Source organism: Cupressus sempervirens, chromosome 8 (genome assembly GCF_028749045.1).
Source record: "Cupressus sempervirens isolate cs-2001-9-10 chromosome 8, ASM2874904v1, whole genome shotgun sequence".
Classification (NCBI taxonomy): Eukaryota; Viridiplantae; Streptophyta; class Pinopsida; order Cupressales; family Cupressaceae; genus Cupressus; species Cupressus sempervirens.
In genome coordinates, this window is record NC_143125.1 from 335,374,306 (window position 1) to 335,446,394 (window position 72,089).

Sequence of the window (72,089 nt, forward strand, 5' to 3'; positions counted from 1 at the left end):
GTCAGATCTCTTCCTATGGCTGGTCATTCAGATCTTTAAGTTGATTTTTCATCCTTTCTCGAGCTCGTTGTTCCCCTCCTCCTGGATGTTACTCTCTCTTTAGTTGATTCGTCAAATGTGTATTATTCTATAAATTAGAATTTGAATTCACACTAGGGTATATGCCCCTTTTAATTATGTATAATATAGGACTTTGATCCTGGGCAAGACTGGAGGTTTTCTTACTTTGTTCTTTCCTACTAGTGCTCGTTTAAACGGAGAACTCTGTATTCTCTTTTATTTATCTAATATAATATAAGACTTCGGTCGTTTACCAATAAAATTATATATATATATATATATATATATATATATATAAACAAATTTCTAAAATCATATGCTTTATATAAAAATAATATGGAATAATAATAATCATAATGAATTATATCAATAATATATAAATATAAATATATAATAATTAACATAAAATATGTGTTAGTAATTACATAATAATATTATTATTAGTAAATTAAGTTTTTAAAATTCATATATTTTATAATCTAAATTACTACTAATATACACAAACATATATTAATATTAATAAAATAGAAAAAAAAAAACCTATATATATATGTGTGTGTGTGTGTTATTTATATTTTTATAGGTATATTTTATCATACATATATTGCATATGTTTTATATAGTGATATATATTAATAAGTAAAGTATTATATTACTTCTAGAAGAGATTTTGATGGTTTATTAAGAAATTTAATTCTCAAACTTATGATTTTATAAAATTTTAACACGTCATTTGTATGGTCTTAGAAAAATATTAGCTTGCCATATATATATATTTACAAAATAGAAAAATGACCAATACCACCATCAATTTTGAGATCCAAGTGTTCATACTCTTTTAAAAATTATAATAATGATTAAGTTTATTGGTTCAAATTATTTACAAGTTCCATATAAGCATATAATAATATATATTTAATATTAGATTTTTATTATAAAAATTTAAAATATATAATTATTTATTTAATAATAATAATATAATATGCATAAGATAATGTCATTTATGGTGGAATTTTTAATTTAATTATTTTTATACATTTTTTTATTACTTGAATTTAGTATTTTTTTAAATATTATTTTTTTATCAATTATAACTTATTTTCTCCTTGTATTAGAGTGATCTATAGAATTTTAAAATCATATAGTCTTCATACAATTGAATAAAAGTTAGTTATTAAAAAAGTAACTAATTTTTTTCATTAATTTTTAATTTAAAAATGACAAAAAATTAATAATTTTGTTTCATATGTCTATTAAAGATTAATGATCTTTTAAAATGAATAATTTATGTTGAATTTGACATTTTTTAAATATAAAATGGAAAAATAAATAAATCATCCAATCTATCTTAACATTTGACAACTTAAAGTTTTGGCTATATTGTAAATTTAATTACTTTTAACAAACTTTTAACAAAAATTAATAAACCAAATATAGACATTTCACAACTCTTTTCGACAAATATAATGTACATATAAATTTTATTTGGTAATTTTAAAAATTGATTTGATATTTATTCTAACTAAAGAGTAAAAAATATATACACCATTAAAGCTTATTATACCCACAATTAAAACTAGCACATATGCTAGCTCTTATTGTACTCGTCATAGGCAATACTATGGTATTCACCTCTACTCAATCAATCAGTAGTTTTGTGCTTGCTAACCAATCATAAATAAGCATTTGTTTCTCGTTTGATTATTTCTAATGTTATCGTAAATATTTATTAATTGAAAATATTATATAAATGACTTATCTCAACTATGATTGGCTCAATCATTTTGGTCTTATAGGACCTCTTTTTTTGGGGACCTCTTCTTTAAATAATATAACAATGTCATATTGCAAATGTTAAACCTTTGACTTGAAAAGGAAAAAATTATCATAAATTAAATGTTTAGATGCATATGTTCAATAAAGGAAAACTTTAAACATGAAGAAGATCATAAATCATATTTAACAATGATATATTCTAATTTTGAACAAATTAAACAACTTGACAATATAATTATTCTAAAAAAATGTCAATTGACCCTAAACCATATATCGTGACATTAATTATTTAATGAATTTAGATCTAGATGGGCAGGTGAACCTGAGTTACAACCATGTTTCAGCCACAGAGAATGTAAGATGTTCATGATCACCACACACCAAGTGTCCCCAATGTGTCCTAAACAATATTGAGTTGTGATCTTCTAAGGATCATAACATAGATCTCTTGAGGGGTTGACAAACTATAAGATGTCTCAGGACCATTTCGTTGAACTCAACAATAAACAATCTTAGTTTTAGGAGATTCTAATTGGTTTTAATTTGGAAAAGCATTCTCTCTTGATACCAAAACTTGCAGTGCTCCTCAATGAATTGGTGTAACAATGCGTATCTTTCAAACTATTTGTCATGGCATCGATTCGACTATTTTGTTAGCTCCAAAATAGAAGGTGAATCATAGAAAGACTCTTTAAAAAAAATAAAATGAAGTCTCTAGAATATTCACAATCACCATGCACCAAAGTGTCCCCAAGGTGCACTAAGTACAATTTAGATGAAATATTCTAACGGTCATAACTTGAAGCTTGTGAGGGTAATTGACACACTATTAGATAGTACAATATTGTGTTGTCAAAGCCTACAATAACCTATCTCAATTTTGGGATATTCTAGATGGATTTAATTTGGCACAACATTCTTGCTTGATGCTAAAACTTGCAATGAGTGAATTGGTTCAACAATATATATCTTTCCAAGCTTTAGTCATAGCATCAATTTGATTGTTTTGTTAGCTCTAGATAGATAGGTGAACCCTAGTAACACCATTATTTTGACCATGGAGTCTTTGGAACATTCATGACCACCATGCATCGAAGTGTCCCTAAGGTGCATTAAGCACAATTTAGCTATGATCTTCTAAGGCCCATATACATTTATCACTATGATCTAAAGGTTATTTTTAAGACTTGAAAATCTACATCCCATCCAATTAGAATTTTTAGCTATTATTCTTAGTTCAATCTTGTGAGGATTCCATAATATTCTTAGTCTACCTGAGGCTCCATTTGATTCTTTAAATTTTGTTTTCAATAGACTTGACTTCTATCCTAACTTGGTTCCTTCTTCTTCTTTTTAATTTTGTTTCTTGAATTGATATCATTTTTTATTCAAATAATGTGAGGTTATGCTTAAGCAAGTATTTCTTGCTAGGGGCGTTTAGGCCCCTAGCTTCCCATGTTGTTATTCTCATTGGTCCTTGGGAAGGATCTTCCCCTTCCATACTTGTAGTATTTCGCTTATCTTAGTTTGTTCATTTGCTTGCTCTGTTGCCTCCCTAAGTTCTTTCAGTGATTTTCACCCCCTTTTTTGTTTTTGTTTTCCACAATTAGGTGTTTTCAGACCTTCCTGGTTAATGCATATTCCCATATTTTCCAAATTAGTCTGATGTCTGACCTTAGCTGTGACTTCTGACTCTTCTGCTTCCTATTATTCCTTTGTTAAAAGCTCTCTAATCATTTGATTGTTTAGTGAAGTTTCTTCTTCTTCTACATTCTTACCTTCCTCCTTATTTCCTAAGTTTTCTTCTCTTTCTTCCCTAGTAGTTTTTTCCCCCAAAATTCCAAATTCTTCCCAGTTTGTATTGCCCCCTTGCTGGTTTTCCTAATCTTCTTTTTATATGCTTGATTGACTGTTATTCTATTTTGCTTCTCTAATTAGAGTTTCTATCTCCATTTGTATCTAGGGCTGTATAGAAATTTTATCCTCTATCCTAATTTACTCTTCCTTATCTAGATCAAATATATCCTTACCATTGATGGGTGTCTGCAAGAACTTGTAGCTTCTTTTCTTTGGTTTTTTCTTGATGGTCACATTACTCTGTTGACTTGAATTTGCAGCCGATATGCTAGGACTCTGTTCTTGATTTTCACATATTTCCTCTTCCTTGTTTGTTAGGCTCTTTTCTTTAGTTACATGTTTATCTATTTCCCCAATTTTGCTCTTATCTATTTCTGACTCCAACTTGCTTTCTGATGTACCCTTTTCCATGTTCATCTCCTCTTTTGATTCTTTTATCACTATTTCACATACTACTTTTGTGCTCTTTTATGATTTTGATCCCATGACTGTCTTGCCTTTGTGCTCCATATGATTACATTCTATTAGGATGAATTTATCTTCCAGGTCATTTTGAAGGAGTAGGACCTCATGAGAAAGCATGTTCATTTTTTTCATGTTGAGCTCTATTCCTTCTAGAGTTTCCTTTTCTTGTTTGCACTCTTCACAAATTTTGTATTTTTCCATTGTGAATTGATAATTCATCCTTTTCTTCCTCTCTATCTTTGGATCTTATGTTTTCCTTATATTTATCTTCTGTTCTTCTTGCACTACCTCTTTTGCCCTCATGACTTGAATATTTGGACTCTCTTTGTCAATTAAATTTATTTTTTCCTTATTGTCATCTACCTTCTTCTCCCTTTTTTGTGATATTCCTTAAGGCATCTTTCAGATTGTTCTTTATATTTTCCTTTCTGAAGTTTGCTCCAATTATTTCATTGATTTCTCCTTCATAGTGAGTGAGTGTTAACTTGTAAATTGATCTATTCGTTATGATTTTTTTCATTTTGGGTTCATTTTGTTCTACTTTCATAGAAACTAAGAATATGATCTTACTTGATTTATAATGTTTTACTTCAAAACCTATAAAATTTCATAAATCTTGCTCTATTCTTTTTATGTTGTTAATCTCATTTAGTTCTAGAGGAATATTTGCACTTTCTATCCATTTTGCTATTTGTAATTTCTGATTATTGTTATCATTAAAATTAGTTTGCCATGCTATAAAATTGATTAGGTAACCTTTATATAAACAATTTGATATTTCTACCAATTCGCTCCTAGTTTTATGATCCTGACATTGGGTATACCAAGAATGATTATCAAAATGGGTGATGGTACTTACCTTTGCATTGCAGATCTTTATTAGGTTCTTTACCAATTTAGCTTTGTATCTTTCTGGACTGTTCCAGATCACATATACTCCTAGATCAGAGCATTCCTGCCATTTTGCTTCATTGTATTCATTGCTAATTATGATCGTATCATTGCATTCAATATATTTAATTTCTATGGGGTAAGGGTTTCTAGTTTCGATTTTCTTGTTTACAACAAGCTATTTCTTCTTGTGTAGGGGAATATAAACAGGGGGTTTGGGGGCAATTTATATTATCTTAATTGATCTATCAATTAGGTTTTTGAGTAGAGGGGGATTAGGTTTCTGAGAACCTATTTGAATATTGTTAGCAACCGAGATCTTTGTAGGTCGAGAGATGATTTGTGTAAAAAAGGCTTGCAATTACCCTGTGTATTGTCCTTTTTTGCCTTGGATTCTTTTGATTTTGTATACTTGGTCTGTCTGAAGAAGACTTCTTGGTTCTTCAAACACTCATCTTCTACTTTTTTACTGATACTTGGAGCCAAAGTGAGTGTGGCGGAACCTGCTCTCTTGCTTCTTCGACTTGTGACCTTCTGCCATTTATCTCCATTTTGAATTTCACTATTTGGTTGCTTGATGGCAATGGCTGCATTTTGGATCTTATGAAGTTGAACCAGAGCTTCAAAATTGCTTGTTTTTGCTGGGTGAATTCAATGTTGTCACGCTACTTATGCTGGAGCTAGTGCATTATATCGGTTATGAGTTTTTACATTGCTAATAATCTCTATTCTCTGTGCTATAATTTTTAATGTCTTTTTAGGGCAAATTCCATGTTTTGTAATGTTCGCTTGGGAGCGAGGATTAGGGTTAAATTCTTCTTTTCGCAAGTATGCTACTTTTTTTTGCATAGTTCTTCATATTCACATTATTATTAAAAATTATATTTTTAAAAATATTATTTGTTGATCAATTAAAACTTATTTTCTCCTTGCATTAGAGTGATCTATAGAAGTTTAAAATCATATAGTCTTCATACAATTGAATAAAAGTTAGTTATTGAAAAAGTAACTAATTTTTTTCCATAAATTTTTAATTTAAAAATGACAAAAAAATAAATAATTTTGTTACATGTGTCTATTAAAGATTAATGATCTTTTAAAAGAAATGATTTGTGTTGAATTTGACATCTTATATATAAAATGGAAAAACAAATAAATCATCCAATCTAATATTCTCTCTAACATGATTATTTGTCCTATATTCATTATCCTTATAAATAACTTGATACAAAAGTTTTGGCTATATTGTAATTTTAATTACTTTTAAGAAGCCTCCAACAAAAATTAATAAACCAAATATAGACATTTGGCAACTCTTTTGCAATATATGTATATATATATATACATATATATATATATATATATATATATATACATATACATATATATATGTATATGTATATATATGTATATATACATATATATATATATATATATATATATGTATATATATATGTATATATATATGTATATATATATATATATATGTATATATATATGTATATATATATATATATATATAATTTACAATGACAAATATAATTTACATATAAATTTTATTTGGTAATTTTTAAAATTGATTTGACATTTCTTTTAACTAAAGTGTAAAAAATATATACATCATTAAAGCTTATTATACCCACAACTAAAACTACCACATTCACTATCTACCTCCTAACATTTCAATAAGAATGAGACTCAAGCTCTTTTGGAGCTCTTATTGTACTTATCGTAGGCAATACTATGGTGTTCACCTCTACTCAATCAATCAATAGTTTTGTGCTCACTAAGCAATCATAAATAAGCATTTGTTTCTCATTTGATTATTCTCTCTAACATGATTATTTGTCCTATATTCATTATCCCTATAAATCACTTTATACAAAAGTTTTGGCTATATTGGAATTTTAATTACTTATAACAAACCTTTCACAAAATTTAATAAACCAAATATATACATTTCACAACTCTTTTGCAATATATATTTCACAATGACAAATACAATTTACATATACATTTTATTTGGTAAATTTTAAATTGATTTAACATTTCTTCTAACTAAAGTGTAAAAAATATATACATCATTAAAGCTTATTATACCCACAACTAAAACTACCACATTCACTATCTACCTCCTAACATTTCAATAAGAATGGGACTCCAACTCTTTTGGAGCTCATATTGTACATGGCGTAGGCAATACTATGGTATTCACCTCTACTCAATCAATCAATAGTTTTATGCTCACTAACCAATCATAAATAAGCATTTGTTTCTCTTTCATTGGTACAAATTATATTATATCTTGAAAATTCATTTATCTATTTCTACTTTACAATTTAATAAATGTAATCTATTTTTTAAATTCATTTATAATTTTTTACTTATTTTACAAATAATTCAAACTCAATTCTAATTAAATTTAAAATAAAATATTATTTTACTTATGTAAAATAATTTTATTGAACAAAAGAAAACCTTAACATGCTTATAATTTGGGTTTCCACACTAATGTAATAATCCATGCATCATTAAGAAAATTATTAAAAAAATTGCAAATTACATATTTTGAAAATAAAAGTACTTTTAAATGGAAGAGGTTCAATTTTTTATTTAGATATTGTAATAAGAAAAATTAAGTACAAAGTGTAGGAGTATTTAAACCCTTGAGGAAAAATATAGTATTGATTAAAAATAAAATACTTTAGATAGAGTGCCACTTTATTTTTAGGTCCTAATTTTATTTTACACTAAAAATTAGATTTAGTTTGGTTTTGTAGAGTAAATAGAATTTAATCTTTTTAAGTTTTGAATTTCAAATTCAATTTAGATGTCATTCCTCCAACTACCAATTGTATGTGAGTTTGAATAACAAAATATTTAAATTTATATTAAGTGTGATGAATAAAAGAAAGAAATCTACGAGAATTAAAACCTTCTACTATTGGTATAAAAGGACAAAAATAATATTGAAAATAAATAAAATTAGATTAAATTTTCTTAGTGGCAACTATTAGTGTAAAAGGAAAAAAATAATATTGAAAAAAAAAAAATTAGATTAATTTTTTTTAGTGACATATTTTTATATGAGATTAAGTTTTTACTTTTAGTTTATTCAACTAAGTAGTGTACTTTATTATAAAATTAAATCTAATTTGATTTTATGATGATACACTTTTAATTTAAATACAATAATAAAATTATATTATATTATTATAGCAAAACTTATTATAATTTACTAGGACAATTGATTTTAATTTAAATGTATTAATTATTAACTATAATAATAGAAAAAATATGAAAACTTATTATAATTTACTATAACGTGACACTTGTTTTGGAATATATACTTACAATGACATGGAAATGCAACACACAAATTTTTAATTATAACTTTATTTACTTGAATAGAAAAACAAAGAAACATTCCATCATCAAATATAATAATAATAATAATAATAATAAAAAGCATAAATTATAGAACCACTTTCCTATACGCTATATAAATAAATAAATAAAATTATAAAAATGGTGATCTATTTTATTCCCAATTCCCCCCACTAAAATTATACAGCTTTTACCATAAAAGTGGGGAAGCGTGTCTCGACAAGGGGCGTCCACGTGGTCAAATACACACACTGTATGTGTGTGTATATACAAATGCTGCTACTGCTTCTGCTGTGACCCCAGTTAAATTTCTGTGTTTCTGTTATGCAAGCTTCGACGAGGGTGGTGGTTATGTGTTTAGTGCTTGCCATTGTTGCACCAGTTACTCTTTCAGGTTTGCAAGCTTAAAGTCGCACGACTTTTTCTTACTGACATCGATTTTAGTTTTTCTTGATCTTACATGCTTGTCATGCTTTGAAAATGATAACAATTAAGCCGAATGGAACTTCTATCATGAAATGTTAGCTGAAATATGTTTTCTTGTGTTTTCTCTGTCCATTCTCTAGCTTTGCAAAGCTGTTAGTTTTAAGCTGTTGTTAGGGCTTTGTACGATTTCTTTCCTATACTGTGAACATATGCTGTACTGTCATGGACAAACTTAATGGTATGGACTGAGAAACGAATCTTTTTTGAATCTCTTTAAAACCCTTTTGTAAATTTTGGATTAGTTTGTGGGCTGCTTTGTAAGGCATTGTAGGATAAACGTGAGTTGTATTCTGGCATGGCTTAAGCTTCCGGCCCTATTTTAAAAACTGTTTAATGTGTGCACCACTTTAAACTTGGGATATAATGTACCTCATGTTGAGTACTTCAACATACTTCTTTTAGTGAATGCATCACATCTTCTCCACGTCTCTGGGGTCATGGGTTCGAAACATGGGTTATAGGTCTTCGGCTCGAACTGTACTAAATGTATCCTTTTACCTTTATACAAAATTTCGTGGGACAATCTTCTCTAAACCCTTAATCCTTTGCTCGTTTTCGTTCTGCTATAATAGCAATTGTTGGTTTTTAATAAATTTCTACTCCTAATATGTCGTTACGCTGTGTCTGTAATTATAATCTTTTTTCGAGTTTTATTGTTTACTCTGTTCCTTTTGTAAATCGGAAAATATACTCACACTTACTGGGGAGTAGTGAGTTATTTTTGAAGTGCTAAGAAGCATTGCATGACGAATATTATTCTGATAAAATTTATCTGCTTACTTTATTATGTCCATTTAAAGACATGCACATAACCCGTGGGGTGTGAATCCAGGCCATTATCATGGCCTCGACCTACTCTGTCACTAGTCGTTGGCCTGCCGCAGCTCTCTTGGATGAAATGAATGAAACTTAATGTTCTTTACATGGACATCTGCTTTTCCTTGTTCACCGGCCTTAATCTCATCATATTATCATTGGTAGGGGTCACCAATTAAAAGCAATAAATAGATTTTGAGGGAGATATTGAAACCCTCTTCTCACGGAAGCTGCCAAAATCATTCAAATCTTGCCACAGTTCCGAATTGTGGTCCAACTGGTATACAAATTAAAATGGGTAATATGGTATCATACCCCTAAGCCAAGATGCCAAAATGATCAAAAGTCTGATTCGCAGGGTCATATAGTAACATACCCCAAGGTCGAGAAGCTGAAATTACCCAAAAAAATTCTGATTCACAAGACAATACTAAAACACAAACTTGGGGCAGACAGTGCATCTTTATCTTAGCCTCTAATACCAATAAGATGATCTATAAACAGTCAACTGTATCTTCCCATCAAGGATTTAAGTCAGAATAGAGCAGAGTACAGAGAGCAAATTTAGCAAAGGAACCCCTACCTTTCAATAGTGGGCCCAAGGAGAAGTAACATTAAGTGCCAATCTCCTCTCCTTACATGGTGCCAAATGTCAAGGTCCAATGCGGAGGACTTCCCTTTGCTGCGCTCGTGTCAGGCTGATTCTGACTTTTGATCTCTACTAGGAGATGGCTTAAATTCACCTTCTGTTAATGGGTCTCTCGTACCAATCTGGCTAATCACATAAGCTTATGGTGGTCTCAGCATTGTAATGGCAGATTTGAGTGCTCAGCACTTGTTCATTAACAGTTATGGTGGTTTCACCTGAGAGGAGGAATGACTTAATATGACATCTCTTTCAATTCTATGATGTTTGCAAGTCATTTCTAGCACAAAAGGACATTTTCAGTGTCTAAGGAAGGGAAAAAAAGAAAGAAAAGTCCTTTCTACCACAAAAGAACATTCCCAGTGTCTCTTTAAGTAAGAGATATAAGTCGAATGTCTCTTTAAGTAATAGATATAAGTTGATTTGCCAGACATGAGAGTGAAAGATGGCAGAATTAGCAAAGTTCAATTGGTTTTTGGAGGAATACTTTGGTCATGGTTTAGGAGGAAGAACTTGTTTGCTACTGGGAAGAAAACTGAGTTTGAAAGTAGGTGGATTGTTGTATATGCTTTATTTAAAAGCTTTTTTTTGGCGAAGTGAAGTTAAGAAGTTGACCATGGACTACTTCCATTTGGTTTTCTTCATGCTGGGAGAATCAGATTAAATCTTCTATTTAATCTTGTTTGCGGTTGATGTTTCCTATTATCTCATCTTTGTTTCTTCCAATAATAATATCTTTTTTTTCAGTTCTAACAATTAAAGGGTACTAATTTAAGCTCTTTAATTAGTCTATTATTTCAATTCATCAATTTGAAGTTTATTCAAGCTTCAGATCATGTATATTGTAATTTTTTAGTAAGAATTGAATCTTGGGAGATTGGACATTGGACAAATCATAATAGCTTACTTGCCAGTAATTCGAAGTTGAGTGATGTGGTTGTAGAGACACATACCTTTGTTCTTGATAGATCCGTTCTTGAATCTCCTTACAAAGCTAGCTTCTTCCTCATTGCTTGAACTTTCTCTTGTCTATCCGTTTATCTTCATCCATTTTGATGCCGTGAAGGCATCTTGCCATTTTGATGTTGTCTGTATGTGAGGATACCAAGCAACTTGTCCATCTTTAAAGTGCCCAGACCCTTCATTTCTTCAATGGTGGAAATTTTCACATCAAATCTCATGGGGAGAGAGCTTAATATATTTTGCATGATTATTTCATCCCAAATATTTTTTCCAAGACTACTATTATTACAAAAAATATCACTTTGTCCTTCATCTTCAAACTTGCAATTTTTCTATAGATTTAGGGCATAGCCTTTTCAACTTTGATCACCTTCATAGGTCTTTTGAAGCTTTTCTTACATTTCTTTTGCTGATATGAAATGCATAACTTTGACAAATTCTAATTTAGTTAGGCCACTTAGAATCACGTTCAGTGCTTAACATTGTTTTCACTTCCCTACTTTCCATCTTGATCCATTGGTGGAATAGATGATGCCACATTGCCACCCCCAATCAATAGCTATACGTCAAATCCATGAGGCATTAAATATTAACACATCCTTAGGCTCCACAAGGCATAGTTTCGTTTTGTTGAACAAGGGATTTGAATTTGAAGAGAAACCTTCTTGGCACACCATGTGTATTCTAGAGATCTTTCTTCAAGCAGTTAGGATATTTTTGAAGGAACTTGCTCTGATATCAATTGAAGAAATACACAATTATTTCGTGAAGGGGGTGAATCAGACTAAGACTTTTTCGCTTATTCAACATTTACTACAGTGAAATAATTGTAAGCATCCACACAAATATGAAGCACAAGATTTTAGGTAAAAATCCTTTTGGGAGAAAACCACAGTGAATAGCTGCTTGGGTCTACCATCCAAATCCAGCCTCTGCAAAAATGAAAGCTTTTTTACAATAATTTGGAAGCATCTACCATCCAAATCCAGCCTCTGCAATAAAGAAATCTTTTGTTTACCAATCCCCTACAACTGGACCCCAACCCAAAATGAGAGGCACCAACCTCTGATCTCTTAGAACTTAAAGCATCAAGCTTTGAGTTACAAAATGAATACATGCAAATTTATTGATCTAAAATATCTTCACAAATGTGCTCATTACTTTCCAAGTCTTGACGAAATCTCTTTTATAAATCTTGCATAAGTTCAAATTTTAGTCCAATGTCTTCCACAAAATGAGGTCAAAGAGAACTCATAAATTCTGCTCAGATACTTCTTATAGACTCTTATTTCTACTTTTTGTACACAAAATTATTCTTGAACTGCTTAAGATAACCTTAAAAGGACTTTTACATATATCCTCCAATGTGCATCTCTTGTAGTTGTAGGAGATATGCCGATTACCTGCATGGTGCTATTTCATATACTTGTGTTTGGAAATATGAAGAGTTATACATTTGCAAAATGAAGAGACTTTTGGTTATGATATGAAGAGTCTCTCAATTCAAGATATATATCATAGCTTGAGTAGTGCATTCAAATAGCAGCATTGTACTTGGACCTCTATTTTTTATTTTATAAAAGAGGCCTTTTGGTGTAGCTGGGTTTTTTTCCTCAAGTCGGAGCGTTTTCCCAAGATAAATTGTTGTGTCTTTCTGTATCTTAGTGCTCTTTATTTTGTTTATGGCTGTTTATCATTCCTGGGCAAAGCATTTATATGGTATTAGAGCAGGTTGAGCTGCATAGTTGACTGGTTGAGCTGTTTGATTGTATTTTTTAGCTGCTTGCTTGTGAGAAGTTAGATGGAGTTACCATGTCATCATTTGATATTTCAAAATGTTGACTCTTCAAGGCAAGCCAATAAAATGAGGCATGACTTACTTGTTTATGGGCTGCAGCAATCTTTGGTAGTATGGTGGCTGAATTGAAAAAACATTAACTGTTGATGTTCCAAGTTTATGGACGATCTCAAATCAAAGCTTTGTAGTTTCTTTTTATTCATTTATTCTTTTGTCCTTGATTTAGTCTGAGGGCAGTTCTGTCATATTATTATGTAGCTGGTCGGTGAAAAATATTTATTAAAAATTTTGTAAGTATTGGTGTGAAGTTGAACATAGATGGCTACAATTTAGAATAATAATTAATCATTGACTTGGCAGAAAGTGTGTTACTTAATATATTGCTGGAACTGAGTCAGGCATGTTATTGAGATAGAATGATGATATTGAGTCAATACATGTTTCTTTGTGAGCTGCATTATTTTTTTTATTGCCGTTCAAGGATGGCGTAAAATGACTATGAATGATGGAGCTATTTAAGGAGAGTGGTGTGTTTTGAGGATTAGCAAGATCATGAAGCAGTGTGATTGCAAAAGCTCCTTGTTTGGTTAAATTTCCATAGTTGGAAAACTCGCCAAATGCAAAAACTCGCCAAGGCCCCCAAAAGTTTAATCGGGAAAAACTCGGCGATTTAAAAAAAAAACTCGGGAAAAACTCGAGAACCTAAAAAACCGCTGAAATTTAATTAAAAATACATTTATTTTGCAAAATTTAATGAGAAGATGCATCTAATAAGTTAATTAAAGACAATACAAAAGAAAGAAACGAAGTTTAGATATATATAAATGTATAATGCGTACAAAATTGCATTCTCATGCAGAATGCTCATGGTAGGAAGCAAAATAGTAAATTACTAAATAGTTTCAATCTGTCAAACTAGAAGTAAATACTAAAAGTCTAAATACATCAATACAATTTGACAATGTCAATCACATCTTCCTCTTTCCACTTGCACTAGCAGGAAAGCGAGGGTCTAGTCCTAGAAGAAGTGCCCCGCACTGGGATAGGGCGTGAGCTGCGTGACTGTGAACTCTGTGGCTGTGCCCCCTCGCTCGACGTCCCTATTGACTGGCTCGGCGTCCTAGAAGAGGATGCATCTCCTCCTAATGGTAATGCCTGATCCTCGCCTGAATCATCATCATCCTCGTCCTCATCCTCAATGTCATCCATAGTGAACTGAAAATCAGCGTTAGCCTCCCCCTCCATGGCCTGCCTCTCCAAATCAGCGATCTCATCTGGTGTAAACAATGGACTTGGCTCCTGTGCTGTCCAATCAGAATAAGGATCTATCTCATCTAGATCAAGCGGACCAGGTAGTTCTAAGAGCTGTGCTTTTTTTATGCGCAACTTAAGATTATAGTGCACATAAACAAGGTCATTAAGCCGTTTTTGAGTCAATCTATTTGTTTTCTTTGTATGGATGGACTCAAATAAGCTCCAATTGCGCTCACAATGGGATGAGCTACAAGGTTGGGATATGACTCTGAGAGCAAATTTCCTTAAATTGGGGGTATTGCCACCCCAACTTGCCCACCAAGCATCTGCAAAACAAAATTAAAAAAGTTATAAAGCAATAAAAAAAAAATCAGAAGCACAACTTATCAATTAGCAAAAATTTTAAAGTTTGACGCTTTACCTGGTGCTTGAGTAGATCTTGCTCTCTTTGCTAGCATAGAAGAGAACAAAGGACCCCTTGATTCCACATAGATTTGTTGTTCGGTCACAATAAGGTCTCTCTCCTCTTCACTTGATATCATTCTCTCAATGCATTTAGAGAGACTTTCCATGACCTCTCCATTAGGATCTGAGTAGGAATCATCAGCCCTAAAACAAATAGAAAATGATATCAAGTCTTACTACACAACCTTAAAAAGTAAAGTAAAATAAAGACTTATTAAAATCCCAACTTCAAGGACAATCAATTATCATAGTACCTGAATTTGGGATTGAGGAAGTAGCCTGCTGCATGAATAGGTTGGTGGAGCATATTGTTCCACCTCCTATCAGTTATTTCCCAAATGGGGTCAAATTTGAGACTATCCCCGTGATAGTAACTTCTAACAGCCTCTTTCACCCTATCCATGGCCTCATAAAGACCTCCCATTGGGGATTGCTGCCCATCACATGTGCGCAAGACTAGAACCAGGGGCAGAGACATCTACATTTGAAATTTGAAAAATACAAATTAGTTAATAACATAGTAAGTTATGAATTGATAATGAAACTTGAATACACTAAAAATATAATGAAGTTACCTCCACAATCTCCTTAGCCTTTGCAAAAAAGCTATCATCAAACACTATTCCTGCCACAGCCTCTCCTTCGGGCTTCTTTGCGTAAGGTGAAGCAACCCAATCAACACACACAAACATTTGCTTCAAAGCCAATATGTGGTCAAGAATACTTTGCAACGTCAAGAAGACCGTTGCAAACCTTGTCATAGCAGGTCTCATCAAATCTTTGCCTTTAGTGGCTTTTCTCATCAAACTGCGAACCCATGGGTGATTATAGATATATTTCGTGACTCGCCTAGCATCTTCCACAATTGGACTCACCCAATCAAGTTTTCCTATGTCCTCCAAAAGAAGGTCAAGGACGTGTGCTGCACAAGGTGACCAAAAAAGTGTGGGATGCCTCTCTTGGAGGATTCTACCTAAAAGATTAGCAAAAAATCAATAATCAATAACACACTTTCCATATTTAGTATTTACAAATTACATCAAATCTAAATTGAATAATACCATTATCCAGATTCCATAGCATTACATTCATGATTCATATTGATTCAAATATAAAAAATTAAATCTACTTGCTGCCACATATGCTGCTGCATTATCTGTGATTATTTGCACCACATTCTCTATTCCCACCTCCATGACAACATTCTCCAACATTAAAGCCAATGTGGCTGCATTTTTCACTTTGTTGGAGGCATCGACAGATTTCCAAAACACCACATCATCTTTGCAAGCAATCAAGAAGTTAATAATGGTTCTACTTCTTCCATCTGTCCACCCATCAGATAAAATGGTGCAGCCATACTTCTTCCACTTTTTCTTTTGGTCTTCTATCAACAATGTTGCCCTACCAACCGCTTTGTCAAGCAACCTACAAAATTTAGGTGTAATATTAAATAAAGTGTAAGTGTTAGTAAAAAATTAGGAAATAAGTTATAACAATTAAGATTTAAAATATAACAATGAACTAAAGTGAATCACAATTTTTTACAATTACTAAATAGTAAAATACTGACCTTCCACTCATATCCTTGCGATTAGGCGGCTTGTACCCTTTGCCTGATATTGTCATTGCATTCACCATATTGACCCAATAGGGACTATCAACGGCATTCATTGAGATATTGTTGAAAAACCAAAAATCAGTTGCTGCAATATCAGTTTGCTCATGCACCTCCTTAAACCATGCAGTGCCCTCTAATGATGGCTGTGCTCCAGGTGTGTTCCTGGGCACAAAATAACCACCTATCCCTGATGGGGATCCGGATGGTGATGATGAAGAAGTAGGAGATGTAGAAGAAGTGGAACCGGTAAATGAGAAATTTTGTTTGCGGATCCGTGGGCCACGAAGAGATCCTGGTATGTTCTCAAGTGCTTCTTCTTCCTCTTGCATATCAAAAGGAGCTCCTTCTGATTCAGCTATGGCTGCCCTCATAGCTAATTTTGCCCTCTCCCTATTCAATTTTTTCTCTTCAGCAGCTGCAAGTAGGGCATGGATGAATCTTTTTTCTTCATCAGTTACCTTGAGACAAGGATTTGAGTTATGTTTCTTTATGCCTGCAAGGTGGTATTTGAGGCGGTTTATGCCTCCAGAAATAATTCTCTCACAGGGAATGCATATCACCTTCCCAATATCATTTGGATTTGGAGCTTCATAGGCATACCGCCATGCCTTATCTCTTGCATTTTTAGGCCGAGTGCCTATATATCCAGATGGGCATGGTGTTTGTGGCCACTCTCTTGCGGGTTTGTCATTTTTTTAATGGTTGACCGCTGCCCTACACATAAATATATAGAAAAATGAATAAACAAAGTTAGAACTTAGAAGCTAGGGTTTCAAATGATTCAAAGTTTCAAACTTCAAACTTCAACCATATCCTTAGCAAACAACAAACTTCAACCATATCCTTAGAAGCTAGGGTTTCAAATCAAAATGATTCAAAATGATTTTAAATGATTTGAAAACATTTACAAACAAGTTAACAACAACAAAAACAAAAGAACATTTGTTATAAAACTATAAAAAGTTTTCAAACTATGATAAGATGAACATACCTGGAAAGAAATTTGTCTTCTAAAATCGGTTAGAATCCTCTACAATCCACTCAAATCCGCCTTGAATCACTTGCAATCAGCCAAGAATGCCTCCAAACCTTCTTCTCTTCACTCCTCAAGGCTCTAAACAATCCAAATACAAGAAAAAATGAGAAAAAAACGCATTCACTGCTGCTTTAATCCGTCACAGGCCGCGGGTGAAAATCTCACCAGAAAATCGCGAGTTTTTTTTAAAAACTTGCAAGTTTTTCGCGATTACTCGCCGAGTATTCGGCGAGTTTTTACCAGTCCGCCGAGTTTTTGAATCGGCGAGTTAACTGGTGAAAAACTCGCCGAGCTAGGAAACTCGGCGAGTTTTCCAACTATGGGTTAAACATTGGAGTCAATTAATTTGTTGTGATAACCAAGTTGTGAGTATGTTGTCTCTGTTGAGAGGGGAGTCTCAAGTTCAACATTTAGATGATTTATGTGTGTTAATGACTTCTTCTTTGTGAGGGAGAAGTTTGACGTGCAATCGCTTGTTATTGAGCTTCTTCTCCGTGACGGATAAGTTCGAGGTGCAATCCCTTGTTAATGCTTTTTTCTTTGTGAGAGAAGTTTGAGGTGAAAGCCCTTTATTCCATCCTCTGGGAGTAATAATGGTAGATCCACCCACTGGGAGTAGTCATGGTGGAAGTCATGTGTGAGACTCCGTGGCTTAGTTTTTTGTACCTCACCCTATGGAAGTAGCCATGGTGAAAGTCATGCAGAGATGACTATACAATGTTGAGAAACTCTATGATAAACTTTTGTTGTTGACACGCATGGGTGTAGCCATTGTGTTTGTCACGATGGCATGACATTAGTAAATGATATCTCCTTTGCTAAGAGGGAGTGTTGATGTTTGTAGCTGCATGTGATATCATTATTACTTGCACAGTGCTCTTTCATTTACTTGTGTTTGGAAATATGAAGAGACATGCGTTTGGAGATGTGAAGAGTCTCTCAATTCAAGATATATATCATTGCTTTTTGTGATGAGTACTGTATTCAAATAGAAGTAGTGCACTCAAAACCTTTTTTTTAATAAATAAAAAAGATGTTGTGTGGTGTGGCTGGGTTTTTCCCCTCAAGTTGGAGGGTTTTACTAGGGTTTTTTTGTGTCTTAGTGGTCTTTATTTTGTTTATGGCCGTTCATCCTTTATTTTATGATAAAACCTTGAAATAGGATACACCTCTGCAAGGTCATCGGCCAAGGCAGACTTGCAATTTTTTTTATTGTTGTTATTTCTTTGCCCAAGGTGAGTGCTAGCATTAAGGAGGTCCTTCTATTGTGAGGTGAAATGGGCCAGTGTAATAAAGTGCAATAGGATCTACAATGATTGATTGATCAATAGATTGAAGAAATGTAAATGAAAGCCTACAAACATTAAGTTAAAAAAGGGAATTTGGATGATGTCAGGCCGGTCCTACACTTTGGGATGCTTCTACATCATTCTTAGGCTTAAGTTGTCTCCCCTTAGTATTTTCAATGTATTCTTGACTGTTTTCTATGTGTGTTCACTTAATTTAAAAAAGATTTTCCATGATGAAGTAGCCTTCATTTTATCTCTTTAGAAAATTTGGTAATCCATGTATTGTTTAATCTAACTTTCGAGGGAATGTTGTAATGGTGATATTGCATTGGAATGGTATGACTGAGTTGGTTTAGTATCATTCATTAAATGAATCCTAATAGTTTTTCTCTGCACAGTAGGAATGGTAATGGCCATATAGTTATAAAGTTGTCACCTTCTGGGTTTAATAGTAATTATTCTGCAGTATGTGTAGTGCTTAAGTAGGACGTCTGGCATGCTACCCATATCAGAAAATGGTCTGTTACATTTGAACTTTAGTGTCAGTATTCTTTGTTATACTTGTCTTCATATGCTTCCTAACTTTTAGGTGGCTTGTGACCTCCATATTAAAGGTGGCAAAGGAGAACACAATGGATATATTCTCCCCTTTTCCCTTCTCTTTTCCTCTTGCCTTGTTGCTCCACTTCTTTTAGAGGCTTTTTGTAATTCTCGCAGATGTGTATTCTGAGGTCTAAGTGTTAATTATTTTCACCTTTGAGCAAGTTCTGCCTTCATCTCTCTGCTATTCGAGTTCATCTGACACACCCATTTCCCTTGCATTGCTCCTAATATCTCTCATTATCTTTAAATTCAATTCCTTGTACATTGCACAAGGGACTTCATTTCCCTTCTAATTTGCTTGCTAAAGGAATCCTGCCAATGCTAACGTCCATAGCCAACCGGCGGTAGCATTCCTATGCTGACATTGCCCTTGGCCAGAGCCTAGGGAAGCTAATTGTTCAGCTATCCTTAATCCTACATCTTAGATAATTGGCATCATTGCTCATGTGAGTAATCTATCAAACACATGATTCTGCTGTGTCTAAGAAGAAGTTTCTTTGCTACATATAAATTTAAAAAATTTGCATGCAAGACTTGTGGCATGAAAGAAAAGTCAGGGTTGCGAAAGCAATCCAAGGATGCATAATAATGGCTGAACTTAATTATTGTGTCTGGGTTGCTAACTGGTCATATGTATTGAGACAATAAAACTTTCTGACCATTACGAATTCTCTTAGGCACATTGTTACCATTAAGTATAGCAAATTTCCTCTTTTTCAGGGAACTGGTAGAATGGAACATCAGAATTTGATAAATGACCACTCAAAACAAAATGTAAGTATTGCAATGTCTGACAGTGATGGCCATAAAGACACAATGCCAGATCTAAGCTCCTTAGCCCTAGGACAGCTACTATGGGTCAGAGGTTTCAAATGCTCGTGGTGGCCTGCACAGGTGAGTTTTTTCTTATTTATAGTCACTTTAAAAACATTGATATAGATAGCCTTAACTGGTAAATTCTACACTATATGGTATTTTGCACACTTTTCGGTGGTGCATCTGCAAATGCTTTCTTGTTTGATTTATAAATGTCTCATTTATGATGCTTTACAGGTGGTGGATGAGAAAAAAATAAGTGAAAACATCATAGTTAATGATAGAATTGAGGGTGGTGTGCTAGTACGGTTTTATGGGAGCTATACATAGTTTGTATTCTTGTCCCTTATGTTGGAAACAGATTCTATGGTTCTAGTAATTTTCTTTATCTTATTGTTCCAGCAATGAGCTGTTATTTTTTGTCTTAGATTGTGAGTAGATTATGTTTGTATCTTGCTGCAGTGCATGGGTAGATCCATTCGCAGATCTATGTAAATTTCGGGAAGTAAGAATCAGTCTATTCAAATTTTCTTAACCCTTAGTTTATTGATTTCTTTAGTTTATTGATTTCACTTTACAGACACAATTTCTGAAAAAAAAATGTGATAGTAAGGCGGTGGATATTTTTCTTTTGTGATTTTCTTGTCCATACATCACCATTATCTATATATCTCTTCTTTTCATACAGAGCTTCCTAGAAAATGGTTTTGATCATGTAAAGGCATTTCAGAAGTCCTTGGAAGAGGTGCTCTCTCTTGATTTTTTTTATTATTGATGTAAAGAATATGATTTAATTTATGGTTCTTTTGCTTATGACTGCACAGCTGCATAGTTTGTTGATGGTCTCAAAAAGAAAGATTATTCCTGTGAAATTTGGGTTCAGTTCTGTAGACATTTTGACAATTTATCCATTTTTTAGAACTGTAGGGAAGCCTCAGATGACAGTGCCTAACTTGGTTGGTATTCCTGCAAATGTTTCTATGGTAATTTTGTAACTTGTTTCCAGATTCTGCTTCACATTGATGTTAACAAACCCTCTGTTCAAGTGGACGGGATGCAAAAACATTCTTCAACTTCTTCTCAGTGTAATATGTCTGCTGGAGGTAGGTTTGTTCATCTTATTCTCAATTTATTTTTCTATAGATTTTCCTTTTCCTGCTTTGATTTTCAATTATATCAACTAGTCAGTATGTTTCTTTTAATGGTCAAACAGAATTATAAAAGACCCCGACCTGTCTAAACTATATGAGGCCTAATTATACTGGAGGTGGCTCAGACAAAGTAATGTGGTGAATCAAAACATAAACGCACTTGGTCCGATTATGATAGAGTTGGTTTGAAACCAAGCAACCTAAAGACTGTAACATTCAGAGGCCTAACTAGTCATCAGTAGGAGGTGTAACAACATATATCTTGAAAAGACAAGTCCTATCCAATATGCCCCTTGGATCTGCATGCAAATAACTAATCCTCCTATTTATTCATTCTTGCGTATCAGTTTATGTATTATTATATTTCATATTTCCATATGTAAATTTATATTTACTCAGTGTAGCTATTAGATATACTACAGGTGATATCTGAGTTGATGGTCCTGTCACTGCTGCAATATTATTGTTCCTTGTTTCCCATGATCCAAAGATTAATCATTTAGTATAATTTTTATCTGTGATTTAAAAGAAGAGTTTTTGGCTTGTGGCTGGATAACTAATTTTTTAATTTAAAAAACATAATTTTCTCAAAATGTTCTCTAAACATGGGATTTAGACTAAAAAACAAAAACAAAATAAGTAAACAGGGAACACATAAATAACAGCTAACTTGACTAAAAAACACTACTATTTTCTTAAAAACGAATATGATGCAGTGTTCCATGACCAAAAAAGATAAACTAACTTGTAACCAAAGAAATTTATTCCGCTTATGCTTCAGGAAAAAAGTTGTTACTGACCAGGACTAGCTATTAGTGCAGATATGGAATGTTGTTACCCATATGCCATGTCTAAAGTTGCTGGGTATGGCTTAGGTTTGGGTTATGGCTTAGGTACAACTGTTCACCAATTTTTTCTTTGGGTAAGTAAAGTTTGGTTATGGCCATGCAACAAAATTATAAATATTAAAAATATAGAAACAGCCATAGTTGACAGAAAATATTAAAAAATGAAGCACAAAATGCAACTCATAATTGATGATTCAATGCCAGTGTAATCATAATGGTTTCTATTTATGGCACATGTTCAAAATAGAGCAATATGTCTTCTATTAATGGCATATTTTCAAAATAGAGCAATAGTTTGTGGTTACACTACAATTTGGTTCATTTACACAAAATATACATCATCTTATTGGTCTTCATTGAGAAGATCAACATCATCAATTGGTTCATTATAATTACTAGTACCATTCACACAATTTGCACCAGGCACACTATGCATCTTTTTTTTTTAGGCTCATGTGCATCGCACCAAGTCAACACTCAAGGAAACTCATGCAATTGAAGTGTTTAAATGAAGATGCTTTGGTGCCTTTCTACTTGACTTGCTTGTGTGAGATGAGGTGCATGTTGGAATGCACAATCAGCTACTATTCTATCTTTTCAACTGCCATGTGCATGCACAAACAACTCCCATTCAAATCATAGTGACATGTATAGGCCTGAGGGTATATTTATAAGTTTTTCCTTTCTTGCATATTTCTATCATGCTGGTGGGATAGCTACTCTTTCCCATGGATGCTTGCTTGACTTTTGGCTCGAGCAAGTACACATCTACATCTCATAAATACAATCTGCTGAGATGAATCAGTGTGGCTAGGACATATGCAAACTTGAGGCATGGTTCCCATGCAGCAACTGCACCTCCTAATCCACACTTGTTATGTTAAAATGTTCAGAAAATTGTTTTTAGAAGGAAATTCAGTCTAAAATGAAAAAAGGGAAGTTATATAAGTTTTTTAAACCCTCAAAAACTATTCTTAGCATTTTAATTTGCACTGTGAGCATTTTAATATGCTCCTTTCAAGTTGAAACAAAACAAAATGACGAGTAAGGCAAAACCTTTGTCTTAGAAGAAAATCTCTCTTGTAAGAAGAATATAACCCTAGAATTATCAACAGTTGGCATTTGAGTATGCCACACATTCAGATTTAAGACAAATGCCTTTTTTTTGGTTCTCGGGCAAGGGATTCTATACAAGATGAAAGATATATAAGTTCTTAATTTTAAAGGAAACAACCTAAATGGCTTACAAAATTCTCTTTTTCTAGCTAAAAGAAGAGATTGAATTGCACAAGTTCAAGACAAAGATTGAATAGAATAAAGACAGGCGATATTGTGAATTGAATAGGAAGATTTGTATGCCAAGCCACAAAGCTCAAATTGGTAAGCCCTTCAATATAAATCCTGCAATTACTATTAAACATTTTTCAGCTTATAATATCCCAAATCACAAGAATGCACGAGTGAGCTTGAATATAATAACCTTATGTTTGCTTCTTGCCATTCTACTCGGACCCCAATGTAGAGATCTTGGAGAGCCTCACTGAATGCATGCAGAAGATGATACACGAGGTTGAGGTTACAAATCTCATTCATTCTGATTTAGACATGTAGGAGAACTCAAGGGGTAAGCTATTCTATTCAGACATGGCGGAGAGAGGAAGAAACCCTCAAACCTAAGGTATAATATTTGGAATTTTGGAATCTTTCCCATGCATGATAAGCAGATAAAAATTAGAATATGTATTCATATTGCTTTCTAAACCATCAATATTTTATTTTGTAGATACTTGATGGAAAATTTGGGATAGAAATGTCTCATTTTGCAAAGATTTTTCCTTTGAATCTTATCCTAGCAGTGCAATATAACTTTTGGTTGCACACAAGGAAGGTAGAGGAAACACCAACCAGTCCACTAGATATGGATGGCATAGATCTTTCTATGATTGGACATCATAGGAGCAATCTCCATTGTTAAAAAAGGATGAAATCTACAATTTGGAAAGGTAGTCTATGGTCAAGAGTAAATTTGCATTGGGATTGGATGACATTGTGGAGCTTGAGGATGATGAAGAGTCGTTGTGAAAGAAAACACCATCTACATCTTGGATGGAGGTGAGTCCAACTGATTGTGCATAGGGAGGAGGAACAACCACAATGGACTTCTAGACCAAGATCCCCTACCCCTTTTGTAGCTTTTACTAGAGGTGCTAGGAAGGGGAAGAGGAAGATGTAGATTGTTTGATGTTGTACTTGTATTTGCCTATGGTTTTACAAAGACAATTTGCTATTTTAGCTTTTCTTTAGACTATCAACCTTCTAGCTATCAATATTCCACGGGGATGTTATTTTGTACCTCATTTGCATATTAATATATCTAGAGTCGGCCTGTTTCTTTTGTTTACTTACTGACTCATTAGATGTTTTCTTCATTGAATTTTGCAAAACAAATGCATTTGAAATTAAATTTAAGCAATTATTTAAGTTGACAATTTCTTTACTAATAAGTTGCCAAGTAATCATTGATATTTTCTTTTGGCCCTCGGTGTTAATTTGTTAATAATAATATTTTCAATTATGCTTGGGACACCTCATCACGCTTTCCAATATAATCCTTGTTAAACTTGAGCTCCCATGCAATCGTCAAGATTTGTTGTGTAGATTCATATGTATATTTCCTATCCCTAGAATTGGATGTATTTCATGAATTATAACTACACTATTATCTAATTTGGTTGCAGGTTTCCATTACAGCTCTATCTTATCTTATTAATAAGAGAAAGGATTGTATCTCTAGCTATGTTTTTCTATTTGCTTCACTTGATTTTGTGACTTTAGGGCAAAGTATAAAGCGGTTTGAGTAGGGGACATTACAAGTGGTATCAACGCACTGCTCTTGCTAGTTTGAGGGACAAGCAATAGTTGAAGCAACCTAGTCAAAAGGATTCAAGGGCTTTCAAAAGGGAAAATAAGGTTACAAATTAAGACAACACAAGAAGTGAACAAGTGCAACAAGAATCTAGGGTGCTCATGGAACAAATAGTCCAAGCCCTTAAAACATCACTTGTACCATAAACCCAATACAAGCTCTGAGAGGGACATCACCCCTTGCTAACCATAAGTAAATTTTCCTTCATTTATAGATCAGCAAATGAGTTCAACACAAATCAGAGTCTCATAGTTGATTATACGTTACAAATTTCTATTCTTATTTTTACAAGTTAACTTTGTGGAAAAAATTGGTCTAAAACAAACTTTATGTTTCACTTTCTAAAACTATATCATGGGCATGGGGGTGATAGTGCCTCTCACAAGGTTAATGCTTCATGGGGGTTTGGGGGTAGAGTTAATAACAAAATCAAGGGGTAGTGCCCTTCGTGTGTACCTTGTTGCAATGTAGGGTGGGGTCAAAAGGTTTTTTCTTTTGATGACTTTGAGTTTATGATAATTTGGTCAACCTATTGGAGTGAGTTACAAGAAGAAAATTTAGAATAATTTGTTTTGTAGTGTTTGGTGAGAGTGTGTGGTATATTTGTTGAGTGCTTGTGAGTTTTTTTGTGCAAACTTACCAGATGTTGGCCCAAGTAACTCAGCCAACAAAATTACCTGAGTACTTCACAAGTTTTAAAATTCGTGGGGGATAACTCCCTCAATTTTGCAAAGCCAAAAGAAGAATTACATGCTCATGTTAAGGGCCTAGACCCTCTTGTTTAATGATTATGAACTTTGTTTGTTCTCTGGCTTGCTACTTGAGTCATGTCTTAGGCGGTTTATTGGAATTGCAGGTTGTAAGCTTGGAATAACATCAAGAGTGACTTGAAACTAATAGTTGGATGGACCTCAAAGAATTTTTTTAGGTAGGGTTATATCTCTTTGGTTAAAGAAGAGATATTGGCATAATGGCTCTATCTTCACCAAATATTTTGCTAGCACTTAGACAATAGATGTAGTAGTTAAATTGCCTCTCTATGTAATTAGAGGTATAAGATATTGATGAGAGCTATTGGCACAAAGGCTCCATCTTCAATCTCTTGAACAATACATTAAGTAGTTCAATTTTCTTTCTATCAAATTAGATGTATAAGATATTGATGGGTTATTGTCATTGAATATGTCTTCTTTTTGTTTTCTCAATTAAATAGCACTAACAACTCTCTACCATCCCTTTATAGTGCATGCTTACCGACTTAATATGAAGTGAATATTGGATAACCAAGAAGGCAGTGTTATAGTCAAGTTGCACTTTTAATAATAATAAAAAAAGCTATTGTTTGTGTATGGATCCTACCATGTCCTCCTATGAGATTTGTGAACCCCATATTTAGTAGTGGAAAGAAGAATTGTGCCCACTATGAGCACCCAAGATATTCTACCAACTATGGGAGCTCTGTTGACTCATCATTGCAAAATCAAGAGTGAAATTTTAGAGCTTATCTTTTTTGACATTTGCAACCAAAAGAATTTGATTTCACAAGAAATGAAGATTTTTTTTGTAAACTTCAACAAATTCAATGTGGAGCACTTGGGAGGGTCCAGGAACATCTTGGCTGTTAGGGCAATTTTGCATCACCCAAAAATATTGCCTAGTTTTCTAATGAGGGCTATCTTTGTGCAGAGTTACTATTTTTTAAAATTTTCTAATTTAGAGAATCATTCGTTGGAGCTCAAAATGTTCCAATTTTTTTACTATGAGATTCACTTTAGTTATATCAGCGTGTTGTTAAAGTTTTATTGCAAGATCAAGTTTGGTTTCGAAGATATTGATTTTTTTTGGTTTTGGCAGAGGGGTACAAAAATTTTGAACTTAGTTTTGAAGGCTTTAGAGTCTCCAATAAGGGGGTCAAGCCTTAGAGTGAGTGGTGATTCACCACTATTGCCTATAGAGCAATCTATGCCATTTCTGAAATGGGGTTGTAATAGCCAATCAAGTCAATAGGTGAAGAGTTATGGTCTCTAGCCATTTCCGAAATGGGGTTGTAATAGCCAATCGAGTCAATAGGTGAAGAGTTATGGTCTCTAGAAGTTGCATTACTTAATATAGAAAAATAAAATTCCTTCAAAAACTTATTTGAGTTCTAAAAGTTATTAGGGGCCTTTTCCAATGTAAGAAAAGATAATTGATAGAATCTTATGGATAGCCGGCCTCAAAATTGGGGTTTAGAATTTCTCAAACCTTCTTTAGTGCTTAAAATCCTCTTATATAAAGAAGGCCTATAAGGTTCTCTATGGCAGTTTTGAGGGTGTGTATGGTGGCTCTGTCTTGTGGATATTTGTAGTGAAAATGCCCATGTGGCTCTAGCATGTCATATTTCTAAATATTGTAATATCATTTTATTGAAGATAGTAGCAAACAAGTTTTATGTTCTAAAATTATTCAATTCTTGCAATTCGTTGTTTATTTTTCTATTTTGTTGTGTGCATTTGTGTGAAGTACCCTTCATCAAGTGTTATCAAAGAAAAAGTTTCTAAGTATGTAGAATAGATCATTGAACATGAGGCAATTTGCACCAGAAGTGTGGTTGTGGGTTGAGTGAGGTGCGAGAAATGCCTTCATGAAGGAACTATGGTGGAAGAGTTGCAGGTGTGATAGAAGAGAGTTTAAGAGCCCTCTAGAGACAAGTGCAAGTATTGCAAGAGGAGCTTAGTCGATATTAGGGCAAGAGATGAAAGTGACGATGAATCCATAGAAGGACAAGATGAAGAAGATCAACCATAAGTTGCTAGAGACCTTGAGAGAGATAGAGTTTTTAGTATTTCTATATTTGGAAAGAGTCCTAAAATTGAAGTTTCCCCTTTATTCCGAAATCTGAAACTAGAAGTATTGATCGATTGGATCAATGATTTGGAAGAGTATTTTGAGCATGAATTAGAAGATTTCGAGAGGGTTAAATTTGCAAAGGCCAAGTTGAAAGGCCATGCTAGAATTAGTTATAAAGAGGTTCAGTTAGAAAGAAATAGAGGGGGGAAGGAGAAGATTAAAAAATGGGATTGAATGGTGCGAAAGATGAAGAGATAGTTCATTCCTATTGAGTTCAAGCTTTGATTTGTTGAAGAAAATGCAAGGGTTGAAGCAAGCGGGAAGATCTGGCCAAGAATACACAAAAGAGTTCTTTTGAGTCCTAATTTAGAAGGTGGTCATTTTGAAGCCAACAAGGAGAAGGTTGCTTGTTATATAAATGGATTGTGACCAAGTATTCAAGAAGAGTTGATAGTGGTAAGAATGACTACCATTGAGGATACTTATCAATTTGCTTTGAAGGTAAAGAGTAACCAAACAAGAAATTTGAGAGTAGACAAATTGGAAGAGGTTGTGGTGGAAGATCTAGAGGACTATCTTATGGACTCTAAAATGAAGATCAAAAAAATGTTAGAATCAAAGTGGAAAAAATTTCTATTGTTCTCATGACGATCACAATAAAAGAGATCAAAGGGGAATAAGAGGGCAAGGACCAAGTAGAGGAGGCTTTTGCGAGACATGTTTTCATTGTGGACATAGAGCTTATGAGTGTCCGCAACATCAAGGGAGAACAAATAGAAGTAGATGACAACGTTCAGGTTGTACACGCAAATGAAGATGCAAAGTTATCACATTTTGAAGATGTAGAAAAAGCAGAGGTTTTTGTCACCAAAAGAGCCTTGCTAAATGATGACATTGAACTTGAGAAACAAAAGAATTTGTTCTGCATAAGGTGTTAGTGTAATGGTAAAGTATGCAATGTTATTGTTGATGGTGGAAGCATTGATAAAGTTGTTTTGGAGTACATGCCTAATAAATTGAAGCTAGAAAGAGTGCAGCATCCGAATCCCTACCAAATTGCTTTGGATGCAAAAGGATCATAAGGCTTTGGTCAATGAACATTGTGTGGTAAAGTTCAACATTGGAAGCTATCACGATGAGGTGTTATGTGTTATTATGCCTATAGATGTTTGTCATCCAATGTTAGGGAAACTGTAGCGATTTGGTTGTCGTATAGTACGTGATGGGTTCGCAAAGACCTAATTCTTTGACAAAGGATTGAGTTCAATACAAGCTAAAACCATTGAAGGAAGCAAAAGAAAAGGTATGTGGTGTCAATTCTATGTAACTTCGATAACATACTGATCTGAACAGCAGATAATAGATGATCAGATAAAGCATGGAAATCCTCTTCTAGGATTTGCCTATTTATAACCCTTTTTGAATTACCTTATCGGCGTCTCATTTAGGAGCATTAAATAATGTTTAGTTTGCATAGTTGTTAAACTTTGTTTGCTTAGTTGTTAAACTTTGTTTGCTATCTAATTTGATCTTCTAATAGACGCCGATGGAGGATAATTAAATGTTTATTATAAGGGCCGGCCTAGAAGAGTCATGTCCTTTGTAAGAACATGCCTTTTGGGTTCAATATAAATATAGGGTAAGTATGAGGATAGAGAGCACAAAAAAAATAAAGGTCTGCCCCTCTACATTACTGCCTTATTCGAATTATTGTAGAGTAAGAACATTTCTAGAATAGTATTTATACTATTGATAAACATTTCAAGTCTGAACTAAAGAAGATCATCTTCAGCAAGCAACAAAGAAGGTATTATCTCAGAATCTGATTTATAACAGAATTTGCAGAAACTTTACATGTGGTAATGCTAGAATATGTTTAGTTGATGAAAGAAAGCTTCTAAAAGGTATGAGGCATGAGTGTATGTGTTTTGCTTTAATTCCGAATTTTGAAAAAGAGGAAGTCGAAGTTGTACCTTTGTACCTTTGGAAATTGCAGGGTTGTTGGATGACTATCAAGATATTGCATGTGTTAATGTACCCAATGAATTGCCACCAATAAGTAAGATGAGTCATCAAATAGACTTGAATCTTGGAGCCAGTTTGCCAAATAAGGCAACCTACAAAATGCCTCCAATAGAAAGTGAAGGGTTAAATAGACAAGTACACGAGTTATTGTAGAAGGGGTTGATTCGAAAGAGTTTGATACCTTGTGTTGAACTAGTAGTCTTAGTACTAAATAAAAATTGAGAATGGAGGATGTTTACAAATTCTCGAGCTATCAATAAAATCACTATTAAGTATAGGTTTCTTTTCCCGAGGATGGATGATATTATGGAGTGTTTGAGTGGAGCTGTGTACTTCACAAAGATAGATCTGAATATTGGATATTACCAAATCAGGATTAGAGAAGGCGATGAGAGGAAGACAACCTTCAAGACAAAGGAGGGCTTGTATGAATGGTTAGTCGTGCCTTTTGGGCTAACCAATGCACCAAGCACGTTCGTGTGACTCGTAAATGAGGTACTAAAAGAATTTCTGAGTAATTTTGTCATTGTTTATTTGGATGATATCTTGATTTTCAGTAAGACATTGGAGGAGCATATAATGCATATTTGTAGGGTATTTGAGAAGTTAATGGAGGAAAAGTTGATTAATCTGAGAAAGTGTAGTTTTCAGGAGTTAGTGTACTTGGGATTTGTTGTCTCAGGCTCTCAGCGAAGTGTCTTAAAATGAACTTAGAGAAAGTGTGGGCTATCCTTGAATGGTCTACTCCAAGGAATGCTAGCGAGGTAAGATCTTTTCATGGTTTTGTTAGCTTTTACAGATTGTTTATAAAAAATTTCAGCAGTATTTTTGTAGACCATTGATTGAAACAATGAGAGGGGATAGGAAAGAGTTTAAGTGGACTACAAGAGCAACAAAGAGTTTTGAATTGTTGAAAAGAAAATTTACAAAGCAACCTGTTTCGGCACTTTCAGATTTTAATAAGGTATTTCAAGTAGACATGCTAGTGGCAATGCCATTGGAGTTGTTTTGAGTCAGGAAGGTAAACCCATTGCTTATTTCGATGAGAAGTTGAATAATATCAAAACAAAATATTCTGTTTGTGATTAGGAGTTTTATGCTATAGTTCAAGCATTGAGGAAGTGAAGACATTATCTGTTGCCTGGAGAGTTTATTTTATGTACTGATCATGAAGCTTTGTAGTATTTAAATAGTCAATGAAAGTTGAATCAGAGACATTTGAAATGGGTTGAGGTTTTGCAGAGTTGCACTTGTGGTTTGAAGCATAGCAGTGAAAGACTTATAGGTTTGCAAATGCCTTAAGCAAGAGACATAATTTGTTGACCGAAATGCATATTGAAGTTGTTGGATTCAAGGAGCTAAAGAGTTTATATCCTGGAGACCCTGATTTGGAGAGGCTTAGAAAGCTTGTACAAAACGTGTTACTTTATATATGACAAGATGGTTGGACTTTATAATCCACGATAGTATGTTATTCAAAGGCAATCAACTGTGTATTCTGAATAGTTTCATAAGGGAGAATCTGATCAAGAGGCATAGTGAAGGCTTGGCTGGACATTTTGGTTGAGATAATGCCATCACTGTCGTTAGTGAGCATTATTATTGGCTACAGTGACAACAAGATGTTAAAAAGTTTGTATAAAGTTACCGAGTATGTTAGAAAAAGGAGCCAAACAAATTACAAGCTTATATCAACAATTACCTGTTCAAAAGAAATCATTAGAGGATATTAATAGGGACTTTGTTCTTGGTTTACCAAGGACTAAGTGAGGGCATGATTTGATTTTTGTGGTGGTAGATAGCTTTTCAAAGATGACACATTTCATTCCTTGTAAGAAGACCAATGATGTTCAAATGGCAGAGTTAAAATTTTCAGAGAAGTGGTGAGACTACATGGTCTGCTAATGAGCATAGTTTATTGTAGATTGAGACATTAAGTTTGTTGGATACTTGTGGAGGACATTGTGGAAAAAGTTAAAGACAGATTTGAAGTTCAACTCAACACATCATCTAGATTGGTGGGCACATAGAAGTGGTGTATAGGAGTTTAGGGACTCTGTGGAGATGCTCGATTGGAGATAAACCCAAGGGATGAAATTGATTTAGTAAAACTTGTATACAATTATTCTATCAATAGGAGCATTGGTAAATCACCATTCCAAATAGTACATGGAAGAAGACCTAGAAATGCTTTTGAAGTCAAAAAGTTGGACAAATGAGAGACAATGTGCCAAAGTTGAAGACTTTGTAGAAGAACCTGAACAATTTACTTGAGGAGTTGAGAAAACATATTAATAAAATGAATGCACAGTACAAGGCTAAGATAGACGAGTAAAGGAGGCATAAGGAATTTTAGATTGGAGATGAAGTCATGGTTCATTTGAGAAAGGAGAGATTTCTAGTGGGAATAAGTGGAAGATGAAGTTTGGGCGATGCAAGATATTGAAGAAGCATGATTTAGGAAATGCTTATGAAGTAGAGTTGCCCAGTGAACTCAATATTTCGGATTTGATAGTTTATCATGAAGTGTTGAAGATGAGATAACACAAGTATAATAGTATATTCTAGTAACTACTTCAGCGATAGAGAAGATTGAATACATCTTGGATAGCCATGTTGGCAGAAGAACAATAAACAAATCATATGAAGAATATTTGATCAAATGGAAATGAAGCCTTGCTGAAGATTCATCATGGCTATCAAGTGATGAGGTTAACTGACTTAGTTTTCCTTTAAACACCTAAGATGTGAGAAAGTCACTACTCAAATTACCTAGGGTGTTTGATGTAAAAGCATCCTAGGTGTTAGGGTGATCCTGCATCACCCAAAAATATTGTCCAATTTTTCAATGAGGGCTATCTTTGTGCGAAGTTACTATTCCTAGAAATTTTCTATTTTAAGTAAATTGCCCATTGAAGCTGAGAATGTTGTAATTTCTTCTTAGGAGGTTCACTTTAGTTATATTAGCCGCCACCAAGGCTTCATTGTAAGATCAAGTTTGGTTTTCCTCTAAAAACATGAGATGAAGTCACTTCTCAAATCACCTTGGGTTTTTGATGCTTAAGCATTTTGGGTGTAGGGACAATCTTGTATCACCTCAAAAATATTGTCTAGTTTTTCAGTGAGTGTCATCTTTGTCACTATTTCTAGAAAGTTTCTATTTTTAGCAAATTGTCCATGAAGCCTCAGAATGTTGTAATTTCTTCTTAGGAGGTTCACTTTAGTTATATCAGCCTGCCATTAAGGTTTCATTATAAGATCAAGTCTGATTTTGAAGATATTGATTTTTTTGGCTTCAACAGAGGGGTACAAAAACTTTGAACTCAGTTTTGAAGGATTTAGAGGCTCCAAAAAGTGGTCAAACCTTAGCGCATTTGGCCTTTTGTCACTTAAGCCTATAGAATACATTGCGCCATTTTTGAAATTGGGTTTTGATATTCAATCAGGTCAAGAGGTGTAGGGTTATGGTCTTTGGAAGTTGTACTACTTAAAATAGAAAAATAAAATTCCTTCAAAAACTCATTTGAGTTCCATATTGTTAATGCCTATTCCAATGTAAGAAAAGATAAATAATAGAATTTTAGGGATGGTTGGCCTCAAAGTCAGGGTCTAAAATTTCTAGAACCTTCTTGGGCAGTTAAAATCCTCCCTATGTTAAGAAGGCTTGTAGGGTTATTTGAGGCAGTTCTGAGGGTGTATGCAGTGGCTTTGTTTTGCAGATATTTGTAATGAAAAAATGCCTATGTGGCTGTAATATGACATATTTTTGGATATTGTAATATCATTTCATTAAAAGATAATAAAAAGCAAGTTTAATGGTTTGAAATTGTTCGGTTCTAGCAATTTGCTGTTTATTTCTCTACTTTGTTGTGTGCATTTGTGTTAATAATGGGAGTACCCTTCATCAGTCATGGATGGACATTTGACAGTTGTAAATGTTTTGTCATATTTCCCATTGAGTCATTTTGAGGATGCAGTTGATCATGATGTCACTCTCCTAAATGTATGTTTGATACTTAGTACCTTGTCAATGTAACTGCAAGGCCATCTTTCATGTCTTCTCCAAGGATGGTAAGTGTACAAAGTTATAAACTAACTTCTTTGTCTATTAGTCCTTTTCTCTACTAGGCTAATGATCAGATGGGCCATCTTGATTAAGTTTCCTACTCTTTGCATCATTTGGGAAAGCTGAAGATAATGATGCTAACAAGTTTCCTTCTTAAGCAATCAAATGTTGTTTTGATGGAAATTTTGATTTTTAATAACCTAAGAAATCTCCTTCAGAGCTCATTCAAGAGTCCATTGAATTGGCACCAAGTTGTCTACTGCGGAATCAATCAATATAGTACACCACACATGTCGAGTGATGTTTGAAGAGGGCAGGTTCCAACCTAACATTTCTGGTTAATTGTCTGCTATCAGTGTGCCAAAGAAAGGAATGGACTATGGTGATCAGTCACAGATACTTAAAAAAGTCACTATTGAGGAACTGCTCCTAACTTGTTGGGATTGATGATCTTTTGGACCAGCTCTAAGGTGTACTCATTTAATAGCCTCACTTGGCTTTTGGGTATAATCAATTGCAAATGAAACATCATGATGTTTGGAAGATGCCTTTTGACCAAGTTTGGACCGCATGTGTAACAGTTCATCTATCTGCAAATGATGAATTGTGAAATAGCACACACCCAAAACTATGTCTTAAACACACTCCAAAAGTCACTCCAAATACACCCAATCACCATAAAATGAAAGATAATTGAATCGATAAATAACTCAGACATTGAAAGGGGTCTGGAGCAGGGTAATATGATCACTCGTACAACAGGTACAACAAGCATGATTGCCAACCAAGCCACAAATCCATGAAGTTCACCTGGACATTGTTTGACATGCTATGGCAGACGTTAGGTGTCTCCAAACAAGATGAAAAAGGCTCTAAGGGTGAGTCAAATTGACCTCCAATTTACATGCCCCCTTTACATAAATAGTGGTATGACCTCTTAAAGGTACAACCCCATAAAAATGGTACAAGTAAAAAATCCCCTCCTACTGCAGTCAATCAACAAAGAAAAGCATGCACAGCCTTGAAGGAAGCTCTTCAAGTGGTACAAACAACAACATTTAGGTTCTTGTCATGCTCCCACCAAAGATGAGATCACAGGCAGATTATGGCATTTATATCCGTTAATGTTTTTGAAGAAATTATAAATTAAATGAGGGCTGACCAAAGATTAATGCAACAGTCAATAAATAGGGGGCTGACTAAGGTTCAGATGTAATCAAAGGCTGGCCTGTTTATTATTTAAAAAATAACTTTAATTAATTGTAGAGGTCGGTCCCTTTCAATAAGTCACACCCTATATAGCAACAAAACTTTTAATAGATTCATTTTTGGGCTTCATGGCACACACCTCTTGAAATATGGTGTTCTCTATTACACAAGTTATGAATGTTCATTCTCCCTAATTATAGGCTCTACATCACAAATGTTTGCTGTGAACTTCTTATTTGGTTCCTCGTTCTCCACTGCCATACATGGATTCAACTTTCAACTTTTCTCCACATTTTTATTAACAATTTCAGTTAACACATTTATAAAGAATCTTGGTCATCCTTCCTCATATTAGCCAGTAAAACTGATAAAAGTGGATGGAATATGCTATCACTTTCATTGACCATCAAACACATTTTTTTGCATTGCTGTAACAATATTTTCATCATGATAACTTCTGATAGAGGCAAGGAAGTAGTGATTTTTTTTGAGAATTGGACTATCACATTCAAGGTCAATTATCAACACACTATCTGCCCTTTTCAACAGATTCTAGGTTTCTTAGTCTCTAGGCAAAAGAAGGGTTCTAGTATCATTCAGACCATGGAAATTCTCTACAAACAACTAAACTACTTCATTATGTCATCATTGTACAAGATTTCAAAAGAGCTTTGAAGCTGTTATTCTTGTAAAGTTTGTTAATGCAGATGTTGACTGCAACTCCCACTACTTCCTTTGAGTGTCTCATAATCTCAGGCTTAACCAGAGAATTCGTAGCAGGTACCAAAACAATTTTCATCTACATAAAATCAAGCTGATCTGTCATTCTTGAACAACTCTCCAGTGCATGTAGAATGCAAATTGATTTTTACTTTGAGGCAGTCGTGCATTACAAAACACCACAGAAGAGGGATAACCACTCATATAATGTAATATCAAAAGAGCCAAGTATAATAAACAAACCAACTCAACCAGGAAAAAAACAGCGAGGAACCTTATAGTAATGATGAGGAAAGATGTTGCAGGTCTGTTAACACTTGTTTGATGCTGTTCTAGTGATAGATCAGATTGACATACATACTGATAATAAATCTTGAACGGTAACATAACAGAGACTCAAAATTGAAACAACATAAGACGGACTCAAAATTGAAACAAAATAACACGGACTCAAAATTGAAACTTCAACTTTAAAACAGTGCAAACACATCCGATCAGCATAAAGTGAAAGGTATATTGAACTGTTAAATAGCTCAGACATGAGTAGTTCAGGAATAGGGTAATATGGTTGCTGGTATGGTAGGTACAACAAGCATAAATATCAACCAAACTCACCACAAACCCATGAACTTCACCTATAAATTGCTTGAGATGTTGTGGCAGACTCCGAGTGCCTCCAAACAAGATGATTAAGGTTCTAAAAGTGGGGCAATTCGACCTCCAATTCACATGGCCCCCTCTTCCCATTAAAGTGGCATGGCCTGGTAAATGAACAACCTCAAAACAGTGCAAACACATCCGATCAGCATAAAGTGAAAGGTATATTGAACTGTTAAATAGCTCAGACATAAGTAGTTCAGGAATAGGGGAATATGGTTGCTGGTATGGTAGGTACAACAAGCATAAATATCAACCAAACTCACCACAAACCCATGAACTTCACCTATAAATTGCTTGAGATGTCGTGGCAGACTCTGAGTGCCTCCAAACAAGATGATTAAGGTTCTAAAAGCGGGGCAATTCGACCTCCAATTCACATGGCCCCCTCTTCCCATTAAAGTGGCATGGCCTGGTAAATGAACAACCTCAAAACAGTGCAAACACATCCAATCAGCATAAAGTGAAAGGTATATTGAACTGTTAAATAGCTCAGACATAAGTAGTTCAGGAATAGGGTAATATGGTTGCTGGTATGGTAGGTACAACAAGCATAAATATCAACCAAACTCACCACAAACCCATGAACTTCACCTATAAATTGCTTGAGATGTCGTGGCAGACTCTGAGTGCCTCCAAACAAGATGATTAAGGTTCTAAAAGCGGGGCAATTCGACCTCCAATTCACATGGCCCCCTCTTCCCATTAAAGTGGCATGGCCTGGTAAATGGACAACCTCATGAAAATGCTCGTTGAAAATTGTATGACCAGTAAAAGTCCCTCCCTACTCCAGTCGAATAGAAAATGGCAAGGGTTGTCATTCTAAGTCTTGAAGAAAGCTCTTAAGGGGTACAACTGGCAATATTTATGTTCTACAAGCAAGGGATGAGGGGCATACTGCATAGAAAAAATGGTTCAACCCGTTTGGCTTCCAAAATCCCTTCAAAAGAATTAAATGGTCAATATAAACCAAAGTCATGAGAAAACATTATAAACTTCCAATCCGGAAGCAACCCAAACTAAAATTTTACAAGGTCCAAATGTAAGTTTTGGAACTAACTAGGGGGCCTTTTCCTTCCTAGAGGGTTTTTGTTCTTAAAAATTTATGAAAATGCTCGACTTCTCTCAAAGTGCAAAAGAAGAGTCTTTATGGTTAACTTTCCAATGGGCTTTTGTTTTTCTTTCATAATGGTTTTTCTGTTTAATGTTTGGAGGTAAATAATTTTAAATTACTAATTCTTTTTTTCCCCTCAAGAAATTTTTTGAAAAATAAATGATAATTCCATGTGTATAAGACCCCTTCCAAATGTGCTATCATCTTCTAATTTTTTCTGGTGGAAAATAACAGTACTTTTTAAATTTTTTTTCACTCAAAGACATTCCTGAAAAATGGATGATTATTCCATGTGCATGAGACCCCCAAATAGGTAAGTTACCACATTTTATCTTGCAGCCTGGAATTCCTGAGTCGGTTCATCCAAAAGTCTTGTCTCAGTCACATTCGCCCAAAAGTCTGCAGCAGGGAAGAAAAATTGTTGGAAGTCTTGTAGAGGGACCCGGGTGGAATTTTGGGGAAATATGAACATATGCATTTTTTGCGCAGTAACCTAGACATATGTTCAACGATTTTTTGGGGAATTTGACCAGAAAACACTGCGATTGACATTTTCAATTTTTTTTGCCAAATTAGATCTATTTGAGCCTCAAGTGACCAATTAAAAAACCAAAAAAGTTCTCCATGTCATTTGTGCATTTGTGAATGAACAAGAAAACTTCTTGCCTCCATTGCCTGCATTTGTGAATGAACTTATTTGCTGTTGCACATATCTGTGTCTTAGTGTATTCTTGTACAAACGAACCCTTATTGAATCCAAACTCAACCCAAAATATATTTGGACAAATTTTAAACCTGAATCTTGAACCCGAATATGTATCTGATCCCAAACGGACAAATTAGCCAAATAGGCATTCAACTTAATCATTGTTCCGAGACTCTCCATGAGTCAGGCAAGTATTCTGGGTTGGCAAGTCGGGTCAGCCCTGTCGATTTCAATATATGATAGCAAAAGAGTGAAGGCAAGGGTAAATCTTCATAAAGATTTCAAGGGTTTTATCACTTCGCCAAGTCATTGCTGATGCCGAGTTGGTTCATGAATTGAGTTACCCTTGCTAAGTCGAGGCTGGGCCCGAGTAAGGGAACTTTGACTTAGACACAACTTAGCACTCTTTAAACAAGTTTTTTTTCTTATAAGTCGGTTAAAAGGAATTTTTGGCCTGGCCATTAACTAGGCTAGTCCACAATCAAGGACCTCATCCGTGACATTAACACAACCACCATCTAGACCCACAAGCATGGCAACCCAATAGGGGTGTATAGCCCACAGATTCTCCAATCCAATGAGGATCTAGCACAAACTCCAACAACTATGAAATTACCATGAGCGTTGCAACAGCTCACAATTTGTGAGTACACTTGATCATCAAAGGCACATGGCTGCAATAACAACAACAAAGGCTGCGAGCACACTAGCATGCACACCTGTGAAACCACTTACAAGAATGCCATAATTGTTCACAATCCATTAGCACAATGGATTAGTGATGGCACGAGTTTGTAATTGCAGTAGTCTAGTGGGATTTGAACTTTGATGGTATATCAGCCATAGTTCAACTTATTGTTATCGGCAACTTATTGCTGAGGGCGAAAAAAAAAGATATTGGCAAATGTCAGAGATAAGTCAGGAACTTCTCAAGAAAATACCAAGAACATAAAGAATTGCTTAAATCTAATTGGAAATGCATTTTTTTTACAAAATTCAATAAGGATATGCATCTTATGAGTTAGTTAATGAGCAAACAATCCAAACAAGCTGATCTAGGCATATATAAAACCAAATAGGATACAAAATCGCATCCTCATGTGGATTGCTGATGGCTCGTAGCCATAGTTTAATATGCTGAACTCTAAAGCTAACTAAAAATAGCAAATTTTCTTTGTAAAACTATAAGAAATACAAGTGCGAAGTACAATATCAACCTAGGCTGCATCCTACTCTTCCCCTTCCCAACAACTTTACTAAAAACTTCTGAAGTGTAATGTGGTCTAGCCCTATAAAATTGTTGTGGTTGTGGCTGTGGCTGTAATTGTAACTAGACCTCCTTCCTAGATGTACATGGTGCTGACACTGGCAATGCCTCCTCCTCATTTGTATCCTCCTCACTCTCAGTGTTCTCATCCTCCTCATCAATGTCATCCAATCCCGTTGCAAATCCACCCTCCTCTATAGCCCACCTCTCCAAATCACATATCTCATTGTCTGTGAACAATGGAGGCTTCTCCTATGATGTCTAGTCACAATAAGGATCTATGTCATACAAATCAAGTGGACCAACTATTGCTAACTCTGCCTTTCTTATGTGTAACTTAAGCTTATAATGCACATAAACAAGGTCATTAAGGCATCTTAGTGCTAACTTGTTCCTCTTTGTTGTTTGAATGACCTCGGATAAGTTCCGATTATGTTCACAATTGGATGAGGTACATGGTCGACATAAGACGCAAAGGGCAAGTTTTTGCAAATTTGGAGAATTTCCACCCCAATTTTGCCACCAAGCATTTGCAAGATAAATAGTAAAGAGATAAAAAGCAAGGTGAAAACATGTTTTAGTAACTTAGTTTTAATCTACTTATGCATGCAAAAGACACCAAAAATCAAATATTGTACCTGGGGTTTGAGTATTTCTTCCTCTTCTTGCCAAGTCTGAGGATAATAGCTTTCTCATTAAATTTTTATACACTTCCATCTCGGCCACAATGAGGTCTCTCACCTCAACCTCATGCACCATCCTTTGTATGCAATCAATGAAGCCCTTCCTGATCTCTCCATTGAGATCCCCATAGGATGGAGAGAAGTGAGAACAAGAGTTGAGGAAGTACCCCATTTCATGGATGGGTTGGTAGAGTTGATTGTTTCACCTCCTATTAATAATTTCCTGTATGGGGTCAAATTTTAGGCTGCTCCCCTTGTAGTTATTTTTTACTGACTCTTTTGGCCCTATTCATGGCCTCATAAAGATAGCCCATTGGGGTTTGCTCCCAATCTACCATCCAAAAGCTTTAACCAAGGACTTTGTCACCTACAATTGAAAAGTTAAAAAAGATTATCATTAATTGGAGACTAGAGTTACAAATTAATAATGAAAGACTTGATTATTGAATACAACAAAATTAAATATTCAACTTTTGAAGTTTCCAGGTTACCTTCACAATTTCTATAGCACCATCAAAAAAGTGGTTGTCAAAGACGATGTATGCAACACTCTATCCATCAGGCTTCTTTGAATAGCTTGAGTCTAGCCATTGTTAACTCACAGATAATTGCTTCAAAGGATTTAAAGAACTATAACCAGTTAGCAACGTTAAGAAAATTGTTGCAAACCTGTTGGCAACAGGTCGAACCAACTCATTCCCATGGTTGAATTCTTCAATGAAGCAAAGAGGCCAAGTGTGATTGTAAATATAATTTGTTACCTTTCTTGCATCCTCTACAATCGGTTTCACCCAATCCAATTTTCTTATGTCCTCCAAAAGAAGGTCAAGAACATGAGATGCACAAGGAGACCAAAAAAGTGTGCTATACTTATCATGGATGATCCTACCTACTGCTACATATGACGTTGCATTGTTGGTTATTATTTGCATCACATTAGCAACCCCCAAGCTCCATCACAACTTGTTCTAACATCAGAGTCAAATTTTCAGCTATCTTTATCTTGTCCAAGGCATCCAAGGATTTAAAAAAGGCCATTTGATCCTTGCAAGAAATCAAAAAATTGACAATGGTACGGTTCTTCCATCCATCCATTTGAAAGTATAGTGCAGCCAAATTTTTTCAATTGTAATGTTTGGTCTTCTAGCACATCTTTGGCCCTAGAAACAACATCTTTGAGCAACCTACAAGAATAGAGTAAAATTAACAGTAAGTACACAATTTTGATTTTAAAAACTTATAATAAATAAAAATAAGTAAATTGTAAAACATTTTAAAAAATAAAACAAATGAACTAACCTCCGACTCAAGTCTGTAGGAGTAGGCACCTTGTGGCCCTTTTCTGTCCTAGTAATTTCTCTCACAAAATTCAGCCAATAGGGACTAGCTGCAATGTTGAACGGGATGTTAAAAAACCAAAAAATAGCACATTAAATGTCAACTTGCTGATGCATATCATTATTCCACCTAGTACCCTCCATTGATGGTTGTGCTCCAAGAGTGTTCTTGTGCACAAAAATAACCATCTATAGAAGATGTGTGTGGCGGTGGTCTACTAGAACTAGCGGAATTGAAAGTCATGGGAATGGCAGACTTGCGGATCTGTGGGACACGGTGAGAGCCCACTATGTCCTCAAGTGCTTCTTCTTCTTCATCAAGGTTGGTTGGGATGCCCAGTCACAACCCACGTTATTTCATTATGAAGTGATCATTGTTGTAGCAAAATCTAGATTTTAAACAAATGATGGTGATTGTAAAATAATAAATGATTCTTAAAAATGAGATAGTGTTGGTCTTGAGATAACCTTGCGATTCAGAAATGGTTGTCCTTATGGCCAATTTTGCCCTTTCCCATGCAACTTTTTCCATTCTTGGGCAGAGAGAAAGGCATTTATCTCTCTCTTTATTTCATTTGAGGTGGATATCCGATAGACAAACCCTTGTGTCACACCTTTCTATCTCTCCAAGGTGGTATTTCAAATGAGAGATGCCTCTACTAGTAACTTTTTTCACATTTTATACATATCGCAGTATTATAGTCGGGTCCTTCAAAATTTTTTTTCCATGCCTTCTCTCTAGCCACTTTAGAGCACCGTCATACATATCCTTATGGACATTCATCTACTAGGGCATTGACAAACCCAGTTATAGAGGCATTTGAATTTTTGTCATTTTGATGAAGAATCAACATACATATGTCACATGCAAAATGAGGGCACAAATTTAGAAATTTAATAAAGAAATTTAGAATCAAACTTAGTTTAAATTTATAGATAAGATTAAATATAGCTGAACTTGAAAGAAGGAAAAAAAGTGTTTTGTTATGAAATATTTAAGAAAAAGATGAAATTTTGAGAAAACTATGAAAAATTTGCAAAATTTGCTAAAAATTGGTGTTAGATCTTATTCATTACCTTTTAAAAAGAGTTAAAGAGTAATTGCAAATGGTATAAGAGAGTTCATAATAAGTTTGTGTGAATTTGGGTGGACTTAATACAAGACAAAATGGTTTTAAAACAAAGTGAAAGAATCTTGAAATCTTACTTGTGAATCTGAATTTGCTTGAAAATTTTCTTTGAATTTGCCCTAAATCTACAACAAATTCTTTGAATCTGCTCCAAATCTACAACAAATTGATCAAAAAGGCTGCAAATGATGGTCTTTCTCCTCCTAAACCTTTCTATCCTTGCCAAAATCTTTCTGCCAAAGAAGCAAATGCAAAATGATAGCTTGCTGGCTCTCTCGGTTTTAGTGGCATAACTGGGATGCAACACAGATTTTGTGAGAATTTGTTTAGTTATTGCCGATAAGTAATTAAAATATTAGTGACAAGTTTTAAATTTTTATTGGTGATAATTTGTAGCTGATATCTTGACGCAGAAAATTGCCCTGCAAACTTCTTGCGAGAAGTTAATATATCGCCCATATATTGGCAATAAGGCAAACTATGACATCAAGAATGCCACAACTCAACCATCACCCTGTGAGATGAACCCCACCATTTTAACTAGTTATTACACTGAGTTGACCTTTCTAATATCTTCAACAATAGATAAATTAATAATTTACTCTCAGCATGTGAAGGTATCTAAACTACACGTGTATGCAATTCTCACCATAAAGTGATCCCAAAGTTGCACGAAGCAGAACTGAAGCAACTAGGTAATTTACTAAAAATAGCATTTCCCTCCAAAAGTTTGGAGAACTACTGCAAGGTCAAAAAATCAATTCTGAAATAACTCGAGGATCACCAAGATCAATTGTACTTTACTGCCATGAACAACAACTTTGCAAGACTGATCTTAAGTTTTCCAAGAATTTTGGAGTTTCCCATTGCTGAACAACTATCGAGCCTTTGATAACTCAGAAACCAAGCTAATTGTTCACAGAACAATATTTTTAATTAAGAGGACATTATAACTTTATAGAAATAAAAAATTTCACTTCACATGGTTCTTTCAGCTATCTTCACCCATTATTGAAGTAACTTGTGCATGTGTTGCACAATACTTTCTATTATCAAAGAAAAAGGGCGATATACAAAGAAAGACCATTTCAAAGTTGTAAGAAGAGTGCTCCAAAAACAAGATACACTGGAAACAGTTCGAAGTCACCAAGGAGTTGCATTAAATCTGGCTAAACCACAAGCCGTTTTGAAATATAGAGAAGCAGAAAGGAGGCTTTCTTTATGTCAAAAGCATTGCTTCTGAAAAATGCCAAAACTTCTAGAGAAAAAACTTAAAAAGTCATCCAAAAATATCAAACCTCGTGAGTGATATATATTTCCTAGGCACAGATATTGCATGGTCCTTATCTGCATAGGTACAGTCCCATGTTCCAAGATTATGCCTGAAAGTTTTAAAATAGATCCAGGAGGCATAGACTGCTTGAACGGTTAAGCCGAGCAGAGAGTACATGCCAAGAATATGGAGAGCTGTTTGCTATTCGATTGAAGCTATTTCTCCCTAGGGTTTCCATCTTTGAGCATTCTGACATACTGTGATCCTGGACATTCATACCTATCCCAGACAGCTTGGTATTTGGTCAGAGTACCAACTGTTGATATGATTAAATGGCTTTTAAATCAATAGAACCTAAGATGAAACTAGTAAAAGCAGTTTGTGGTACTTTTTTGATTCCAAGTTTGTGGTACTTCACCTGGGTTACGAGTACAATATTTATGTAGATGCTGCATAAAATAATCAATTATGATATATGATATGTGTATATACTGTTCATCTGTCCTATTCCAGTTTGCTTCTTTCTAAAGCTTGTTCTCGTAACTCTGTCTTTTTTGAAAGGTGAGGAACCTGAGAAAGAACAAAGGAAAAGGAAGCTGAAAGAAAAGGTCCCCAAGACTGCAAAACTTGATGAGGCAGAGCAAACACCAAGTCAAGGGAAGCGGAAAGAAAAAGTACAGAAGAATGGAAAAGTTGAAGAATCTGAGAAAATTCAAAGTCCAGGGAAGAGGAAAGAGAGAACCCCAAAAAATGTTGAAGGTGGGAAACCTGAGCCAATTCAAGCTCAAGGAAAGAGGAAGGCAAAAGTCCTTGGGAGGGAGGAAGGGCAGAAGCCTGTGCAAATCGGGAGTGAAGAGAAAAGGAAAGAAAAAGCACCGAAGGCAAGAAGAAGTGAGGAACCTGAGCAAATTCAAAGTAAGGGGAAAAGGAAAAAAGGCAATAACAGTGCAGAAGGAGAGGAAGCAATCACATTTGAAAACCAAGGGAAGGGGAAAGGAAAATTAACTAAAAATGTAACAGGCAGGGAGCAGGAAAACATTCGAAGTCCAGGGAAGAAGAATGAAAATGCCACAAAGTGTGCAAAAGGTGAGAAGCTAGAGCAAAGTCAAAGAAAAGGGAAGAAGAATGAAAGAGCCTCTTCTGATAGAAGCCAAAGAAGTCGAGGGCAGACAAAAGAAAAAGTGCCTTCCAATGTAAGCCAAAGTATATTGTCTCTGTAAACATATGTCCATATGCGGTTAGAATTTTTATTAGCTGGGTGAAACTAACCTTGCCTTCTTGCTATAATGAGCCTGAATGGTGGTATATGCATGTTATTAGTATGGCATAAGACCTGTTGTTTTAATTATTTGCATAGTCCAATGAAGTCACTATTATTACTTGAATATGTTTCAGGCTCAAGATGTTAGGAAAGATGGTTCTGAGAAGACGGTGCGACAGATAAGACTCATGCGTCACCTTGGACTCGCTGCTCCTGTTGGATCCCCTTTCAGTGTTTGATTTATCTATCAAAACAGCTTATTGGATGCTTCAAATTATCTATTGCCATTTTGGGTCCCATCTGGGTTTTTGTTGCTCAACTCTTGTTGCATTAAAATTGAAATGAATTTATCATGAAAGTGTGCTAGATGATGACACATAAAAATTTGTTCTGAAGAGATTGCTCAACATAAAGCAAAGGAATTTGTAAAAGCATTCTGCTAAAACTGTAATCACATATCCGTACTGTACATATGACAACTCTGACAGCATTCTGATGAATGTCTAAGAGACTTAGTTACTTTGACAACTCTGACAGCATTCTAATGAATGTCCAAGAGACTTAGTTACTTCAGCAGTTGGAGTAATTTATGTTGTAGAAATCATCTACTCTTTTTTGCCTGTTAAAAAAATATAATTACCGTCTGCATATTTTGGGTTTCAGTTTTGAATTACCTTGTTCCTCTCCATCCTGGTAGAAATAGGTGATGTGAACATGTAGGTAGTGACACAATAGAATTCTAGGAAATACGATAGGAGAGATTTCGAATGGAAGATCAAGCGTTGGATATTAACTTTAAACCTTAACTTAAAAGTGCAACATCAATCCAATTATGTATAACCTTATATGGTGAGAACACAGAGACTGTTATAGCAGATGTTTTTCTCCTAGTGATATTTGCAGAGATTGAAGCACAACATCAACCCAATTATGTACGACCTTATATGGTGAGGAGACAGAGACTGTTATAGCAGATGTTTTTCTCCTAGTGATATGTGCAGAGATTGCTAGGTTCTATATTGTAGCCGGAATGCTTCATTTGTAGTTACTGCAACAAAACTTAGTTTTTTGTGATTGAATCCTTACAATGAATCAAATATACGGTTGTACAACTATGTTTAGTAGTCACTTCAATAAACCTGATTGTGAGATAGGGAACAGTGTTATGATTCAGTTCTGTTATTGCATAACATCAAACTCTTGTCATCTTCGTTATAAATGCACCATCATAAATGCGCCTTCTTGCTAACTTGGCAAATAAGAGACGAACTGTGTGTATAACAGATTAAATTGTGCTTTTATTCTAGCAAATGAGTAATGATGTGTATGCCCATGTGTAGGCTCATATGTAAGAATGCCTATTGCCAAATTACGTGATAGCTCATGTTACACTCAGCGAGTGAAAAATGTATGCCTATATGTAGATAGTGCATATGGAAACATTCAGTTTTAAGTTTCTGAATCTAAATTGTTTATGATGCTTATCTTATATATTTCACATGCATATACGATGGTTATGATGTGAATTGAAAATAAGGATGACAAATGTCTTCTAATTATGATAAATGGGACATTGACTTAATTGTGGCTTTGTGAATGTCTAAGGTTGTGAATGATTTTAGAATATGATTTTTTGTTACCACATGATTCCATTACTCTCCTCGTAGTTTCTTGTTTAGGCTTCCTCGACGTCGGGCTAAGTATCTTTCATGTCAGGAAAGATTCTAGGGAAGCTTAATAACCTTGTTGTAGGGTGCTAAAGCACTCGTACAATATTCTTGCCCTCATGTTTCTTGAGCAGGTTATGGAGCTCCTTTCAGTTTGGTCATGCTATTCACACCATCTCGGTATTATGGTATCTGGTATCTAGTATATGTATTTCTTTTAAATTTAGTAGTAATTAAAAATTAATGTTGACTGGTTAATTTTCAACTGACCTTGACTCTAATTGGATTTTCGTTTTTTATAGAGATTTTTGATGTGACATTGGTTTTGCAGGGGCAGTCTTTACAGACAGGCTAATAAATTTCCTGCCCTATGCAAAGTGAACGCAAAGTGAACGTGTAAATGCAAAGAATAATTCTTAGTTTAATAAATGAAAATAGATCTGTTCAGAAGGTGAATTGTTGTATTAATATTTTTTCTGTCATCATGCAGTACAAATCAAAAGAAAATTGAAATAGATTAGAACTCATCAAATACTCTATTTAAGACGCGGGCAAATCAAGCAGTAGTAGGAGCTTATCTATTTGTGTAAATTACACGAATGTTCTACAAAAGACAGGACACATGGAAAGGTGAGGTTAATGTTACATAGACAGGGGTCCCATGGGAAGCACTTGGGTTCTATTTTGTGGAGCGGGTGGCTCCATGATATTTTTTAGAGAGGGTGGTTTAATTGAAATCTTTTCCTACAAAATAGGAGGTCCACATTTTTAGCCCTCTCAATTTGGGTGTGGGGTTGGATTTAGCCCCACCAACTTAGGGAAGAATTCTGCCATTTGTCAACAACATACTCTGCATTTTCTCCTAAATGAAATAATCCCACCAAACAAATTTATGTAGAAATATGCTTTTAATTTTAAAAATTCACAAGACAACCAACTTCATTGAATTTAGGAGATAATTTTATTGAATTTAAGAGATAATTTTATTGAAGTGAATTCACATGCCAGCTCTATTTTTATGGAAGCGGGCATGCGTAAGTGTGAGGTAATTAGTCAATAGCTATTGGGATTTTACGACTATTGCCCCAAATTGATTTATGGTCAATCTCTAGCATCTACAGTTTGCTTGAGCATTTCGGCAACTTGAAGTAACCATAGGTGATGGTGATTGAATGGACATAAAAATAATAGGAGATACTAGCGGATTTCAAGAATGATCCATTGTTTGTTGATACATTTTGATTTGCACTATTTTACGGTACATATACTGTAATTGTTATTAGCCGCCAAGGTTGAATTATATTTTGCACTTGTGAGCATTGCAAGGGAATTTTGGTACCTCTTAAATGTTTAATAAATAGAGTAAAAATATGAACATATTCCATAAACATGGTAAACTATGAATATTTTTCATAGCATTTTGGTTTGATGTGCTTGATAATAATGTTCTTATAGATTACTGGTGTTGTTTGCTGATATAAAGTTTGGAAACATCTAAGGATGATTTGAAAGTTGATCTCGTTGACATAAAAAAGCTATATTGGAATCATTGTGCACCATTTTATTGTTGGTTTGATAGGTGATTAAAAAATGATTTCTTAAATGGTTCCTTCTTTTAATAAATATAAATATAAATATATACTTTGAACGTGTGACATTGACCTTTTTGACAAGGGCTAAATGCATGTGATAGATGGCATGTTTTTCAATTGTTCTCAGCGAATTAATTTCTTTGTATCTTGTAGATGAGAATGTGTAAAACCTATGCTTCTAGTCATATCTAATAATTACTTCAAATACTGGATTGTAAGGTAAGTCTACATTGTTTTTTTTTTTTTTTTGGGAATATAAACCCATATGTTAGTTCATTTCGTTATTTGTATGGAAGTGGAATGTAACATGATCCTTTAGTTCAATTTGATTTAGGTTGCCCATGAAGTTATAGATCCAATGTGGTCAAGTCTTTTTAGTTATAGATGTAAGAAATATGAAGTACTGAGAAGGGGGAAGAATCAATATTGTAACACTTTTACACCAACTAAATATTTCAAAGTTGAACCATATGCAATTGCAAATGAATAAACTAAAAAGTAAATCACACAACAATACATAACAACACCATGATTTGTTTTTGAGGAAACTCTAGCTAAGGAAAAACTCTAATGGGGTAACTCACAACAATGCACTAATCTCAAAGTTCTCTATTAGAAGATTTGATATTGTCAAGACTTTACAAACATTCAGTATGTAATCCTTGTTAGAGGAGTAGATTTTGTTAGAGGTCTCAACTATGTTAGGAGTTACATTACAAAAGAGTTTACTGCTTTACAAAATAGATGTACACAACAAGATATATATACAATACCAAAATGATTTTTATCAATATCTCCTATATTTGATTAGTCCTTTGTATACCTTGCATTTGATTTTGCTAATGCAATAAGTTATCACATCTAACCATCAAAACATCATCATGGCATCAAACAAAAAGTTTGCATAACATGTGCATACACACAATATGATGAAGGTATGCTCTGATACCATTTGACGGAGGACCACAACACCCTTACCGATTCATAACCAAGGACACAACAATATGGAGACAGAGAAGATAAAATGCTTCATAAAGCATCCATTAATACTTGAAATTCATTACAATATCCTCCAAATGAGATCACTCCAAATTTTTACAATATGAGAGAGCTTCCAAAAAGAAAGCTTCCAAACCAAAGAGCTTGATTACAAATGCTTATAAGCCTTGCTTATATAGGCACTTACCACCCAAGATATTACAAACACAACCAATGTGGGATAAAAGGTAAATGCAAGTACCTTCCAACAAATATTAAATTCCCACCCAAGTACAACTAATCACCACCATGTGGCCAATTCGAAATAACATTTCCTTTGTGGATCACAACAAATATTAAATGCATGATTTAAGGAACTTAAACTTCTAAGATGCAATCTACATACCTTGATAAATGAAGTGACAACTATTTCTATTATTTTTCTATTTACGCCATCTATGCACCTTGAAAATAGAAATTCCTCTTTTCCCTCTTTTTCCTTTTTAAAATTTTTTTATTAGTTTTCTTTCTATTTTCATCACTCTCTCCATTTTTTATTTTTATTTTTTATTTTTTTAAAGTTTTGATCACACCCCCTTTTTTTCATGATGCAAGATGCTCCTGCATTAGACACCCATGGTAGGAAAATTTTTGTGAACATGAATTCACAAAATAGAGTAGCCATTGTTGATATGTTTTTTTTCCTCTTCTTTGAACACATCGCTGAAACAAGTATCCACTACCGATACTTTTCTTTCTTCCTTCGTTTCCAACACCTAGCTGTAACAAGTCTCTATTGTTGAAAATTCTCCTCCACAATGAACTTTGTCCAAGTATAAATCTCATCCTACTCCAATCTTGTTGAATTAAACACACCTACAATAAACTCAGCAACACCATACCAATCTTCCTTTGCATACCACACATCACTGACAAGATCTTCATGCAAAACATCATCATCTTTCAAACTCATTTCAATTTCAACATTCTATAACTCATAGAAATTTACCTTTTTCACATCTTCATCTTTGATTTCTTCTTCCATGTCTTCAATAAGGCAAGTAATCGCTTCATTTGTTTGACCTCCAACCAAGGCATTGTATGCATCCTCTGCTACTGCAGTCTTCAAATCATCTTCATCTACTTTTGGCACACAAATCTTTTCATCTTCATGCTCTTCATCTTCTTAAACTTCAGGTTCACAAATATATGTATCTTCATCCTCTTGCTCTTCTTTTGTATCGCATGTGTGATAGTCCACTAGATCTTCTTTCTTTTTCGCATCCAAATAATTTTCAACATCTCTTTTCTAGTAGCATGCTCTTCTCTTCCACAATTCTGCTTCTAGTTTACTCGCTTCTGCAAATCAAAGAATGCAACTCGTAATGTCTCTTGATTTCTCGCTCTAATTTTCTCAAGTCTAGGAATCCTCAAAATCCTTCCAATCACAAAAGTCATCTTCTTCTTTCTCTTCTCCATGCTCAAGTCTTTATAAGACAAACTTCGTGCAACACAAGCACCTCGTGCAAACTGCCTCACAATTGAAAATCTGTCTACACAATCAAGAACTCCTTCTTGACAAACTTCACCCAACACAAGGTCCTGGAGCAAACTACCTCACATTTAGTGATTTGTCCACACACTAAGGAACTCCCGCTCTGATACTGTTTGACGAAGGTACGCTTTGATACCATTTGACGAAGGGCCACACCACCCTTACCAATTCATAACTAAGGACAAAATAATATGGAGACAAAGAGAAAATAAAATGCTTCATAAAGCATCCATTAATACTTGGAATTCATTAGAATATTCTCCAAATGAGAAAACTCCAAATTCTTACAATATGAGAGAGCTTCCAAAAAGAAAGCTTCCAAACCAAAGAGTTTGATTACAAATGCTTATAAGTCTTGCTCATATAGGCACTTACCACCCAAGATATTATAAACACAACCAATGTGGGATAAAAGGTAAATGCAACTACCTTCCAACAAATATTAAAGTCCCATCCAATTACAACTAAGCACTACCATGCAGCCAATTAGAAAATTACATTTCCTTTGTGGATCACAAAAAATATTAAATGCGTGATTTAAGTAACTTTCCACAAACTTCTAAGATGCCATCTACACACCTCGATACATGAAATGACAACTATTTTTATAATTTTTCTATTTACACCATCCATGCACCTTGAAAATAGAAATTCTTCATTTCCCTCTTTTTCCCCTTTTTAATTTTTTTATTAATTGTCGTTCTCCTCCAATTTTATTTTTATTTTTAAAGTTTTGATCACACTCCAATTTTTTCATGATGCAAGATGCTCTTGTATCACAATACCTCACATTATCAAATCATCCTTATTATATACCCTTTAAATTATACTTTTATAGTCGGTCTTGATGGAATGTGTAATAGTTCTCCAAAACTAATTATTCAAAACCTTCTAAGTGAGGGCTAACATCTAGGATGCCGTCTCTACATTCCTAAGTAATTGAATTGACAAGACAATTTCAATTCCTTAGGCCAAAATGTCCAATCTCCATCTCTTATCATGTACTCTGTAGTATTAACATGCCTTCACATTTCCAACCAAAACAAATGTTGACACATTAACTTTGTCGAACATGTATACATCATATATAGACTCCATACTATTAGTATCCAAAATCGTAGCCAATAATAATTTCTAGAGAATCTCCCTGATAAAAATATTATGACTATTGCCAGTTTTTTTGAACTATACTTAGGTAATTTTCATATCAACTCAAAACCAAAACTAAGCGTAAGTTCAAGTGACCTTGTTTTCTAATAGTGTTGCCATAAATGACATCAACTATGCCTTCGTAACTTACTACTTGCCAACAATTTCCCCCTTTGTTATTGATGACAACACTAAGTGAAAAATTGACTTAGTGTTAAAATTGCCAAAACATGTTTCTTATCAAAAACTTTAAACTTGTCAATTTTTCACTAATATAACTCCCCATTTGACATCAATAGCAAAGGCAAGATTACTATACACTATGTACAAACCAAAAACTCATCACTCCAAAAACTTTATACAAAGCTTAGAAAATCAACAAAATTCCCTTTTAACGTGGCAAATTCCATTTCCCATATTGTTTTTATACCTTCTGCTACTTGAATTATTCCACAGATCACAGATTGCATGAGCTATAATCTTTGCTCCATGAAGATCACATGGCCAATTTTTTTAATAGTCTTCTTGAAAGACTCCAATAACTCCAATTGCTTATGTATTTTCTCCAATTTGGGTGTTAGAAGACTTCACAATAAGGTAAATTTTCTTAGCATTTTATCCATCTCCTTCTGTAGCGCTCTACTCTGTCTTAGCAAATTCTCCAACTAATTTCTCCAACTTGTCTTCCTCTTCCTTGATGCTTTTGTTACTATCATCAACATATTAATTGAATTTTTACAAACAATGGACAATTGCTTTCCCTTTTTCACACTCCCTTATATCCTTGATATTCTCATGAATAATTTTAACATCATTTTGAATGTTAGTACATACCTTGAGAAATTGATTAGCAATAAAATCATGCTCTGCCATGGACTTGGTAGATTCCACAAATGACGTGCAATGTGCATCAATCACCAACTATAGCTATTAGATTTTCAACAATACCATTTCCTTCAAAAAATCTTTGAATGGACATAGTCTTCTATAATCTATAGTAAATCATGAAGGTGTGTATGTGTGTGTATGTGTGTGTGTGTGTGTGTGTGTGTGTGTGTGTGTGTGTGTGTGTGTGTGTGTGTGTGTGCGCACACGTTTTACTCCCTTTATCATCTATATACTTGTATTTTTCACTGATATAACTCCCCATTTGACATTAATGGAAAAGACAAGAATACTATACACTACGTACAAGCTATAACTCATCGTTCCAAAAACTTTATTAAAAGATTAGAAAATTAACAAAATTTCTTTTCAATGCAGCAAATCCACTTTCCCATATTGTTTTCATACCTTTTACGACTTGAATTATACCACAGATTGCATGAGCTGCAATCTCCACTCCATGAAGATCACATGGTCAAAAAATTTCATAGTCTTCTTGCAAGACTCCAATAACTCCGATTGCTTATGTATTTTCTCTAATTTGGGTGTTAGAAGACTTCATAATAAGGTAAATTTTCTTAGCATTCCATTCCTCTCCTTCTGAAGCACACTCATAACATCAAATTTTTTTACTAACATAGTTATCCATCTCTATGCCACTCTACTTTGTCTTAGCGAATTCTCCAACTAATTTCTCTAACTTCTCTTCCTCTTCCTTGATGCTTTTGTTAATATCATCAACATATTTAGTAGAATTTGTACAAATAATGTACAATTCCTTTCCCTTTTTCACGCACTTTCTTATATCCTTGATATCCTCATCAATTATTTTAACCTCATTTTGAATGTTTTGAGTAAGTGAAAATAGGTTTCGAAAGGACCCAAAACCTTTTACAAAGGACAAGAAAGATATAACAATGAGAATCTTAAAACAACTGTGGAAAACTGCCTGACAAATAAGAGGGACACACCAGAGTTTCCAACAAGAGGGAAAATAGCCCAAGGAGCCACAGACCATCAAGATTTACATTTTGGTCCAATCTTTTGTGAACGTAAAGACTTGTTAGGTTCCACAAATGAAGGGTAATAAGCATCAAAAGCACCAATTATAGTTGTTAGATTTTCAACAATACTATTACCTTCAAAAAATAATTGAATGGACAAAGTCATCTATAATTTGGCCATGTGATCTTCACACTTTACTCCCTTTATCATCTGTATCTTGTATATTTCACTAATATAATTCCCTATTTGACATCAATGAAAAATACACAATTACTATACACTATGTACAAGTCAAAAGCTTATCTCTCCAAAAACTTTATACAAAGTTTAGAAAATGAGCAAAATTTCTTTTCAATGTGGCAAATTCAGTTTCCCATATTGTTCTCATACCTTTTGCTAGTTGAATTATACCATGGATTGCATGAGTTGCAATCTCTACTCCATGAAGATCACATGGCCAAAATTTTCATTGTGTCTTTGTGAAAGACTCCAATAACTCCAATTGCTTATGTATTTTCTCCAATTTGGGTGTTAGAAGACTTCACAATAAGGTAATTTTCCTTAGCATTATATCCCCCTTCTTCTAAAGCACACTTATAACACCAAAAACTTTACTAACATATTTGTCCATCTCTGTAACACTTTGCTCTATCTTAGTAATTTCTCCAACTTCTCTTCCTCTTCCTTGATGCTTTTGTCAATATCATCAACAAATTAAAAAAAATTGTGCAAACAATGAACAATTTCTTTCTATTTTTCACACACTCCCTTATATCCTTAATATTCTCATCAACAATTTTAACATCCTTTTGAATGTTAATACAAACCTTGAGAAATTGATTAGCGATAAAATCATTCTCTGCCTTGTACTTGGTAGATTCCACAAATTAAGTGTAATGAGCATCAAAGTCACCAATTATAATTGTTGTAAATTCAACAATACGATTACCTTTAAAAGATCTCTGAATGGGCAAAGTCTTTTGTAATCCATCCAATGCTCGACTCAATATCCTTGCATGCTTTTTTGCCCTTTTCTTAGATTTCTTGTTAGCTTTAAGAAATTCGATTAGTTATATTTTCATCAATGCATATTCATCAAAATCCTCTTTAGCCATGCTTGAAATGTCATGACTTATATTACTTGCCAAAAATGATTGGAATGATGAATTAGGTGTGGCTATAATGGTTTGAATTACCTTTTCCTTTATCTCTAATGACCTTGTGATGTTTTCTTGTGCTATTATGACTTGTTCAGAAGATGTGATAGATGAAGTGTCACCTAGTGTACTAGGATCAAGTATGATAAATGAAGGTTTACCTCATTAATCATAGATCTGACTTCTATCAATGTGATTACCCCATCCTTTTCCTTTTCTTCCTTTTGTTTATATTTTTCATCTTCAACAATCCGCTCAACCTCATTGGTTGTTTCTCTCATTATGTCTTGTATTCCTTCATTGTTTATCAAATTTTCCATGAAAGTGTCTTGATCTTTTTTTCCCTTAGAGGTAGTGTTAAGAGTGACTTGAATACACGTCACAAAGAAATTTCTCTGTCTGATAGGTATCTAGAACTGATTTACATTATCTGTTTCTTTTTGTAGATGAATTGGTTGATCTTTGATTGATATAATTGTCGGCCTATGAGTTGGTTCAGATGTGTGTTTTATCCTTATATCTAGTTCATCTAGAACCTTTACCACATCCCTTTATGTCTCATTTGATATTTCATATAATCCTACCATTATCTTAAGTATTCTCATCTTTGTACTTATATATTCCCTTGCTTTATCCATAATACTCTTCATCTCATCAACTACAATCAAGGCACAAAGCTCACATTTTTGTTTCCCTAACTTCTTGATCTTCATCTAGTGTAGTTGCCTCCTTACATCTAGTTTATCATAAACAGGGTATGGCATGCTGCCTTTTATCTCTAAAAGTTTTCTCTTGAAATTCAACAACTACTTGATAGTTGAATTTTCAATTACAACTTGGTCATCCTTAACATACCCGATATAAATTTTTTCAATATGATTCAAATTGCTTTCATTTTCAATTCTAGATACAATCTTCTTTAAATTTGGCTTTTATTTTTTCATTTCTTCTTCAATACCAATTTTTGTATCCTCTTGTGCTTCTTTATTTGTATTTTCTATTTGATCCACCAATTTTTATGATTTCTTACCTTTATCAGTCTTCTGTGTGACCTTAGCTTTCATGAACCTAGGGCCTTGTGGCTTTAGTGGGTAATGCTTCAACTTGTTTTTCTTGTCTTAGTAATAGGTGGGGTCCTTGTTGACTTTCTTGTAGCCTTATGAGGTTGTGGAGTAACCTCAACCTCTACTACGTCAATATTAGGTGTATCTAACACCTCTACATTCTTTGCAGTACCACCCTTTACTGGTTCTGCATTGGAACTAACCAACTGTGCCATTGTGGGAAACTCACTCCCCTTTTTCACTGTTGTTAATTCTTCTTTTCTAATCCCTTTATTTTCTACAATTTTCTCTACAAATTTACCCACTTTTCTTTTTCTAGGTCCTCTGAATAACTCTTCTTGAACCCTACTGAACTTTTCTCTAGGGCCTTGTGGCTTTTCTATTTGCCTTGTAGCTTTAGTGGGTACTATTTCAACTTGTTTTTCTTGTCTTAGAAATAGGTGGGGTCCTTGTTGATAGTCTTCTATCCTTGTGAGGTTGTGCAGTAACCTCAATCTCTGTTATGTCAATATTAGGTGTATGTAACACCTCTATAGTCTTTGTAGTATAGTCCTTTACTAGTTATGTGATGGAACTGCCCTACTGTGCCTTTGTGGGAACTTCACTCCCCTTTTTTATTGCGATCCATTCTTCTTTTCTTATCATTTCATTTTTTGCAAATTTCTCTAACAATTTCTTCACTTTTCTTTTTTCTAGGTCCCTTGAACAACTCTTCTCTTACTTGACTTAACTTTTCTCTAGGGCATTATGGCTTTTCTCTCTGCCTTGTAGCTTTAGTGGGTACAATTTCAACTTTTTTTTCTTGTCTTAATAATAGGTGGGGTCCTTGTTGACCTTCTTGTAGCCTTGTGAGGTTGTGGACTAACCTCAACCTCTACTATGCCAATATTAGGTGTATCTAGCACCTCTCTACATTCTCTATAGTACTGTCCTTTATTGGTCATGTGTTAGAACTACCCAACTATGCCTTTGTGGGAACTTCACTCCCATTTTTCATTGGTGTCCATTCTTCTTTGCCAATCCCTTAATTTTTTACAATTTTCTCTACAATTTTCTCCACTTTTCTCTACAAATTTCTCCACTTTCCTTTTTCTAGGTCCTTTGAACAACTCTTCTCTAACATGACATAACTTTTTTTTATATGTACCCCATCTTATTGGTTTTTGTCCCTTGGTGATGCAACCATTACTTCACGGTATTGTTCTAAAACTTCTTGGCTAACTTTATATCCAAGTAGATGGATGAATATCTCTCTTGGCTCAACAACTTCCATATGTGTAAAGTCAATTTCAACCATAAAACAAACTATATCTACATATTTTTCCACTAATTGCTTTTTTCTTCTTTATCTCTGTTTCATTTCTCTTTGGAATCCTTTGAATAGTCCAAACAAATCACTTCTAATATCACCTCTGTATTGCATGTTGTAATGTTCAATGATTAAGGATTGTAGGAACATCATATGTCCAACCATTGGGTGCATATATAGAAACTTGTGAATAATATGAAAGAATATGTGCAAATTCAGTGAAGGAAACCTAAAAGGTTGATTTTTGTCATGCTTGATCCTTCTTAGGGTCTATAATGATTTCTATTTAAATATCTCACATATATGTCAAAGTTCTCTTTCTCAACAACTGTCTTATATGTAGTTTGAATTACACCACTAGACACTAAGTTATTCTTACTGCTATAATGCATCTTGTATCCTAGAATTTTGGCAAGCACTCTAACATCTTTCTATCTATTGTCATAGCTCTCTTATCCCACTTTGTTCCTCTATTAGTCTCTACTTCTATCTTAACCATTTTAGTAGAAAAAGTTATTATACCCGAATTTTTTGATCCATTGACCAAATGAATTAATTCTTAAGTTATCATCATAGGTTTGTCTCAAATCCAAAATAACTGGTCATGTATCATGCTCAGGACTATCTTGATCAACTCAGGCTCAACAAATTCAACATAATCGATGTATTGTAAGATGTTTACGTTTTGCCAATGTTGGAATTCATTCTTAAGGGTTCTATCCTCCTTGAAAATTTTACTAAGTCCTTCCAAATATCTTCATTTCCTATTATCTCAAACTTACATTGAATATAGGCTCTAATGTCTTCCACATGGAGTATAACCTTTGGGGTTTGCAATAATGCACCATGATGGTCTCTTTCCATCGACTTAAAGGGATGTTTTTTAAATTGATAACAAGACCTACCCTTAGCATCATATTTCTATGGTTTGTCCATGTTTATACTAATCTAACACAACTAAAAATACTTCAAATAAGAACTTCGCAGTGCATAAATACCTTGAATTTGATAGTGATTATGGCTTCGATAAATGAGGTTGAAATCTCTGCAATCCCTTTCCAAATCCTTTTCTCAAGATTTTTGATCTTTGTGGTACCTTGAATGGTGATAACAAACTTTATTTTACCCTCACAATTCTTAGCAATCACTTCTTCCATTAATGTGTTAAGCTATAGTACAAAAGGCTAATATCCTTTAGCAGTTTATGCTCAGAACTATGATGATCATCCAGATCTTCATTTAAACTTTTGTGAACACAGATTTAGGATCAATAATGCCTTGCATACGTCATACTAAGTTCACATGCCCTAGTATTCTGATTTCAAGGTCAAATGATTTACTGGTGAAGTGCTCCCCCTTAGGCAATAATACCCATTTAGGTTGAAGATGAGGGTTCAATGCTTGACACTGTTTCCTTTTTCTTCTATGTAATTGTCTTCTCTTTTTCTTTTCATGCTTTTCTATTACTAACATTACTTTCCTTCACATAAGTCTTATTAATATTCTCATACTATGTTATACTGACATTATTATTTCTTCTTCCAACATAGTTATTCCTTTTAACATTAGGTGTTCTCATATTATTTTAACATCTATTGAATCTGCAATATCTACTTGTATGACCCAAATTATTACAATTTTAACATGTAACAAAAAAGTTTCTATACATTGGTCCATTCCGATTAACTTAATCTAGAATCCCTGGCTATGTGTCCAAAGTTATTACATTCGTGGCATGTGCCACTGTTGTTCATGACATTGTTGATTCCCAAAGGTCTTCTTGGTGTCATGTTAGATCTTTCATTTTATCTTCTATTAGATCATTGGTAAGATCTCTTGCATTCATGTGATTTATGTCCATAAAACCAATAATTGAAACAATATCTAGTAAAAAGGTTTGACATATGTATTACTTTTGTAATCTTTCTTCATACATCCATATGTGTTGCAAACATAATATCTTCCTTGGATAGATTTCCTTTATTCCTTAGGTTCCTCAATCTAATTCGTTGACTGATTAAGATCTTGTATAGGATCTTCCTCATTTATGTTTTCTAGTTCCTTAGACTATTCACGTTCCACATTTCCAATTCTTTTCATATCTCCCTTAGCTTTTGTTACATTAGTTGCTCAGAAAGTTTGACAATATTTGAATATGACTTATGAATATGTAACTTAGTCTCAACAAGCTCACCTTTCACAATATTAGCATATTTCTCAAGTTCCTTGTACTTAAGATATGAATCATCAAGTTCAAATTTTGCCTTTGCAAGTTGAGTGAGTGTTCAAGTCTTTGCATTCACTAGCTTTATTATTTAGATTTTCTTTAAGTTAGTCTTTCTTAGATTTTGTTTCATCTACTACCTTAACCAAGTGAAGTAACATGACTTCAAGTTCATATTTGCATGCTTGATTTTCCTTCTTGATTTTTACAACTACGTCTGATTCCTAATTGATATTCTTAGCAAGCCTTTTTCTTTCTATCCTTGAAACATCAATCTGATCCTTGAGTTTCTTAATTCTATCTTGTCCATCTTTGAGTTCTATCTTTAATCTTTTCTTTTCTTCATTTTATTGATTGATATCTTCAAGTGCTACCTCAAAGTTCCTTTGCAAATGGTTTGTATCCATTGGGATCTTCATCAAGTTGTTAAAATTCTCACAAATAACTAAGCCTTCATACCAATTGTTAGAAATAGAGAATACTAAGGGTTGGGGGGAGGGGACAGGGGTGAATCAATATTGCAAAACTTTTACACCAATTATATATTTAAACCTTAACCATATGCAACCATGAATGAATAAACTAAAAAGTAAACCACACAAGAATAAGAAACTCATAACACCATGATTTGTATTTTAGGAAACCTTTGGTAAGGAAAACCTTGGTGAGGATGGTACCCACAATAATGGACTGATATGAAAGTTCTCTATTATGAGATTTGATCCTATTATGAGTCTTTATATACATTTAGTACATGATTCCTTGTTAGAGGGGTAGACTTTTTTAGAGGTCTCAACCCTATTAGGAGTTGTACTACAAAGGAGCTCACTGCTCTATAAAGATATAGATCTATACAACAAGTAATCAATGTAATACCAAAATGATTATACTAGTATCTGCTATATCTGGTTAATCCTTTGTATACCTCACATCTATTTTTTCCCATGCAACAACTAATCACATCTGCTCATCAAAAACATCATCATATCATCAAACATATAGTTCTCATAACATGTGCATACACACACGATACCTTACACCATCAAATTGTCCTTATTATATACCCTTTCAATTATACTTGTCTAGTAAAATTTTATGATGAAATGCATAACACTCCTCCAAAAGTGATTATCAAAACTTACTAAGGGTTAACATATAGGATGTCGTCTCTACATTTTCAAGTAATTCCCTAGGTGAAAATGTCTGATCTGTGTCTCATGTTCTATACTCAGGGATATTAACCCGCCTTCAAATTTTCCAACCAAAATATATGCTAACTGACACATTAAATTTGACAAACATATATACATCATATGAAAACTCTATACTATCAGTATCCAAAATTGTGGCCAATAATAATTGTTTAGTGAAGCTCATTAATTAAAATATTATGATTGCTAACAATTTTCCTCAATTGTACTCAACTATAATGACACGTGTCACCGATACATCATGAGGCTAATTTCATTGAAGGGACACTCACTTGACAAAGGAAGATGGTGAATATGGCCAACATGAAACCCCTCAAGGCACTTTGTAATGTAGTGTGAGTACAACAAAACACAAATATGTGCAAGATCTTGAAATGCAATAGAGTGGCATTTTATCTTAGTGTGTAAAAAATACTACAAAGGGATGTCAACAAAGATCAAAAGAGACATATGACTGATACAAGAGATAATACAACCTATGAAAAATCATCTGAAACAAAAAAGTCGATCTTTGAACTTGAAACAACCAAGATTATCCACCAAAATACAAAAAAATAAAAAAATTTAATGGGATGTGATTGGAGTAGAATTTGGAAAATAGAATGTCTCTAGATATGTCTCCTGGAGTGCAAAATAAAACCTGTAACTTTGACTGTATAAACTGACAACCAAACAACATCAAAAGTCCAAATAAACTGCACCATCATGACAGGCTTAGAATCAACTTTCTGACGATATCTCATTTGTGAAAAATGGAGTGCAAATGAGCAAGTTACGACCAAAAAATCATAGGTAGGTCAAAGCCGGAAGGGAAAAATAAAAAATCATCACCTCGAGACCTGTGCCAAAATTTCTCAAAAAGTGTGCCAGCTAGTACCAAAAATTACCTCAAGAAGTGTGCTAGTTCGTATCAGAAACTGTCTTAGGAAGTGTGTAGATTCTACACCAAAAACATCCTTGGGAAGCATACCATTCCGTATCAAAATTACCTCGTGAAGCATGTCAATTTTGTACTAGAAACAATGTCAATTTCCATGCCAAACATCTTTATTTTTGTACTAGAAAACCTCAATTTTTGTGCTAAAAAACATAAAATCACTACCTTGGGAAACATGCCCAATCAAGGAGCAATTTTTTTTGCCTCAAATTCCAATAATATCCAAATCAGACAAATTTATATGAAAATAGGGGGCTTTGGGTGCTCTGAGCTCAATAGTGATGTTTGTTTGGGCATAAAGTGATCCAAAAATCAATGACCTCAGATCTAAACAAATCATTCTGAAGAAGCAAAGCCCTCTTGAAAAAAGAATAGATCTAAAAGCCAAGCCAAATCTCTCATAAATAAAGCAGGGGAATGACGATCTGGAGCTCTGATACCATGTTGAAATTGACGAATGATCAACACCACAGCTTACAAGAATCACCTGCATGCAAACACCTGTTACAGAAAGAGAGAAGCAAAAGCTACGGAGGCTCAAATTCCTAGATCCACATATGAGACATTTTTTATGAGCAAAAAGAGAAATTGCTATAATCAAAAGTGAATTAATTATTACAAAGAGATCAATCCTTATAAAGGAGATCAAAACCCTAAAAGGTAAAACCTAGGTTGCATGATAATAATTAATAAAAGAATCAATTATTATATGCCCAAAGTTTAACTTAAGTAAACTAGAGATAATAAGAAAGTTAACAATTAAATCAATATGATTTAATTAATAAGTAAATACTTTATTACTCTAACAATATAGTAAGGTTTTGTAGGATAAAGAACCAAAGAAAGCTATTGGATAATCAAGGAAATTAGAAGAAAGGAACTGTAATGTCCCCTTTTTAGCATTCATAGCATGATGTTGTCGTTAGCCTATTTCCCCACAGTCCCGTAGGCTAACCAGGACATTAAAGGGGCTTAGAGGCCATTTGGCCTAGATAGTTTCAGTTGCAAGTCTTTTTGAGGGGTTTTGAGGCAACTTTGGGCATACTTACTATTTATAGTAAGTCATCTTGGGCATGGGTGGACATCCAGTGGCAGCGGTATGTCGATGGTAATTGTTTAAAATCGGCAAGAAGACTTGTTTATCATTGATAAGATTTGTTTTGCATTGATAAAGCTATTTTATAAAGTTAAATTTAAATATTTAACTTTATTAATGCATAAACTATAGTTTGTGGGAAATATTTAAATTAAAAGAGTCCCCTTTATTTTATAACACATTGGAGACATAAGTTACATAAAGGGAGTTATGTTTTATCCCACATTGAGAAAACGAAGGATGGAGCTCTTGTGAGAACACTATAAAAGAAATGGAAGAGCTTCTTTTAATCAGGCTTGGAAATATCAAAGAAATTGGGGAATTTTCTGAAGATTATGTCTCAATAGTTTGGAGGACGAAATCCCTTTAAGCTGGAAATCTTGACGCCATTGAAAGATATGGTCTTGAGATTCAACATAGTAGCAATCTGAAAAAGTGAAACTAAAAAAGTAGGCTAAAAAAGTAAGTACGAAAAAGCAGTCCGAAAAAGCGAAACCGAAAAAGTAGTCTGAAAAAGAAGAACCGAAAAACCAGGCCGAAAAAGCAGTTCGAAAAAAAGCAAAGCAGAAGGGGCAACATTGAAGGAAATTATTAAAGCCATCTACAACCAGGTTCTTTTGTTAGTATTGCTTTTTAGGGTGTTATAAGTTTTCAGCTGTAAGTGTGCATTATACCAGCATTATCATTTTGTAATCCATGTAAATGCCAAAGTCTTGGCCATATTTCATGAGCATTGTATTTTTCATTGCAATTAAGAAGATAATAGTTGCTGGTGTCATTTAAGCAATTCAATATCATTATTTATCAGCTAGTTAGTTTGCATACCAACTGTTTGTAAAAATGCCAGTTGGCTGTAGGTGTTCATTTCTCATGCTTAGATCATATATATGCACTAAATATTGTCAAAATTAGAAGCACACTCATGTTAGGTCATTGTGTAGTCCATTGTAGTCTTCTAGCACAAGATTCTCATTGATGCAAATTGAAGAAAAAGTCATTTGAAGCTAGCTGAAATACTATATCAGTCATACGTCCCTTGCATGTGAATTGTTTGATGAAATTCCTTGAGCTTTCATTAGCATTTTTTGAGGGTAGATTTGAGGAGGGTTATTACAGTGGTATCAAAGCTTGCTTGCAAAGTGTTTGATGAAATGTCAAACCACTGAAGTATAAAGATTTTTTGGTGTTTGAAGAAGTTATAACCTATTGGGGTTATTACAATGGTATCAGAGCTATAAGTCTTGCCATCCTGTGGAGGTCTTATAGGGAATTTGGAATAGCTAGATAGAGAGAAAAATGTTTGACAAAATGAATGCCGGTCCAGATCAGGGAAAGAAAAGATTCTTACAATTATTAGACACCTTAGCACAGGGACAACGATCAACAGAGCAAAGAGCACAGGAACAGAGTCAGAGATTTGAGCTTATGATGTAGATGATGGCTTGTCAAATGGGGTTGAATGCTAATGTGGGTGGAGGAAATAATCAGAATGGTAATAATCAGGATGAGGCACATAATGGAGGCGAACAAGTTGGGAACAATTTCGGTCATGCACCCCAACAAACTAGGACAGTGAGTTCGCGGCCCATGATTCCCATATTTCCTCCTAGAGCTCCAGAGCAGCCCATACCAAAGCCCCAGATCACTGATATACAGGACCAGCTGAGGAGAGATTGGGAAGCCGGAGGTCCAGATTTTATTGTTGTAATTACCTTTAGGGAGTATATAGATGTGCAGATGAAGCATATTCCACGTGGACATGACAGGAACCAGAGCTATGAGCTACAGAAGAAAGTAGGGAAACTTCAGTTACCATATTATGATGGCTCAGGGAAGTCTACAGCAAGAGCTTGGGTTCAAAAGCTTGACACATACTTTCAAATGAACCCTATGCCTGAGAAAGAAGCTATTAAGTATGCAAAAATTCACCTAGATGGGTTAGCACACAAGTGGTGGCATCATGGTATGGTCACTATGGGTCATGCACACATTACCTCATATGTGGAGTTTTCGGAGAGACTAATTGAATGCTTTGATAGGCCTAAGGATCATACCTTCCCTATGACAAGCAAAAAATTGTATGAGGAGTTTAACAGACATGTAGATTCGATACAGGGAGACTTCAACACATCTTCAGGTAATGGTTTATCTGCATCATCTTCACAGGTAGAAGGGGTTTCAGATGTTGTGCAGGTTGAGCCAGTTGCATCAGAAGGTGATATCATAGGCACACCGGATTGCATGATTGACATAGATAGTGATTCCAGTACAGTTGGGTTGGATGAAGTTACAATAGTTGAGGATACTGTCATGTTTTAGGATAGTACAGTTAATCAGAAAGTGAGCATTCAGGACTTTGTAGAGAATGAGTATCAAGCATAGTTGGATGCTTCTTCACATGAGATAGAGGCTAGTAGCTCTTCACTTGGTTTGGTAAGCCAGCTGAAGACAAGGGACAAGGATATTGTCGCGGCTTTATCTCATCATGACAAGATGTATGGATTGATTGAGAATCACATTTGGATGATTCAACTGCAGGAGAGACAAAAAGGAGTCACAACAGGTTCTTCTTGTGACGACTTACAACAGATCAAGGAAGGCATGGAGGCAATGAAGGTAAGTTACATACACCGACTTTCAGATCACGATCGTCTCCTTAATCTTGCAAGTTTCTATTTAGATGCATTGAAGAAGGAGGAGGAGGTTGACCATCTTTCTCATGAGCTAGAGGATACTCGAAATTCCTTGGTGTGTATTCAGTTGGCTCTCCAGGATTCTGAGAGACATGTGGATGAGCTTTGTCTTGAGGTGAGCTCAGTTTGGGAGTTAGCGCTTATAGCAGGGACTCAGTTTTCTTTTACAGTTAGGTCACATGTTGATGATTTCTCAAAGATGACAGAGTTTACAGGAGAGTCCCAGGATCTAATTATTACAGACGACACCCAAGGGGATGTTGTGGATAGTTTTGAGGACTTAGTTTCCTCAACAGTTTCTTATGGTATGAAGGGGTTGGACAACGATGCTATAGTTTTTGATACTATGTATGTTGATATGAGCTTTGGAGTTGATTTGCAGTATATGGATGGTAATACTCTAGAGACCAGTAACTTTGAGGATGCTCCTTTAGACAGTGTGTCAGAGGAGGTTTGTAGGAGACAGTCTAGCTAGTGCCATCATGTGCCTAGTCAGTTGAGAGTTAGTGAGTGAGACATTTCTATCGCTTGCCAACATTTTGACGCTGGTCGTCAGTTATTAGAAGTTTATGGATGGGGTTGTCCTACTAGTGATGAGGAGGGAGGTAATTATCTTTCCTTGATAGAGATCCACTCTTTATGGGAGGCTATTCGGATTCTGAGACAGGATTATATGCAGTTGGTAGCCGACAGAGATTATCTTATGGAGTGGGGAAGTACGGCATACGATGCATTATTGGCCAAGGAAGATGAGGTGAGTGAGCTTACTCAGCAGCTCGAGGTGACTTCTGATATTTTTGAGAGTACACAGTTGGCTTTCGAGGAGTCACAGTTTCATTTGGCTAAGGTGACCATGGAGTTAGAGCGACTGCAGTCTTTACCAAATTCTGTATAGTCACAAGCTGTGGTGTCTAGTGATCCGAGGATGTCCATGGTCGAGATTGTCAGAGACAGTGGAGATGGGGATGCATCCACCCTTGATACTAACATTGAAATATCGGTTTCATTCCTACTAGAGTCAGGTTCAGTTGAGTTGGGTGCTATAGTAGATTGTTGTGGTATGCCTGACATGGTGGTGGCCTCTGGTACTGATGGCACAGAGACTAGAGATGTTGTATCAAAGATCATGTGTGATGTTGGTGACCTGGTAGTTGGCATGGTTCTTGCTAGTGATACTACTCCCTTGGCGATGTCTTCGGAGGTAGTAGTCAGTTCCAACTTGGTTAGTGATCAATTGCAGTTAGTTTCATCTGGGTTGCAGTCTGAGCCACTGACTAAGATTGGCATATTCTATCGACATTACACTGTGAGGTATGCTCATCAATTTACCTTTGATGACTATGTTGATGAGATGATGATACAGAGATATACTTTGATTCCTAGTGCTTGCCATCAGTTATGGGATGGTTTGACGCCACAGGATGAGAGTTGTGATGGGCATGACATGGCAATAGGTTCTGCGGTTGATAGCTTGATAATACATGAATTAGAGCAGGAGTTTGGGAGTGATGCTTCAGCAGTTGTTGTTATTGGTTCTACTCCTTTGGCTATGACATCTCCTGACTTAGCTGGTGATCAGTCACAGTGGGTTGTATCACTTGTTCATGGTGAGCTGTTGATTGGGGTTGGTTCTTTTTATCAGCATTATATTGCAGGGTATGCACATCAGTTAGCATTTGATCCTTGTGTTGAGGAGTTGGTGGCAGGCATATTTGGTTTGGGTTCCATTTCTTGCTATTTATCTTGTGATGTCTTTTCACCATCAGCGGTGCATGGGAGTTATGGTTATGAGATAGTGGCCCGTAATCTACAAAGTTGTGGTAATTGTAGTAGATGTACAGTGTGTGGATTCTTTGTATTTGGTGCAGTTTCATGTGGGAGTGGTCACCATTGTTGCAGAGTTGGATTGTACATTCCATTTAGACCAGTGGGATGCGTTGATGGTATTTACTGTGTTGGCAGTTTGGGTTATCTACTCCACTTGGGTTCTGATATTTCGAGAGCTTGTTTCTCATGGGTTCCTGACTTTGGAGTTTGGGTGAGTTGTATTCGCCAATTTGATTATGGATTCCTCTTGGTTAATTTTCAGAGGTCGTTGCAGGAGCCTATGTTGACTGAAAACAGTATAGTTCATGACTATATTTGGGATCCAGGTGGATTGATTGGGTTGTTGTTCGGCCATTTCTTGGGGACAAGCAATTTTGGGAAGGGCGGACTGTAATGTCCCCTTTTTAGAATTCATAGCATGATGTTGTTGTTAGCCTATTTCTCCATGGTCCCGTAGGCTAACTAGGACATTAAAGGGGCTTAGAGGCCATTTGGCCTAGATAGTTTCAGTTGCAAGTCTTTCTGAGGGGTTTTGAGGCAACTTTGGGCATACTTACTATTTATAGTAAGTCATCTTGGGCATGGGTGGACATTCGGTGGTAGCGGTATGTCGATGGTAATTATTTAAAATTGGCAAGAAGACTTGTTTATCATTGATAGGATTTGTTTTGCATTGATAAAGCTATTTTATAAAGTTAAATTTAAATATTTAACTTTATTAATGCATAAACTATAGTTTGTGGGAAATATTTAAATTAAAAGAGTCCCCTTTATTTTATAACACATTGGAGACATAAGTTACATAAAGGGAGTTATGTTTTATCCCACATTGAGAAAATGAAGGATGGAGCTCTTGTGAGAACACTATAAAAGAAATGGAAGAGCTTCTATTAATCAGGCTTGGAAATATCAAAGAAATTGGGAAATTTTATGGAGATTAAGTCTCAATAGTTTGGAGGACGAAATCCCTTCAAGCTAGAAATCTTGACGCCATTGAAAGATATGGTCTTGAGATTCAACATAGTAGCAATCCGAAAAAGCAGAACTGAAAAAGCAGAACTGAAAAAGCAGGCTGAAAAAGTGGGTACAAAAAATCAGTCCGAAAAAGCGGAACCAAAAAAGTAGGCTAAAAAAGCGGGTACGAAAAAGCAGTCTAAAAAAGCAGAACCGAAAAAGTAGGCCGAAAAAGCAGTTCGAAAAAAAGCAAAGCAGAAGGGGCAACATTGAAGGAAATTATTAAAGCCATCTACAACCAAGTTCTTTTGTTAGTATTGCTTTTTAGGGTGTTATAAGTTTTCAGCTGTAAGTGTGCATTATACCAGCATTATCATTTTGTAATCCATGTAAATGCCAAAGTCTTGGCCATATTTCATGAGCATTGCATTTTTCATTGCAATTAAGAAGATAATAGTTGTTGGTGTCATTTAAGCAATTTAATATCATTATTTATCAGCTAGTTAGTTTGCATACCAACTGTTTGTAAAAATGCCAGTTGGCTGTAGGTGTTCATTTCTCATGCTTAGATCATATATATGCACTGAATATTGTCAAAATTAGAAGCACACTCATGTTAGGTCATTGTGTAGTTCATTGTAGTCTTCTAGCACAAGATTCTCATTGATGCAAATTGAAGAAAAAGTCATTTGAAGCTAGTTGAAATACTATATCAGTCATACATCCCTTGCATGTGAATTGTTTGATGAAATTCCTTGAGCTTTCATCAACATTTTTTGAGGGTAGATTTGAGGAGGGTTATTATAGTGGTATCAAAGCTTGCTTGCAAAGTGTTTGACGAAATGTCAAACCACTGAAGTATAAAGAATTTTTGGTGTTTGAAGAAGTTATAACCTATTGGGGTTATTACAGGAACACACATTTCTATGGTTAAGGAGATAGAGAAACATATAAGAAAGGTATAGATCAATAAGGAGGAGAATAAGTCAACACAAGGATCTACATCTCTATTGGGTAGTGGAAATTCATTTGCTAACTAAGCTTGCATTAGCATAGGGGGAGCTTCATTGTCAAATCCATTTATGAATCCTCTTGATTTATGTGTAGTAGTGTGTACCTGAATATTTATATGTAGAATGATGTGATAATATGTGGTATGACATTTGGTTCCATGATGAGATGATTTTTTCTATCGAGAATAAGATCCTTTCAGTAAAGCGGTGCCAACTTTGCTCAACTGGTAATGAATTTAATGTTATTGTGTGCCGATTGATATAAGGTGCTTTTGAATTCATTTGTCACTCACAAATTTAGAGAGAAAGTAAAAAAGTGAAAGAAGTGATTGCCAGATATATTGAAGTGGTATAAGCTACTAGACAACATATTAATTGGCGATTCAGTGAAACTTTGTGTGTTGTGTTCCAAGCGTTCTCAAAGAAGCTCTTGTTTCACATTCTTAAAAGGTATTTATCGAATCTAAATCTTAAAATTGTTTACTAGAATCATGACCACTCTGATATTTATTGTTTTTAACAAGAGACCTCACCCTAAATTCAAGAAACACCCTTTCAAATCAATTTGGGTTGATCCACTGGCTTCCCTATCTAGTGCACTTTATGGTGTCATGCATGCCAAAGACATTAGAGATTATATACTTTGCAAAATTGAAAACCTAGGCACCATTACTATCTTTGATCAATATAAGGAGATGAGTGATAATAACCCAGTACTGAAGGATGAATATAAGGTTTTGGAGAACTAGGGTTTGATCTAACTATTTATATCTCAAGGAAATTTAAAGATGAACCTATTAGGTATGTTCTTAGTTGAGTGCATGATCTATTTCTATGGTTGTATAGGCCATAGAAGATTAAAAGGGAGGGAATACATGATATTAGTAGTTTACTAGGCTTACCAAGATAACACCACCCAATTGACCAAGTCCAAGTGGGATAAGAGAACAACGATTATAAATTATATACTGATAAGGCAACGAGATTTGCCTAAATGATCATCGGGTATATTGTATTTCAGTCTAGTAGGATGAATAACACACTGACAAGTGCTATTCTAACAACATACAAGATGGTCAAGGAGAATGCCAAATTTTATCTATGCCAAATTTTATCTATGTGAAGCATTGAGAGAGAAATTATGCCTAAACTTGGAGAAGATAAAAACCAACAAAAGATTGTATTGATGGGATTGTTCTTTTATTTTCAAAATTTCTTCCCTAGAATTAGGAATGTTACGTGGACCTTGGATACCCAAACATTAGTGTAGATTAAGGATTGCATTATAGTACTAGAAAATAATTTTACCAATGTAGTAAGAGGATATTTTAAGGTTTCCAATGAAATATGTGTCAAAGAGAGAAAATTCCATTTGTTGTGGTGGAAAACCAAAAATATTATATTTGTTTCATGGTGGACACTGATAATATGCCTGAATCAATTGCACCACTACGTTGAATACTGAAAATACTCTAAGTATCCAAATTTGCAAGTTTTCACCAATCGATTTGAGCACTTTCTCAGATCCATTCCATTTGCAAAAATCAATGTTGTGACAAGTTGCCCAGTTCTGCAATTCTTGGAAGCCAACTTCGATAACTTTCCAAATATGCCATGCTACTCATCATGAGCCCAAATCACAGACTCATATTCTCCACATGAAAGATAACCTATGGCCCAAGTAGTAAATTTCCCAAAGGTCGTTTGAACTGTTTTTAAAGTAGAAATCGAATGCTACTTTCTATATATGACATGTTGTTTGCATGACCAGAATGAAATGGGCAACTTTGATGATTAAAATCTTTTGATTAGAATGTCTTCACAAGTTGAGGATTTGTAGAATGAATGATTATAGAACAAAGAACAAGAGGGCCAAGTGTCAAGTGCTAGTTACTTAATTTTGTCAGTTTTTAAAGTCTATTTTGGGGCCTCCGAACATGAAATTGACACTTCTTAAAAAAGGTTGAAAAATGAGTTTTTTAATGTTGAACCAATCATCAAGTTTTAATTCAATCCATATAAGGAGATTAGTCAGGGCATTATGGGGAAGTTAGTTGTTATGAAGCTAATTTTTTTTTTAGTCGGACCCATGTTGGGGCCCAATTGACTTCATTAGATTGACATGGCAGTGTGGGGTTTGAAGATGTTTGAAATAGGTTATAGTGATTTTGATCATTATAATGCATACACCATCTTTTGAGATCAAATTGGTGTATGAGGTTATCTACACAGTGGACCAATGTGGAGGGAATTAAAATGCTCTAAAGAGGTCCCAAGGCTTGCATGTATGTCGCGGACCACATTAGCATTGGCCATTCCTAAAATTGTTGTCCAAATTTTTA

The 72,089-nt window shown here is 34.6% G+C and overlaps 3 protein-coding genes across 3 annotated transcripts; 1 reads left to right on the plus strand and 2 right to left on the minus strand.

The window, feature by feature from the left end:
* The first annotated feature begins 8,731 nt into the window (after positions 1 to 8,731).
* Positions 8,732 to 46,093, plus strand: LOC149542715 (uncharacterized). Its single transcript, XM_089797592.1, has 8 exons — positions 8,732 to 8,830; positions 20,134 to 20,307; positions 20,467 to 20,558; positions 20,692 to 20,734; positions 20,918 to 20,974; positions 21,236 to 21,332; positions 44,732 to 45,363; positions 45,566 to 46,093. Exons 2-8 carry the CDS (start codon positions 20,146 to 20,148, stop codon positions 45,668 to 45,670), a joined length of 1,188 nt encoding a protein of 395 aa, XP_089653718.1. The 5' UTR covers positions 8,732 to 8,830; positions 20,134 to 20,145; the 3' UTR covers positions 45,671 to 46,093.
* Positions 13,942 to 15,833, minus strand: LOC149542716 (uncharacterized). The gene is made up of 3 exons (XM_089797593.1): positions 15,119 to 15,833; positions 14,821 to 15,008; positions 13,942 to 14,725 (listed from the first exon to the last, which is right to left on the minus strand). Exons 1-3 carry the CDS (start codon positions 15,340 to 15,342, stop codon positions 14,139 to 14,141), a joined length of 999 nt encoding a protein of 332 aa, XP_089653719.1. The 5' UTR covers positions 15,343 to 15,833; the 3' UTR covers positions 13,942 to 14,138.
* Positions 15,830 to 17,152, minus strand: LOC149542717 (uncharacterized). The gene is made up of 2 exons (XM_089797594.1): positions 16,438 to 17,152; positions 15,830 to 16,292 (listed from the first exon to the last, which is right to left on the minus strand). Exons 1-2 carry the CDS (start codon positions 16,854 to 16,856, stop codon positions 15,953 to 15,955), a joined length of 759 nt encoding a protein of 252 aa, XP_089653720.1. The 5' UTR covers positions 16,857 to 17,152; the 3' UTR covers positions 15,830 to 15,952.
* Positions 46,094 to 72,089: the final 25,996 nt, after the last annotated feature.

What these genes read in the sequence shown, in the direction of transcription:
- LOC149542716 (XM_089797593.1), bottom strand. Translation starts at nt 15,342, where the DNA reads ATGTCTCTGCCCCTGGTTCTAGTCTTGCGCACATGTGATGGGCAGCAA. An exon ending in TTCCTCAATCCCAAATTCAG is followed by an intron (nt 15,009 to 15,118) that starts GTACTATGATAA and finishes TATTTGTTTTAG; the next exon opens with GGCTGATGATTCCTACTCAG. An exon ending in AAGATCTACTCAAGCACCAG is followed by an intron (nt 14,726 to 14,820) that starts GTAAAGCGTCAA and finishes TTTGTTTTGCAG; the next exon opens with ATGCTTGGTGGGCAAGTTGG.
- LOC149542715 (XM_089797592.1), top strand. Translation starts at nt 20,146, where the DNA reads ATGGAACATCAGAATTTGATAAATGACCACTCAAAACAAAATGTAAGT. An exon ending in GCTCGTGGTGGCCTGCACAG is followed by an intron (nt 20,308 to 20,466) that starts GTGAGTTTTTTC and finishes GATGCTTTACAG; the next exon opens with GTGGTGGATGAGAAAAAAAT. An exon ending in ATCTATGTAAATTTCGGGAA is followed by an intron (nt 20,735 to 20,917) that starts GTAAGAATCAGT and finishes CTTTTCATACAG; the next exon opens with AGCTTCCTAGAAAATGGTTT.
- LOC149542717 (XM_089797594.1), bottom strand. Translation starts at nt 16,856, where the DNA reads ATGAGGGCAGCCATAGCTGAATCAGAAGGAGCTCCTTTTGATATGCAA. An exon ending in CGCAAGGATATGAGTGGAAG is followed by an intron (nt 16,293 to 16,437) that starts GTCAGTATTTTA and finishes TAAATTTTGTAG; the next exon opens with GTTGCTTGACAAAGCGGTTG.